This window comes from Phacochoerus africanus, chromosome 4, assembly GCF_016906955.1.
Source record: "Phacochoerus africanus isolate WHEZ1 chromosome 4, ROS_Pafr_v1, whole genome shotgun sequence".
NCBI classification, from domain to species: Eukaryota; Metazoa; Chordata; class Mammalia; order Artiodactyla; family Suidae; genus Phacochoerus; species Phacochoerus africanus.
In genome coordinates, this window is record NC_062547.1 from 77558118 (window position 1) to 77620485 (window position 62368).

General features: G+C 57.6%; 3 protein-coding genes across 8 annotated transcripts; all 3 read right to left on the reverse strand.

Annotated features, from left to right (window-relative positions):
• Positions 1–323: 323 nt before the first annotated feature.
• WDR18 (WD repeat domain 18) lies at positions 324–6148 on the reverse strand. 2 transcript variants are annotated; one of them, XM_047777787.1, is made up of 10 exons: positions 5901–6148; positions 4814–4924; positions 3445–3578; positions 3039–3180; positions 2389–2532; positions 2243–2307; positions 1981–2105; positions 1594–1760; positions 788–856; positions 324–645 (listed from the first exon to the last, which is right to left on the reverse strand). In XM_047777787.1, exons 1-10 carry the CDS (start codon positions 6108–6110, stop codon positions 514–516), a joined length of 1299 nt encoding a protein of 432 aa, XP_047633743.1. In that variant the 5' UTR covers positions 6111–6148; the 3' UTR covers positions 324–513. The 2 variants fall into 2 exon arrangements, with proteins under 2 accessions (XP_047633743.1, XP_047633744.1); XM_047777788.1 differs by having other exon boundaries at positions 788–872; positions 5901–6145.
• Positions 6149–14306: 8158 nt separating this feature from the next.
• Positions 14307–48617, reverse strand: ARID3A (AT-rich interaction domain 3A). 4 transcript variants are annotated; one of them, XM_047777790.1, is made up of 9 exons: positions 48452–48617; positions 44345–44980; positions 42750–43068; positions 24259–24331; positions 20949–21132; positions 20388–20635; positions 16875–17156; positions 16152–16250; positions 14307–15212 (listed from the first exon to the last, which is right to left on the reverse strand). In XM_047777790.1, the coding sequence occupies exons 2-9, from the start codon at positions 44725–44727 to the stop codon at positions 15010–15012; spliced, it is 1791 nt and encodes a 596-aa protein (XP_047633746.1). In that variant the 5' UTR covers positions 44728–44980; positions 48452–48617; the 3' UTR covers positions 14307–15009. The 4 variants fall into 4 exon arrangements, with proteins under 4 accessions (XP_047633746.1, XP_047633749.1, XP_047633748.1 ...); XM_047777793.1 differs by having other exon boundaries at positions 48402–48617; XM_047777792.1 differs by lacking the exon at positions 48452–48617 and adding an exon at positions 48293–48346.
• A 7419-nt stretch (positions 48618–56036) lies between these two features.
• KISS1R (KISS1 receptor) lies at positions 56037–59483 on the reverse strand. Of its 2 annotated transcripts, none has more exons than XM_047774453.1 (5): positions 59008–59483; positions 57839–57963; positions 57247–57382; positions 56735–56967; positions 56037–56596 (listed from the first exon to the last, which is right to left on the reverse strand). In XM_047774453.1, the coding sequence occupies exons 1-5, from the start codon at positions 59249–59251 to the stop codon at positions 56135–56137; spliced, it is 1200 nt and encodes a 399-aa protein (XP_047630409.1). In that variant the 5' UTR covers positions 59252–59483; the 3' UTR covers positions 56037–56134. The 2 variants fall into 2 exon arrangements, with proteins under 2 accessions (XP_047630409.1, XP_047630408.1); XM_047774452.1 differs by having other exon boundaries at positions 56735–56997.
• Positions 59484–62368: the final 2885 nt, after the last annotated feature.

The window sequence follows — 62368 nt, forward strand, 5'->3', positions numbered from 1 at the left end:
TCCTGGCCCAGAACTGTCTGCCCTGACCCCAACTGGGTACACGCTGGGTGGCCATCAGAGGAGCAGAACTGGTGTCTACACTGCTCCCCCCACATCACTCCTGCCCCTGGTGGCCTCGGCCTGCAGCTCCGAGGCTGCCCAGCTGCGGTCCACAGGTGGCCCAGGCCCCTCGGTCTCGCCAAGACAGCAGGTATGTGAAAACATGAGAACCCAGGCATCCCGACACCAGATTTTAAACACGGGCCCTGTGATGGCTCTGAATTCAGCTGAGGCAGGTCCTGCCAGGAGGATCTTGAGTGCAGTGCGGCACAAGGAGACTGAGATGCGAGGATTTCAGGTCTTTTGTTAGAAAAAGAACAGCACCAACATGACAAGGCAGGTCAGGACAGGACAGTGGGTCAACAAGGGACGGAGACTTCTGGTTGGAGTGAACGTCCAAGCTAAGACACTGGCCCTGGGATCTGCTGGCCTGGCTGCAACCCCACGGGCGCCGTCCTAGGCCATCGGCTGGGCTCACTTGGCTGGCCGTGTGATGATGTGCGTGGAGAAGTCAAACAGATCTCGGTTGATCTTGCGCAGATTCTGCACCTCATCCTCCAGCTCCGTCACGCGGATCCGCAGCTGGTCCTGGCCGCCCAGGACGTTCTACGGGAGGGGCTGGTGCTCAGGGCAGGAGGGGGCCCTAGACACTGCAGGCAGCCCTGCCCCCACCCTCTTGGGGCCCCTTCTCCCACCTCCTCTCCCTTGGGCCCTTCCCAACCCCCCCATCTGGGGGCCCTGTCCCCACCTTCTCCATTGTGCTGCACATCACGGAGTGCAGCTGCTCTGCCCGCTCCAGATAGCTGGGCTCTGACCCCTGAAACAGAAGGAGCCTGATCAGTGGTCAGCGGGCTGCTCTGGTCTTCCCTAGCAGTGCTGGCAGCAGCCCGATGGGTGGTGAGACAGGTTCAGAGAAGGGTGGCCTGGCTGGGGGCTGTCAAGAATGAAGGCATCAACCCCATGCCCTGCCCGGAGCCTCATGCTTGTTTCCTCTAATCTTCCTGCTGCAGGACACCACCCCCCAAGGCCCAGGGGATGGGAGCTTACGCCCCATGGCAGGCATGCGCCTGGGGAGAAGCCTCAAGGGATGTGCAGAAATGTCCTAGAACAGATGACCAGGCTGTGGAGAAGGCCTGGCCACCCAGCGTGATGGAAGGACCCTGCTGCCGTGGAGAGGCTGTCCGTCTCCGGCTGGACACCATCGGGGTACAGCGTGCTCGGCCAGCAAATCCTGAGGAGGGCTAAGGACACCCCCACAGGCCTGTGTGATTCTGCGGCACACGCGGACAGAGCACAGCCCTGGTGGGCAAGGCCAGGGCGGCTGAGGACAGGCAGGTCATCATGGGGGCCAGGCCAGTTGAAGAGAGTAACTCCACACATGTATCTGGGGCATCTTGTCAGAGGAGGCTCCACCACTTTGTGGAGGGTCCTAGCCAGGACCCCAACCCCCAGGGAACACAGAGCCACACTGTGGAGGATGAGCCAGGCCAGGTCCCCCCAGGGGCACAAGGGTGGGAGCACCTGTGGGGGCGGGGTGGAGGGGAAAAGACGTACCTGCTGGTGGAGGCCCAGGCGCAGCGTGAGGCCCCCGTGGTGCGGCTCATCCCCATGCTCGGCACCCAGCAGGTGCTTGTTGAAGTGGGGGAGGGGCAGGCTGGGCCTGAAGTCGGAGCTCAGCATGCTGATGGGCGCCAGCATGATGGTGGCGTTGGTCACCGGGCCTGAGGTGGGCAGGCGGCAATCGGGACCCACCCACCTCAACCCAGCCTGGACCCAGGCCTCCAGCCCCTGGCGCCTCACCACCACCTCCCTGGGGCCCTGGTGCTCCCCTTGACACCCCCACCCCAGCTGTGGTGGGTCCTCCCTCCCAGCCCCAGCTATGGTGCAGAACATCAGGTAGGGCCACATGGACTCAGGACCCCTCGGGGGCTGCCCGCCCACCTTTGAGGGTCACGGTCCTGAGGCACTGCTGGCTCTGCACGTCCCAGAGTCGCACGGTCTCATCGTGGGAGCCTGAGAGCAGCACACTGCCATCCGTGGACACCGACAAGCAGGTCACCTGGTTCCTGTTGACAGACGGAGGATGCCAACAGGCAGGTCACCTGGGTCCTGGGAATGCACAGGCCTGCGGGAGGTCAGCACAATGACCCCAGGCCACGGGACACCCCCCTCTACCCCGGCCCCATCAACCCCATCCCCGCACCTGTGCCCTCTGAACACCTTCCCGCTGTCCTGCTCCGGCTGGAAGCTCTTCTCTCGCTGCCCAGGCTGCGGAGGCCAGGAGGGCCGGTGAGCAGAGGCCATGGCAGTGCCTCAGCCCGAGGCCCCCCACCGCCCACGGCCACTCACCCAGGTACAGAGGTCGACCTGGAAGATGGAGCCGTCGCTGCCACCGCAGAACATGTGATGCTCAGCCAGGTCCATGGTCACAGCCATGATGCCCACGTCGAAGAGCACAGACAGGAGCAGCTCGCCCGAGGAGACCTCCCACAGCTGGGGGCGGGCAGGCACCCGTCTGAGGGCTGGTGGCCCAGGAGACCACAGGCCCCACGGGAAACCTCAGACAGGAGCTGGGGCCATGAGAATTTCGGGACCCGGTTCTCATCCTGGGACCCCTTGCCAATGCCTGCTTCAGCCATAGTCAGCACCTTACCCCCACCCCCATCACCACCTACTCAGCCCTGGACCCCTCCACCCAGGGACAAAGACCTGAGGGCCAGGATGCCCTCGACTCCCCTAAAACTTGGCCAGGAACCACCATGTGTGGCAGCCAAGTGGGAATTTCCACGCCAACTTAGGCCTGGACTGTCCACCCACTGGACGTCCTTGAGAACGGAAGCATCAGGGGGATTAAGAGCTGTCTGGAGCGGCAAGCCTCAGGGAGGAGGCGGTATTCTGGCTCACGCGGGCCAGCAACCCGCCAGCCACTAGGCTGGGCTTACACTGGGGCAGGCCTGTGTGTGTGTGTTTGTGTGTGCACGCACACACAGATGTCCTACCTTCACTGTCTGGTCCAGTGAGGCAGTGGCCACCCGGGCAAGGGGCCCCCCAAAGCCGCAGTGCAGGTCTGTGATGGGGAGGGTGTGGCGAGACCAGACGTGCCGGGGGGCGGGGGTCCTGGAGGGGTCTGCCTGCAGCACGCTTGGGGTCGGGGTGGGGGAGCCAGACCTCAGTGGAGAAGGAGACCTCCGCCCCCATGCTCCTACCCCGTCTGTGGGCAGCAGCCAGGCCCCTCCTCATGGGAGGCTGCCCACGGCCCCAGTCCTCCTCACACCAGCCACCTGACCCCCATCCCACCACAGGGCCTTGGCATGGCCTTTCTATGGAGCAGGCGCCCTGCTCTTCTTTCCTTGCCCAGTCAGATGTTCTTGTGGGATGAGGCGCCCGCCAGGGCCGAGACTCTACCTGCAGAGGCTCCAGGCCAGCACCAGGCAGTCCTTGCCCCCTGAGAGGAAGTGGCTGCTATCCCCTGTGAACTGCAGGCATGACACATCCTGGTAGTGGCGGCTCAGGATGACCAGGAGATTCCCTGTGGAGACCTGGGATGGGAGGGGCACCTGGGTCAGGGGAGCCCATGGGGAGGGCCCGGCCCACATTGGCAGCACCAGCGTTTAGGCTGGTGGCTTGAGGCCTGCAGTGTCTGAAGTGAACGGAGAGGCAGGCTGGGCTGTGCCCCCTCCAGTCCTGCCCATACCTGTCCCCTATTCAGATGATGCTAGGGGTGGTGTGACACAGGCCCCTGGAAGGTATGGGTGGGAGTGACAAGGCTGAGGGGGAGGCTGCTGAGGGAGTGGGTCCCTCCAGGATTGGCTACACCCAGGACATGCAGGCAGCTCCCTACAACGACAAATTGGTCACAGTGGCAAGTCACCATCTTTCAAGCTGGCAAGAGGGATGAGGGTGTCTTGTGCTGTGAACTCTGGGGGAAGGGAAGCTCAGTGTCCAGGAGAGGAGGCACCTGGTGGCAGAGACACTGGGGAAGGGCCATGGTGGTGCTGGGGGGAAGATGTCCCAGACACATGTGTTGACATCCCAGCCTCGCTTGAATATTGTCTTGGGGGATGTAAGCAACTCAGATGACGTCATGCTGGGGTGAGGTGAACTCTGTCTTTATAAGAAGAAAGCCTGGACACAAACACCTGTTCCCCCTGAAGAGATAAGGGGAAAAGGACCTCTGGTTGGCTATGGGGCGCCCCCTTGTGGTCACCACTCATGCTGCCCAGGAATTCTCTAAGAGGGCGGCCCCCAACCAAGGATGCAGACCACAGACTGTCCCCCATCAAGGATAGCCAAACCACGGATGACAGTTACTGACAGTAGATGGGCTGCTGGTTTCTGCCCACACGCCGGCACCAGTTGGACAGCAGGCAGGGAAGGCTTTCTACCTGTGAAGAGTGCCCCCTTGCCTGTTTCTCTCCCTATGCCTGAAGAACCGCTTCCTAGTTTCAGAGTCACTCCCTAAGGTATAAGAGCCCTGGGGTTAAATAACAAAGCTTCGTATCCTCTTGCAGTCCACAGAGCCTCAGTTCTCTTTGCCTACTTCTGTGGAGTTGGGGGGGGGGCAGCAAGAAGGATGTTCTACAGCTGTGGCTGAAGGTGGGAAAGGCAGACGTGGCTGCAGGCTGTGTCCTGTAGTTTCAGATCCTTCAGGAAGTGAGGTGAGTTTTCCCCCAAACATAACAGACTGTTGGTGACAACCGGTCAGTGGTCTGACCCCATGGTCCACCTGCAGGCTGACCTTCCCCCTACCCTAGTTCTGTACTCTTCTGCTTACCTCCCACAGGTATATGCTCTCTGCGATCCCTGCCAGCACGTACAGGCCATTGGGCGATGTGGTGAGACAGGTCACAGGCCCAGGGCACATGATCTTCTGCTGAAGCTGGTCCTAGAGGCAGAAGAGGCCTCTGAGTCCCATATGGAATGAGGTAGCCAGGGGTGAGGCAAGTGGGGCAAGTGGGGCAGGTGCCCGGGGCAGCTGCTAAGTCCAGGAGGACTAGAAGGAGGAGCAGGGAAAGGGGTAGCTTGAGCTAGTTCACAGTTCAGCAAGGGGGAATCTGCTCCAGGTGAGGCTTTGCAGGGCAGAGGTAGAGGCCTGTGGTTCACTCAGAAGCAGGACAGTGCCTGTGTGGGCTTGGGGCAGGAGGGCCCTGTGAGTGTGGGGATAGGCAAAGCACAGAGGGTCCAGGAGGGCTTTTGCCCCAATCCTGCCTTGAGCCTCAGTTTCCAAATCTCTAAAACAGAACTTCTGTTTGTGCATGGACCACATCAAGCACAGTCAGAACATAGAGCTTGCCCCTAAGGGATGTCGGCTGGCAAAAAGAGGTGGCAAGCAGCTTCAGGGGCTGCATATGGTTGTTTTTGTGAGAAACCATGGGCCCTGGTGGCAAAAGGTAGCGTCTTTTATGGTGTGGGGGGTAAATAAACACATGAATCTCCCAGGCTATCTTTCAGGTGGCTTCCCCAGGCCTCGGACCTTCACCTTGAAAACCCAAGATACCCACAGGACCCCCTGAAAACTCCCTTCAATTAAAATTCCCGCCCAACGCGCCAGCTCCAGCATAGGGCACCTAAGGGACCCACCCCCAGCCCTCTTTGCCCGCTTGCGCGAAGCTGGTGGTCCAGAGGCCCGCCCCCCAAGCCCGGGAGACACAGACCTCAGCTCCGCGCGTGCGCAGCGCGCTAACCGCGCCAACCCACCCTGGGCGCGCACCTCCCACATCCAAAAAGAGCCCCCACACCCGCGCGTGCGCAGAGCTCCCTAACTGAGACTCCCTACCCCCAACCCGGCTCGGGGTCCGAGCGGACCCCACCGCTCCTTCCCTCGACCCCAGGCTCCTGCGCCGGAGCGCCCGCAACCGCACCTTTCTCTGCAGCTCCCAGGCGCTGATGTAGTTCTTGCCCAGCTGCGCCGCCAGCAGATACTCGCCATTGAGCAGCGCCAGTCCGCGAGGCCCGGCTTGGCCGCCGCGGTACGTGAGCAGGTTAGCGCCCGAGTGCAGCTCCCACACGACGCAGCTCCACAGCTGGGCCGCTGAGTCCGTACACACGGCCACCTCCATGGGCGCCGCCATTTTCCCTCTTCACCGCCCCGGACGGGCGTCATCACTAGCGAGACGTTGGCGACCACGCCGTGCGGGCTAGAGCGGTGCCCACGTTGCCCGGCTCCTGCCGGCCGCCCCGCACCTGCGCACATGCGTCAGGGAGGTGGCTACCTTGTGAACTAGCCTGTGAACTTGTGAACTCCGCTCCGCGGAGAATTAAGAGGTACACATTTTGGAAGATTCCTTAAGAGCAGTTAGGAGCTGCAGAGCCTAGAGGTCTGGCTTGGCCATTTCTGGGTTGGTCAAGTACTCAACCTCTCGAATTTTTTTACGATTATTATGTAAGTACTGAGTACACACAGCCCCGAATGAGACGTTGCACATAAAACGCACGACGCACCTTACATAACCCAGAGAGTTAGTCCTCGATGCATGCTAATTAGATGCATATTCATCAATCCACCTTCCGCCTACCCCTGGACACACCCTTCTTCGTGGGCCACAAAATCTGCATTTTTTTTTTTTTGGCTTTTGGCTTTTGGCTGTTGAGTGCCGCACCTCCGGCATATGGAGGGTCCCAGGCTAGGGGTCTAATCGGAGCTGTAGCCGCCAGCTACACCACAGCCACAGCAACGCCAGATCCGAGCCGTGTCTGCGACCTACACCACAGCTCATGGCAAGGCCGGATCATGGCAACGCCGGATCCTTAACCCACAGAGGGAGGCCAGGAATGGAACCCTCAACCTCATGGTTCCTAGTCGAATTCGTTTCCGCATGGGAACTCCTGCATTTTTATTTAAGCAATTTGGTGCAAGTCGAGCAAGTTGGGAGCTCTGTCTGAGGAGCACTTACCTCATGTTATAGCTGCCGGCCGCAGGCCACGTCTAAAACCAGTGCATTTTAAAAAGTGGAATTATTGTTCCCTTAGAATTTCCTGAGATGCTTACTGTCATCATATTTTTCCTGAATTCCATTCCACAACGCAAGCTGCAGGTATTTATTTTTTGCTTTCTCTGGCTACTTATAGGAAAATTAGAAGCGCAACTTATAAGGTTGAGGAAAAATGTTTTTAATTGGAATATATCAGAAATCAATAAAACAGGCATAATAATTCTTGATAAGTTGAGAAAACTGATTGCAGCAGCAATAGCTGATTTAAACTAATGCCTGATTGCGTCATTACTCAGACGCTAGAGCTACATCAGTTTTTTTTTTTTTTTTTTTTGTCTTTTTGCTATTTCTTTGGGCCGCTCCCCCGGCATATGGAGGTTCCCAGGCTAGGGGTCGAATCGGAGCTGTAGCCACCGGCCTATGCCAGAGCCACAGCAACTCGGGATCCGAGCTGCGTCTGCGACCTACACCACAGCTCACGGCAACGCAGGATCGTTAACCCACTGAGCAAGGGCAGGGATCGAACCCACAACCTCATGGTTCCTAGTCGGATTCGCTAACCACTGTGCCACGACGGGAACTCCCTACATCAGTTTTAATTTCTATTTTGTTTTAAAATGAGTAAGTTTCTTTGTAGCAAATGACTGTTGATCTATATCTTAACATTTAAAAAAGGGAGGAGTTCCTGTCGTGGTGCAGCCCCAAACGAATCCGCGGAAAGAAAACCGACTAGGAAGCATGAGTTTGCAGGTTCGATCCCTGGCCTCGCTCAGTGGGTTAAGGATCCGGCGTTGCGGTGGTCGCAGACGCGGCTCGGATCTGATGTGGCTGTGGCTGTGGCATAGGCCGGCGGCTACAGCTCCGATTTGTCCCCTAGCCTGGGAACCTCCATATGCTGGTGCGGCCCTGAAAAGACAAAAGACGAAAAATAAAGTCGAGGCTATCCTGGGCGGCGAACCCACAACACTGGGGAGACTGGGTGTGGGGTGCGTTCAACAGCGTCCAGAGGGGACAGGGGTCCTCGTCCCCCAACCCCGCCGCCCTAACAGGGAGAGGATGGTGGAGAGAGGGAAGAGCTTCCTGGAGGAGGAACGGCGCCCAGAGCCTGGGGGCCCGCAACTCCAGTTCCGGCCGCCAGATGGCAGGCTCCAGCCGCCATTCCGAACCCAGGGGGCCTAGCAAGAAGGGAGGGACATCAGGGGGGACTTACCTGGTCTGGAGGTCTGGAGGAGGGGCTTCCCAGAGCAGGTGTCCTTCAAGCAGAAAGTAATAACCTGAAGAGAAAGAGGGTCAGAGGTGTATGCAAAGGCCCTGAGGCACACCATGGAGCAGGGAACTGGACAGGGGCATCAGAATTTTATCCCACGGGGTGGGGAGAGGCATGTGAAACTGAAAGACTTTTGTAAATTGGGAAGAGCTGAGTGTCCAAACCTTCAGCAGATGTCAAAAGGGAAAACCGAGGCAAGGACTACCTAATCCCAAAGATGGATTGGGGAAAACAGTTCATGTTTTCCACCCCCAGAACCGCTGATGCTCCCTCCCCACTTCCTCAAACATTGTTTTTTGTTTGTTTTTAAAGTGTGAATAAGAAAAATGGGGAGTTCCCGTGGTGGCGCAGTGGTTAACGAATCTGACTAGGAACCATGAGGTTGCAGGTTCGGTCCCTGCCCTTGCTCAGTGGGTTAACGATCCGGCGTTGCTGTGAGCTGTGGTGTAGGCTGCAGATGCGGCTCGGATCCCGTGTTGCTGTGGCTCTGGCGTAGGCTGGTGGCTACAGCTCTGATTAGACCCTTAGCCTGGGAACCTCCATATGCCGAGGGAGCTGCCCAAGAAATAGCAAAAAAAAAAAGAAAAATGAAATACCTTGAATGCTAGTTTACATTTTTCAGATACTGTTTTCCCTAAACCGTATTTCTTTGTTTTTTGTTTGTTTTGTCTTTTTGCCTTTTCTTGAGCTGCTCCCGAGGCATATGGAGGTTCCTAGGCCAGGGGTCTAATCAGAGCTACAGCCACCGGCCTACGCCAGAGCCACAGCAACACTGGATCCGAGCCATGTCTGCGACCTACACCACAGCCCACAGCAACGCCGGATCATTAACCCACTGAGCAAGGGCAGGGACCTACACCACAGTTCACGGCAACGCCGGATCGTTAACCCACTGAGCAAGGGCAGGGACTGAACCCGCAACCTCATGGTTCCTAGTCGGATTCGTTAACCACTGCGCCACCACGGGAACTCCAAAACCATATTTCTTTGAATCCTGTACCCCAGGAACTCTCCGGAACCCCATTTGAGAATGGGCACACTGTGTTGTTGCCTTCTAACCACCAACTCAGGGCTTAACCCCCATCCTTTTTTTTTTGTCTTTTGACGGCTGCACTGAGGCACATGGAGTTTCCCAGGCTAGGGGTTGAATCAGAGCTGTAGCTGCCAGCCTGCACCAGTCACAGCCATGCCAGCTCTGAGGAGCACTTGCGACCTACACCACAGCTCATGGCCACACCAGATCTTTAACTCACTGAGCGAGGCCAGGGATTGAACCTGAGTTCTTGTGGATACTAGTCGGGTTTCTTAACCACGGAGCCATGATGGGAACTCCGACCCCTGTCCTTCTGAGCACGGGGGCCGGTCACTGCTCAGCTCCAGGCCTCAGTTTCCCCACAGCTATGGGATTCAGCCCTGGTTCTGCGGCCACATCTGGGGAAGTAGGGCCTGGAAGTTCCCAAGCACCCAGGTTCCAGGACACCAGGGTGGGCCCTGAAGGTGTGGGCCGCAGAAGAACCAGTTGTGTAAACAGAACTGTGGCCAAGAGAGCAGAGAGGGGCGCTGACGTGGACACTCAGGCAGGGGCAGGCCAGGACTCCACTGGAGGGCAGGGCAGCCAGATTGCAGTCCCAGTCCCCTCCCAGGCCTCTCTTTCCCCTCCTCCCCCTCCCCTCCTCCCTTCCCAGGGGACCCAGCTCACTCAGGCTGCTACATGAGGTCAGAGGTCACCCCACCCCCAGCCTAGTTCCGGAATGAGGACTGACCAGTTGTGTCAGAAGGGCAGGACAAAAGCCACACTTTGGGGGCCTCTTGGACCACCCAGTCATCAGACCTCCTTGGTGCCAGCATGACGCCTGGTCCCAGAACCACCAAATCCTAGGCCTGGAGGGCGTGAGGGTGGCAGCAGGAGCAGGATGGGGAAACTGAGGCACAGAGATCTGCACAACCCCTCTGGGTCCCAGCCCTGCAGTCTTCATTCCCTTCACATGTATAGAGCACTTCCAGTTTGCAGGCACTGGGGTGGGAGGCAGTGGTTGGGAGGGTGGGCCCACAAAGAAACCCAGCAGCCCGGTCTTCCTGGGGGCCCCCCCCATTAAGTGCAGTAATGGTAGAAGAGAAGGCAGATGACTCAAGCAGAAAATCCTCTTCTTTCTCGGGGATCTTTTCATCCACACCTTCTGCTCCAGGCTGGCTCCCTAGGCTCTGCCCATCAGACGTGGTTTTGAGTTTCACCTCCTGGGAGGCTCCCTGCGCCTCCTAACAAACACGGAGCAGGAGCGGGAGGCCCAGGAGGCGGGAGGCTCAGCGGGGCTCTGGGAGGCTGGGGAGGAGGTGGTGAGGCCCGACTCCTCCCTGCATCCCCCTGGGGGCTGTGTGACCTCAGGGCCTATTGCCCCTTCTCTGGGCCACTTCAGCAAAGGAATGAAGATGCTGGACTGGCCAATCCAGTTTGCCAAAAGGGCCTTTAAAAAAAAAAAAAATCACTTTTCCTTTACCTCTAGGGCAGGGGAATAGGGGGAAGGAGGCTCGGAGAGGCAGGTAGGTTAACCTGTCCTCCAACCTCTCCTGGTCCCAGGCTGGAGGCTGGGACCACGTGATGGGCTGCAGAGAGGCGTGTGCAGTGGGAGGGGTGACTTACTTTTCCTCATTCAACACAGACTTGGGGGCTGACCCAGCCAGGAGGGACCGGCCTGGGCCAGCCATGGCCAGAGAAGGTGGCAGGAGGCTGGGTCTGCCTACCAGCCCGCCACGCTGACCTTGAGCTGTCGAGTCCCCTGGGCATAGGGTGGGGATGAAGTGACTGTTGATCGGATGCCCAGGAACGTTCCAGCCAACATCCTACAGAGTGGAGGCTGAGAATGCAGGTCTCCCTCCTGTAGGTGCTGAGCCCAGGGGGCTGACCCCCCCGCCCCCCTGCCTTGGTCTGTTTTTGGGGCCACAAGTGAAATGTGGACATGTGAACCGAACCACTGTGGGAAGGCTGGGACAGGCAGGGTGGGCCCCTGTGAGGCAAAGCCCACCTGGGCTGTACCCAGTGGGCATGAGGGGGGCTCCTTGCCTTTCCACTCAAAGGCCAGTGTCCCACTGAGTCCAGTAAAGGGCGGCCAAGAGGTGGATGTGGTCCCCACAATGGAGTTGGGGAACTGAGGCTTCAGAGACCCACACTCATTGCTCAGTGTTTCAGAGAGCATGTGAAAAGGAGTTTTCCAGGCAAAGAAGGGAGGAAGGGGGGATGGCCATTCCAGCAAATGCCCAGAAGAAGGTGGCGGGGAGTTGGGGGGGTGGATCCTTAGGGAACCAAGATGAGACCAGTGATGAGGAGGGGCAGGGGCTTAGATCAGACACCCTAGGAGCCATCACAAAGAACCCTTGGTGGCAGGGGCAGGAGGCCTAGCCTAGGGGGCTGGGGAACAGGCTGGGGACAATGGCTCTGCCACACCCCTTATCTTCCCCAAATCCCTGGGAGGGGACTGTGCATCAGGCATCCACAGAGGCGCTAATGACCATGCCTGCTCACTAGGAGGAGGGTGACACTGAGGAGGCGGGAGAGAGCTGGTGTGGAGGTGGGTGTCCTCTGTGGGGGGCCATCCTGGGCACTGTGGGGTGTCAAGCAGCCCCCTGGCCTCAGAGTCCCTGGTGGAGGTGGGGCGACACCCAAAAAAACCACCACAGGAGACGTTTTCTGTTAAAAGTCAGAAGTGTTTTGTCTCGTTTTAATATTTCATCAGCTTTACAGGGTTACAACTGTCTTAAATATTTCTGAAGTTTAAATACAATCTGCATAATAATGTTATAAAATGTAAACTTTCAGTGTTCTTTTAAATTTCAAAATCACACCTTTTTTTTTCTTTTTATCTTTTTTTTTGGTCTTTTTTTTTTTTCCCTCCCTTTTAATACCTGAATGTTCTGCAAAAACTGAAATAAATCATCACAGGCTGCCCGGCCGCGGCCAGGGCGCGGCGGCAGGCTGGGCCCGGCCAGAGGTAGAGAGTAGATTTACATCTTTTTATTGGAAGTTTTTTTTCCCCCTTTAACCTGAGTTCAGGCGTGGTCTCCACGCCATCTGACAAACCCCAGAGAAACTGAAATTTCACATGTCAGGAATGAAAGGCTTGAATTCGTGTTTGCCGAGAAAAAAAAATGCAGAAGCAAAATTAAGGAAAAAAAAGGATGGTAGTGGGCAAAAATGCTAACAGTGAGAAAAGTGACTGTACAAACGCACAACTATTACAAACCAACCCACCGCCCGGTGCCCCGACCCCTACCCCCGCCCCCACCCCCCCCCACAGCCGGACAGCTACAGCCCTGCGGCCGGTATAGAGGTCACAAGGAAGGTTCTAGAAGCAGCCCATCCATAAAGTATCTCCAAAGTAGGGGTGCCCCTATCGATCCTGAGTTTTGAGAGTCCCCATGCACGGCATGCTGCTAAGCCCCATCCATTCCAGAATAAACAGCCCTTGTCCCCACCTGGGTTTGCATAAAGGGTGATGAACCAGAAACCCTCCCAACAGGCGGCAGCAGGGCAGGGTTGAGTGGGAGGGGCTGCTGGGGGTGCCCCTCCTGGGCCCACGCCCCCACCTGTCCCCTACAATCAGCGTTGCGCAGCAGGCACACCCTGAGTTAGATCTGGGCGGCGCCCCTATGCACACTAGGGCCAGCGGGCAACCTGGACTCAGGGAGGTGGGACCCAGGACAGTACCCGCTGAAAGCCCTGAGCTAGTGGCTGGGGAGGGGGGCAGCTGGGCGGGTGTTTTGGCATCAACAGTCAGACCTGAGGTAGAAAGAAACTCAGAGCAGACAGCCCCCCCCCCACAAGGTCGGCAGATTTGAGTGGGAGGTGCCCAGAGGGCGACCCTTGCTCCGAGGTCAGGTTGGAGGAGGGGAGGAGAACGGGAGGATGGCGAGCAAGCGTGGGTGGGGGGCAGATTGTGTCTGGGGAACAAAAGGACCCCCCCCCCCACAATGATTGTGCCGCTGCAGTGAGAGACTGGAGGGGGAGAACCTTCCAGAGGAAAAGCGGAAGGAAAGCCCTGTGCCCAGCGCCACTCCTCCTGGAAGGGCGAGCGTCAGAGACCCTGAGATATACCAAAGGAAGGGGCTCCCCCAGGGACACAGCTCGGAGCCACACGAAGGCAAACCCCTGTGAGACTGGGGATTCAGGACCACCCCCAACGTTTCCAAGGCAACAAGGTGACGCCTGCGTTGAGGCGAGGAGGAGGGGGTGCCCTGCCCCTCCGGGCTCCTTAGGCCCAGCTCCCCGGGGCCCAATTAGAGATTCCAGGCTCACCCTGGGGACAGCTGAGCTAATCCCACCCTTCCCCCAGCCCCAGAGAAACGTGAAAAAGCGCTGTGTGGGAACCACAACCCTACCCAACTATCTGGTCCCCAAGGACCCCAAACCCCGCCCAGTCGCCGCACACAGGTACATCAGATGCCATAGCCCACCTTCCGACTGGGGGACGGGGCCAGGTCGTGGAGGAAGGAGCTTCTATTTAGTTCCTTTAGTTACCGCAGGGCCCCTGGCCTCTAGCAGGTAAGAAGGGACAGAGTTAGGGAGTCGAGGATGAGGAGGTGGGGTATTCAGGGTGCTGCGGCCCCAAAAACCTAGCCCTGAGCTAAGGCCGGCTCACCCCGCCCCCCAGTATCGACAGTCTCTAAAAGCAGCCCTTTCAGGCCCGGGGGTCCCCAGGCTGCATTCATCCCTGAGAAAGGAGCCTGGGACTGACAGGCCGAGCCCCCTCCCAGCACTTTCTCCTTGGAGTTAAGACTTCCGGGGTCCCTAAAGGACCCACAGCATGAGAAGAGAACAAGTACTGGCGACGCTGTCACCATCAGCCTGCCGTTCAGCATTCCTGTGCCCCTTCCCCCGAAGACCACCCCCTGCATGCACCCTCCCCCCCAGCCCGGCCCACAGCACCTGAGTTCATTGGCTCTGCTGGCTCTAGCCCAGGGATCCAGTGTCCTGCGCTGGCCAGCTGCCCACTGCACCACAGGAAACGCACAACCGAACCCAAATCAGTCATGGGAAAAATAAAAAAGGTATTACTTTTTTTTGCTTTTTTTTTTTGCTTTTTCAAGTTCAGTTTCCCTGAATGAACACAAATATATAGAGATATATATATCCTTTTCCTAGGTTTGATTCCTCCCCCAAGAATAAAATAGAATATTTACAAAATAAAACCCCCAAAACCTCTTAGAAATCCTATAGAGTTTGAATTTGGCTATTTCTTTAAAAAAAAAAAAAGTTCCCGAAAGCAACAGGCAAAAAAAATTCAACTGATCTTGGCTCAGGGGTTTCATTCAACACAAGGAGCTGGGTGTGGTAAGTGTGTGATGAACAGAAAACAAAACAAAACAAACAAAAAAAACATAAAAATGAAAAAACAGTGCAGGGATGTATGAGGTAAACAGGATCGGCCTGTCCAGATCAGACACCAGACACCAGTCCAGGGGGGTCCACCAGGGCTGCCGGAAAGCCCTAGGAGACATCTGCCTCTCTCCTTGCCGATTTCCTTAGCTGTTCTCACAATTCATCTCTCTGAATGTCTGAAACCTGAGTAATTCAAGTGTTCCTTGGTTTTCCCCTGTTTTATTAAATTTTCTTTATATATATATATGTATATATATTTTTCTCTTCTTTTTGGCGTTAGCTGTGGCTCCTATGTGGATCTCTCCCCTCCCCACCCGTATCTTCCGCCATCCCGGCCCCTGCTTCGCCCACCTCGACCCCCTGCCCTGTCTGGCAGGCTCCCAGGGTGGGGAGTGTTGCGGTTAAGGCAATGAGTTATTTGAGGTAGAAGATGTGGTAGGTGCAGACAACCCTGCTGGCCCGGCCTGGCTGCCTGCACTGCCGGTGCTGCTGCTGCTGCTGCTGCTGCTGCTGGTCCCACTGTTTCCTCCCCGGTTGCCGCCACCTCCACCTTTGCTGGGAGCTGAGGGTGGCGTGGGGGCCGGTGGCTGGGCGAACAGCACTCCTGGTGCAAGGACAGGAGGAGAGACAAGTCATGAAAATTAAAAAGATTGTGTGACAGGTACAAGGGATTCCTGCAAAATCCACCCAGACCAGCTAGGACACCAATAGCCTCCTACCATGGTGGGGGTGGGCACAGCAACCAAGCTATCCCATATCGACAGCACCACCTGGTGGCCAGTAGGAGCCATGGGCCTGATCACAATTTTTTTTTTCCTTTTTTTTTAAGGCCACACCTGCGGCATATGGAGGTTCCCAGGCTAGGGGTCTAATTGGAGCCACAGCTGCCAGTACACCACAGCCACAGCAAAGCCAGATCCGAGCTGTGTCTGCGACCCACACCACAACTCACAGCACTGCTGGATCTTTAACCCACTGAGTGAAGCCAGGGATCAAACCCGCAACCTCATGGTTCCCAGTTGGATTTGTTTCCGATGCACGACAATAGGTATTCCCTGATCACACTTTTTAATTTTTATTTTTTTGCCGCACACGTGGTGTAGGAAGTTCCCAGGCTCAGAGTTGAATGGAAGCTGCAGCTACTGGCCTAGACTACAGCCACAGCAACGAGGGATCTGAGCCACGTCTGCAACCAACACCACAGCTCCCAGCAACAAGAGATACTTAACTCACTGAACGAGGCCAGGGACTGAACCCACATCCTCATGGATTCTAGTCGGGGTTCATTACTGTTGAGCCACAATGGGAACTCCTGATCATTTTTTAGAAGGAACTTGTAAACATCACTTGCAAAATGATAAGGAATACTTGATGTGCATTTCTGAGCACTTTCTATGTGCTGAGCACTGTCCTAAGTATTCAACATAGTCTATTTCACTTGGGTCTCTGAAGGGAGGAGGTCTGGGCTCAAGCAGGCCACACTGGGGGCAACCAGGACTTCGGAGACATGGTCAAGGTGGGCGTGGGGGCTGGGTGGTCCTACCTGTGTACATGATTCCGTTAATCTCTACTGACATGCTAATACTGTTGCTGCCATTGGTGCTGGTCAGGTTTGCAGCTGAGTCCTGGCGGCTTTCAGAGGCTGAGGGAAGAAGAAAAACCACCCTTTGTAATCACAAACCCACCTGATACAGGTGGGTCACCCCCACAGACAAGAAACTTCAGAGAGCTATGGACTGGATCTGTCTGCAGTGCATACAGAAGGTACTCAGGTACTCAAGAAATACTTAAGAATTTTTTTTTTTTTTTTTTTTGGCCTGTGCCTGAGACATGCAGAAGTTCCCAGGCCAAGGATCATGCCACAGCAGTGACCCAAGCCACAGCAGGGATAATACCAGACCCTTAACCTGCTGAGCCACCAGGGAAGTCTAGCATTTTCCATTTTCAAATATTGTCGAGTTGTTGCCCATTTGCACTCCCAGCAGCAGGACCAAGGGGGCTCATTTCCTCACATCCTGACCAACATTTGATATTATCAAACTCTAATGGGTGAAAACGGGTATCTCCTCTTTAACTTGCAGACCCCAACTAGATAGAGCTGAACAGTTTTTCCTATCAATTTACTAGTCATGGCTGCCCATTTCTTCTACTGGTTTGTTTGCCTTTCTTATTGATCTACAGGCACTCTTTACATATGTTGGCTCCAAGGCCCTCATTCTTGTTCCACATGCAGGAAGCACAGAGGGTCTGAGTGCTGGGGTGGTACCTTGGCTGTTGATCCGGATGCTCATAGGCAGCTGGGCCGTCATGGCCAGAAAGTTCTGCTGTAGCGCTCGCTGCATGAGCCGCTGTTGCTCCTCTGCTACCAGAGCCATCTTCTTCTCTGGAGGCTCCCCGGACTCCAGCTTCTCCCGGAGCTGTTCCAGGGCAGCTGCCTGTGCCGCCACGGCTGCCTGAGCTGCTGCTGCCTGGGCCGCCACTACAGGGTGGCCTGCCAGGGAGACTGGCAGGCGGCCAGGGACTGTGATGGGGATGGCTGAGTCCTCCTCTAGAAGGGAGAGAAGAGGGGTTGGTGGCCAGAAGGGAACAGAGGTGTTCCAGTGTCTGCTTCCCACCCAAGGCAGAAATATACACCCTTGAATACATCCACTGATGGGGTACTTACTCCCTCTTCAGAGAAGTGGATGGGATAGTTTTTTTTGGTTTTGTTTTTTGTCTTTTCTAGGGCCGTACTAGTGGCATGTGGAGGTTTCCAGGCTAGGGGTCTAATCGGAGCTGTAGCCGCCGGCCCACGGCAGAGCCACACTGACAACAGATCCAAGCCACATCTGCAATCTACACCACAGCTCATGGCAAGGCCGGATCCTTAATCCACTAAGCGAGGCCAGGGATCGAATTCGCAACCTCATGCTTCCTAGTCAGATTTGTTAACCACTGAGCCATGACAGGAACTCCTAGCATTAGTATTATATATAGAGACTACAACAACATGTATTCCATGTAATACTAATAACTACAAGTATAAAACAGAGAGTCAACAAGTACCTACTGTATAGCAAAGGGAATTATACTCAATATCTTGTAATAACCTATAAGGGAAGAGAATGTAAAAAAAAGAATATATAAAAGAAAATAGATCTTTATCTATATGTGTGTATAACAATCACTTTACACCTGAAACTAGCACAACACTGTAAATCAGCTATATTTCAAAAAAATGGGGAGGCTGTGCCCATGGCATGTGGAAGTTCTCAGGCCAGGGGTTGAACCTGTGCCATGGCAGTGACCTCAGCTGCTGCAGTGACAAGGCTGGATCCTTAACCCACTAGGCCACCAGGGAACTCCCTTCAATAAAAATTAAAAAACAAAACAAAACAACCTAGCTACAAGAAAAGCTCACCACATGGCTTATCTAAAGCACTTAAAAGTAACTATCTCAACAACCCCATGTCTATCTAGATACCCTTATCTCCTTCCATTTTACCACTGAGGAAACCAAGGCTCAGAGAGGAAGGATAACTTTCCTGAGGCCACAGAGCTGAAGAGGGGCTGAGCTGAAGTTTGAACCCATGCAGCCCAACTCCAAAACCAGCTCCTAACCATGCCCTTCTCCTGGGGTGGAAACGTTCCCACCCACTGGTCCCATCGTGACCTGTTGTCTCTTCTTCTCCCGACTCATCTGCCTGTGTCTACCCCTGGTAGCCTGGCACTGCCTCTCCATTCTGGGTCCCTGCCCCAGAGTTTCTGTAGCCCTCCCTGCTTGGGTCCTCTGCTGGACTCGGCCAAAAGCCCACCGCCTCAGGAGCCCCCTCAGACCGTCACAACCAGCTTCTCCTGGCTTGCTTGTGAGCTCCACTGGGTCTTGTCAGCTCCAGCACAGGCCCTTGCACACAGCGAATGCCTCATCACATTGATGTGTGCCCTGGAACTCCCCAGTCAACTTAGATCTGACCAGAACCCTTTTCCGGGGCGCAGCCAGGATTGCCTTGGATCCCTGAGCCAAGCCACGCAGCCCGTGTGGCAGATGAGAAATGGGAATTCAGGAGTTCCCGTCATGGCACAGTGGTTAACGAATCCGACTAGGAACCATGAGGTTACGGGTTTGATCCCTGCCCTTGCTCAGTGGGTTAACGATGCGGCGTTGCTGTGAGCTGTGGTGTAGGTCGCAGACGTGGCTCGGATCCTGCGTTGCTGTGGCTCCGGCGTAGGCTGGCAGCTACAGCTCCAATTTGACCCCTAGCCTGGGAACCTCCATATGCTGTGGGAGCAGCCCAAGAAATGGCAACAAGAAAAAAAAAAAAAAAGAGAAATGGGAACTCAGACAGGCGCACCCACCTGCCTGAGGCCGGGCCGCCACATGTGCTTGGTGGTGCTTCTGTGTTAGGAAGGATTCAGAGGCTTGGGAGGAGAGACTGACTGGCTGGTGATGTTTGCCATGGATGGGGACTAGAGGTAGGGGGCTCGCTACCAGGCAGCTGGAGAATCAGGCCTGTTGAATGCTGGGCATTTTACACCCTGAAGGCTCCGCGACAATTCTATAAGGAAGGCATAATCTCCCCACCTGACTTGTTAAGGAAAGCTGGACTGAGAAAGGGCAGTGAGCAGTTCCTGTGGTGGTGCAGTGGTAACAAACCCAACTAGTATCCATGAGGATGCAGGGTTCGATGCCTGGCCTTGCTCAGTGGGTTAAGGATCCGGTGTTACCATAGCTTGTGGCATAGGTTGAGGATGTGGCTCGGTTCCCGAGTAGCTGTGGCTGTGGTGTAGGGCGGTAGCTGCAGCTCTGATTCAACTCCTAGCCTGGGAACTTCCATATGCTGCAGGTGCGGCCCTAAAAGAACAAAAAGAACGAAGAAGAAGAAGAAAGGGCAGTGAGCTGCACATGGGCTCTGGTGATGGTTAAAGGGTCAATTCAATAGATCGGCCATACACTGTTGGTATCTGCTGGGACTGTGTGTCAAGAAGGATTCTAGGAGTTCCTGCTGTGGTGCAATGGGATCAGTGGTGTCTCTGCAGTGCCAGGAAGCAGGTTTGATCTCTGGCCTGGCAGAGTGGGTTAAAGGATTTGGTGTTGCCGAAGCTGCGGTGTAGGTCACATCTGCAGCTTGGATCTGATCCCTGGCCTGGGAACTCAATATGCCACAGGGTGGCCAAAAAAGGAAAAAAAAAAAAAAAAAAAAAAGAGAAAAAAAGAATTCTAAAGCTCAAAGTGAAAAGAATACAGTGATCAACTAGTAATATCTGTCATGTGAAAAGGACTAGAAATACCAATAGTGATTAAAAGCATCAGCCATAGGCAGAAGGCTGGGCCAATGCTATAAAGAAACAGCAATGTCTGCCACGGGATCAGGAAAGGCTAATAATGTCTCAAGGAATAATGTCTGCCTCAATGGAGACTGAGAAAACAGTGATTAATTTTACTAATGTCTGCCATGGGCATAGGATGGGGAAATTGCACTTGATTTGCAATGTCTGCCTTGCCATAGAACTGGAGGAGAAAACTATTGATTCATAACGTCTGTGAAGGGCACAGGTTTAGGCGATACAAACTGGTTAGAGAGGACTACCTGCTGTGGGTCTGGGGATGGAAAAATGGCAATTGATTAGCAGTGTCTGCTGTGGGCATGGCACTTGCAGGTTGGTTGCCCTCTTCCATGCCAACTTTATGGTCCATCATCCTGGTTAGCCAGAGTGGGGGGAAAAGGCACTCCCCCCTTGGGTCACATCACCAGGCTGAAGCTGAGTCAGATGCAGGTCCCAGACCCCGTGTGGCCCTCACCTTTCTTGATCTTGGGGGCAGGAGTGATGGAGCTGCCGTTGGTACTGGCAGCCAGGCCCAGGGAGGGCACAGGCAGCTTGGGCGAGGAGAGCATGCTGTGGGCCCCGCCTGGCGAGTAGGCGAAGAGGGAGCCCCCAAAGCTCTGGCGCCGGCCCTCCCTCCGGTTGCTGTCGATGGCCGCCTGGAGCTCGTTGGGGTTGCTGAGGCCGCGCTTCTCGCACTCATAGGGATACAGGTACTTCATGTACCTATGGGTAGGGGCAAGGGGACAGAATGGCACTTGGGCCACCTCTGGGGTTTGCAAAAAAGCAGAGCACCCCCTGAGGCGGCACCACCACCCAGGCCCCGTCACGTGTCACTGCCCGGGAAGCACCCGGTGCCCTCTGAGCCGTACTCTCTGCCTATGCTGTTCCCCGTGTCTCGATGCCTGTCCCACCGCCCTGCTCATCCTCTAAGACTCAGCTGACACAGCCTGGGGACCAAGACATCCCATGACCCCCACCCCGCAGGTCTCCTCCCTTGGGCTTGTGGCGGTGGCCTGTGGCCCCAGCAGGCACTCACTGGGTGCGCAGGGTGAAGGCAGCACTGGTGATGGACGTGGGCAGGTTGAGGCCCTTTGTGATCTCACGCCACAGCTTCTTGTTGATGACCTCCACCAGGCCACCCTTCTCTGTCACCAGCACGTACAGCATGAACAGATCCAGCACCTGCTTGGCCATGATGGGGATGCGGTTCACAGGTGTCCCTGTGGGAGGACAAGAGTGCGCTGAGGTGGGTGCTGTGGTCCCCCCACCCCCACCCAGTACTGCTGACTCAGGGCGGGTCACTCTCTGGAGCCCGCCCCCCTGGGTGCAGCGGGGCGTGAAGCAGAATCCCTGCCCCACCCACTGGGCACCAGGAGCCCCCAGGGTGATGACCCCTCTGTCTCAGACATCACCCAGCGTCCCCTGGGGACAGGGGCACTCAGGTGAGGCCCCCGCTTGAGAGCCCTGAGGAGGGAGCTCCACCTCAGTTTCTCAGCCTGTGGCCTGGTCTCATGCTGACCTCACAGAGGGAGATGAATGGGGTACTGGGGGGCCAACCCTGGGGGACGAAAAACACAGCCTTTGTTATTCCTACTACAGGCACAACAGCTGCCACAATAGCTCTGCTGTGCTCCCTGAGGCCGCTGCCTCCAGGTCCCTGGGGCTGTGCGGTGGGGGAGGGAGGGCTGGGATAATCCACTTGGCCGCTTAGCGAGTGGGGAGGTGGGCAGCCTGGGGAGGGAGGCTCCTCCCTGTAGACAGGTCTGCTCTTCTCTTCTGCCCACCTGATGCTCCAAGCCTCTGCACATACTGTCCTCCTCTCACCTAGAAGCCCCCTGCTGCAGGAGCCCTTTGGTCTCAGCTCAGCCTACCGGGCACCTTCCTGGCCGAGGGTGGAGACACACCCCTTTAAACCTTCCTCCCTGGCAGTGAGATTCCCACTTTACTGCCTGGGGCCACCATCGCTGTCCTGCTCACATGTGGTCCCCGGGTGCCCAGCCTGACACATAGCAGGAGCTCAGTCAACAACAGTGGAGGCTGACATCCCAGCTCCAGGGGCACATGGGCTGCCCCTGCAGAGGTGGGCGGAGGGAGGCTCCAGGATGGGACTCCCTAGAGAAACATCCAGCTTGAGAGGGGTCAGCTCCCTGCCCCTATCCTGGAGCATGTCCTGTACCTGAGACCCAGTTCCTGTTCCACTGCTACCCTCCAAGCCGGACATCCCAGAACCACCTCCTGCCAACCTCAGCCACTTCCGGGCCCGTCCCAGGTTGCAAAATCCCCAGCAAATGAAGACAAGCTGGGGGGAAGGGCGGGGATGATGGGCCTCAGACCCCCACTGCACCCGCTTCAACTTCCAGCCCAGAAAGGAGGGAGAAAAGTAACACCAGGTGTCAGTGGCGCAGCCAGCCCCGGAGATGGGCCACCCTGACACTGGTTTAGGCTCTGCCCTGGGAAAAAGAACAGAAGGGATTACACCAAAGGTCCTCCTGGGCCCCTGGGCCCTGGCTCTGCAGCAGGCGGGGCCTGGGCGGATGTTTATAGAAGGAGAGGGAGCTGGGAGAGCACAGAGAGGCATTGATGGAGGCAGGCAGTGGGGGCGATAAGGAAGGGTGGAGAGGTTGTCAAGGAAACAGCAGGAGGGTGGGGTGCAGGCAGGACCCCCTTCTCTATTTCCAGCCCCTAGAGAATTCTGAGATTCAGTTGGAGACTTTTGTGATGTGGGGAAAACATTAACTTTCCTTATGAAGTGAAAAGGAAGGGGCTTATGGGATGCAGGATATGATGTCCAGAGTCTCAGTCCCACAGCCCCCCACCCCAAATACAGAGGAAAGAACAGTGGGGAAGAGAGGACCTTGGAGCTGGGTTTTGAGGGATGCATAGGAGTTTGTTGTTTCCTGCCCTCCAGGAGCACCTGGTTTGGTGAGGGAGACAGGGCTGAACACTGACTGTTGGAAGCCCTGTCTGGCCAGGGGCTGGGGCCCCCAAGGAGCCCAGCCTCACCTACACTCCACTCCGGGGCAGCTCACCACACTTCCCACATGGCTCCAGGCCTAGGAGCTTGGAGCCCCATTGTGGGGGCAGGGCGGGGGAGGGGGGCTCGGGTAGGTGTAGACAGGAAGATAAAGGGTGAGGTAGGATCTCTCTGACCACACAAGGGGGCAGGAGGCCTGGCTAGGCCTGGACTGGACGATAACAGGAGAGGGGCCCCCACCCCAGAACCAGCACAGGAGGGGTTAACGTGGAAGCCATGTCCCCCTCCCCTTTCATCTCCTTCCTGAGCCTGGCTGGGCCTGTGTTTACAGAAGCTGCTGGCAGGGAGGGGCAGCCAGAGGCCCTGGACAAAGAAGCCGCCAGGCTGGCCCCTGCAGCCAGGAGACCCTGCACCCCCCCAGCCCCTCCCCTTCCTGCCTCTGTGGCTCAGAGGCCACACCCCCTCTCCAGACCTCAGTTTCCTCTCCTGAACAGTGGGGCTGCTCTTCATAGCCCCTACTGGGGGCTGTCAAGGTAGGGTGTATGAGAGAAATGAGCCCCACCCTGCAGTGGGTGCTCCTAGCTAGCCCCCTCCACCACCATCTGGCTGGCAAGGTCAGACCTGGGTCTCTCTGACCCCAGGTGGCATGAAGCTGAGGTGCAGGCCCTGGGGACCCTCTGGGTCCCTACCCCACCCCAGTCCTCTCTGGTCCTGGCTCACCATGCATGCTTCCGTTGAACCCCACTGTCCCCTCATGCCTGGCCTCTGTCCCCGGTTGCTATTCTCAAGGTGGCATCTGCCTTACCCTAGACTCCAGGGGGTGGACGAACAGAGATGGCTTGGGCCCGGCACACTGTTGGTGCTTAGTAACTGTGGCCCCAGCACTTGGCCTGTCCAGCACACTGCCACGCGAAGGAGAGTGTTTGTGGCCCATCTTACAGATGGTGGAACTGAGGTCCCAGCATCCATCTGCCTGCCTGGGAATCCAACCCTGCTCCCCAAACAGAGGCTGGCCCCACTGTGCGGGATCCTGGACTGTCAGTTCTTCGGGTTGGGGATCTGAGACGCCCCTTACCCAAGGACTTCCCCTTTAGATTCTCACAACTATGCCTCCTCCTTTGGACTCTCAGTGTTGGGCTGTGCCTCCCCCATCAGACCTGCAGGGCTGGCCTATGTCTCTTCTGTCAGATACCCATGGCAGGACTGGCTGCTGCTTTTCTGACCCATCACCCCCTTGGCACAGACATCCTTGGATGCCTTCAGCCACGGAGAACTCATTCACTGCCACCCTGACACACCTGCCCCGGGCAGTGGCTAGCAGGATCTCCTCCCACATGCTCATTTCCCATGACTTCCCACAGGCAGACCTCACCTCGCTTCTGCATGAAACTGAACAAGTCGTCTAGGAACTCTTTCCTCTTGGGGTCCCCGTCCAGTTCGTAGAGCTGTGAGGGCAGGGAGGAGGTGGGTTAGTGGATGCGGGTGCTACGTCCACATGGCACAGAGGGCCAGCCGAGAGGACTGCTGGTAGGGACAGGCATCAGGGCTCCCAGCCCCAGATCCCTGGTCCCCTCACCAGAGTCCAAACATCTGTGCAGACGGTGAGCCTGCCCGCCACTGTCTGACCAGGACATGCAGACACCTGTCCTGGGGCGGTCGCAGCAGCTGACAGCACACTCAGCTTGAGCAACAGAAACGGATCTCTCATGGTTCCGCAGGCAGGACGACTGAGAACCAGGTGTAGTGAGGCTGTGCTCCCTCCAGAGCCTCCAGGGGAGGGTTTCTCCTGCCCCTTCCAGCTTCTGGGGCCCAGGTGTCCTGGGTTTATAGCTGCCTGAGCCCAGCCTCTGCCCCATCCTGCTGTGGCCTCCCTGTGCGGCAGTGTCCAAATCCCTCTCTTCTCACGACGCCCACTCACTGGCAGGCCAGCCAGCCTCGTCTCCATCCCTCATCACATCTACAAAGACACTAGTCCCCGACGGGGTCCCATTCACAGGTACCTGGAGCTCAGGCTTGATATGTCATTTTGAGAGACGCAATTCATCCCACCCCAACAATTGCCACCATGAGGATGGTGGATGCCCCTGCCCAGTCCACCAAGTCCCATGTATGTGTTCCATTTTGTAGATGAAGCACAGAGGCAGGCCTGAGACCCGAGCCAGGACCTGGGCACCCCCTGCCTGGGTTCACTAGTCATCGAGGAGGGAGGGCCTTGCTCAAGGGTCTCAGGGGGGTCCCCGCCTCCTTGATCATCAGCTCTCAGGTGCTGGCGGGCGGGGGAAGCCGGCAGAGATCAGTAGAGGGTAACATTGCGGGGGGATACTTGCTGAGGAGGGGCCGTGCAAAGAGCAAGCTTCAAAATCAAGCTCCAGGGAATCCAGCCCCCGTGGCCGCCTGGACAGAGGGAGCAGGGCTATGGGGGGTCTTGAAACCACCAATTAGCTCCAGCTGGAATAATCTGTCATCAGCGCGCAGGGGGAGGCAGGGTCCTCGGGGTGGTGATCTTGCCCCTCCCTGGGCCTCAGCTTCCCCATCCGTGTAATGGAGACAAGATGTGGCCTGTAGGGCGCCGGCTGGGGGAGCCAGGGGCCCAGACCTGGGTGGTCGAGGCCGGGGCTTTGTCTCCGCCCTGCCTGAGCCAGGCAGGCCAGCTGCATTCCTACACTGATTTATGATGGTCAGAGAGGCCCTGTATTTCCCCTGCCTGAGGGGTGCGGGGCCTGCAGGTGGACCGTCCTGTGGGCGTGCCCCGGCCAGCCCCCTCCACCGCCCCAGCCCACAAGGCCCCCCAGCCCCAGGTGCGCCCCTCACCCCACTCTTCCTCAGCCCCTTCATCAGAGCCGTGTGATCCACACACTCGTCTGGCTTCCTGTCCAGCTGGCCTGGTGGAATGTCGGGGATTTTGTGTTTTGTTCCCAGCGCAGAAAACGGGACTGAGCACACAGCAGTTGCTTCATTAGTGCTCATTACGTGAACCCTGATTTTCTCAGCTGCAACATGGGCAGAGAAGAAACCAGGCTCGTGAGGGATCTACCCTCCAATTCCCATCCACTCGGAACCACGTGGAAATGGGTCTTTGTAGGTGTCTTTAAGACAAGGCCCCAGAGTGGGTGGCTCTGAGTCCAGTGATTGCTGTCCTCATATGAGGAGGAGAGGGGTACAGACACGGGGAGACAAGGCAGAGGCTGGGCTGATGCGGCCACAGGCCAAGGGGCACCTGGGGCCCCCAGAAGCCTGAAGAGGGGAGGGCTCCCCCCACCCCACCCCGGAGCCTCTGGGGGAGGCACGGCCCTGCCATACCCTGACCTCAGACGGAGAGTAAACCCTGTCCTGTTGTTCTAGGCCGCCCAGTTCGCGGTCATCTGTTAGGACCCTCTGGGAAGCTCAGACCCCTCCAGACATCTCCCTTGAGATCCCAACCCCCGGTGCCAGGGGGAACCCCCCCCCCAAGCTGAACCCTCTCCAAGCCCAGCCCCCATGAGACACGGCAGGGCCCCTCCTTCCTCAGTGTCCCTATCTTTTGAGGACGGTGGGTCGACACCCTAGCTTCACCCCGAGCTTTTGGAACATTCACGACCCGCAAGCTCCAGGTGGAGAAACTGAGGCTCAGGGCCGAGAACAGCCAGCAGGCAGAGGGAGCCAGCTTACGGGGGAGTGGCCGTAACCCCCAGGCCAAATGGTGGGTAGGCATCCGGCCAGACCCCCCCACCCCCATGAGGCCGGAGCATTGTGTGAAGCCATAAAGGGGGTGGGCAGGCCCCCAGCTGCCAGCAGAGGAGGCCTCTTTAATGGCTGTTGCTGTGGGCAGCCGGCGACAAAGACGGGCAGTAAAGGCTACTCTGGCCCTAAGTTCTGCACGGGGTGGGTCCTGCCCTGTCGGCTAGAGCTGCCCACCAGGCCTTGGAGATGGAGATGGGAGAGCTGGGGGCCGGGTCCAGCCCCCCTCCCCTTGTGAGCCACTGAGCCCAGCTGCCAGCTCTTACAAGGCTTTCAAGCCACGCAGCTGGGCCATGCCCAGGCCTCGGGCCCACCTGGTTCTTGGGCTGACAGCCTGCCCCTTTCCTGACGACCAGAGCTGCAAACCCAGGCTGCCAAACCTCAGGAAAGCCCTGAGGCCTGAGATAAAAACTGTCCCTCTGCCCCCACCCCCCACCAAGGCCTGATTTTCCTGGGGCTACCAGGTACTCTGGTCACCAGGTCAGGCTCCTGCACCTTTTTGTTCTGAAGACATCTCAACTCTCTCAGCCACAAGGTCCCCAAGACCCTCAGGCTCCGCTCCCAGTTGACCTCTCACCGGCCTCTTGCTGCTTCTCAAACCCGCCAGGGGCAGTGGTCCTGCGGCCAGGCTTTGACCTGGCAGCTCCTCACCTGGAATGCATCCTGTCCTGGCTGTGCCCCAGGGCTCCCCATGGGCCTAGCAGGCACTGTGTTGTCACCTGCAGCAGGTTCCTCCGCAGTAGGCAGCTCTCCTGTGCACCACCGAGCTGCGTGGATTTACAGACTGTCCCCAGCACCACAGAGACGCATAGATTTACACACTGTCCCCTGCTCCACGGGGCCGTGTAGATTTACACACTGGTCTGGTCTCCTGCCTCTCTGCCCTGGTAGAGGCGTTCAGGATCTTGTCTGCTTTGTTTCCAGTGTCTAGAATTAGACACGCAGCAGTTACTTAATATATGCTCCTTAGGTGGACCTAGATTTCTTAGGGCAACGTGGAGATGGGACCCCTGTATTCCCCCCCAGCTCTGAGATGTGTCGTATATGACCCACGCTCTGGGCCAGCTGAGTCTCAGCAGCAGGCAGGCAACGGTCTGAGGGCACCTGGCGCCTGCCCCACTGGCTTCACCTCCTGCCCAAGCCTCAGGGAGGTGAGTGTGGACAAGCCTGGGCTGGGGGCCTCCCCTCCTGATTTCTACCTGCCAGTTGGGGCCCCTGCCCAGAGACCGTGTCCAGCTACTTATCCGCCCACGTGTCGGTCCTCCCCACCCCCACTCCACCCACTTCACAGACGGAAAACTTGAAGCACAGACCAGACAGAGCCAAGCAGCCAGAGCGGCCTTCCCAGGTGGTCTGAAGGAGACCCTCCCCTGCTCCACAGTCTCCCATGGCTCCCCAGCACCCCCACGAAGGATCTCACTTCCCCTGCAGTCACTGCTGGCCTGTCACCTCCCTGCCCTCACCTCCCTCTGCTTGAGGGCCTTGGGCCTGGTCCTGCTTTCTGGGCCACACTGGCAGGGCCTCACCTCAGGGCTTTCCAGCCACTGCTCCTTCCCCTGGAATGCAGTTTTCCAGTCTCCCTGGGGCTCCCCCTCCCCTTCCTGACCCCTTCCCCTGCCTCAGTTTCCCACGCAGCTAAGACACAACCCAGCCTCATGCCACATGTGCATTTCTCAGCAGACACTTGACCACGGTCAGCAGATGATGAGCAAGAAAGGCCAAAAGGCCAGACACCTGCCTGGCTCTGGGCCCAGTGCTGGGGTGGGGGTGGGTGGGGGTGGGGAAGAGGCCTGGGGGGAGGGAGGGGGGACCCTCTGAGGGACACCCCTCCCATACCCCCCTACTCCCCCCTACCCCGCCAAGGAGGGCGAGGGGCAGGTCTGCAGGAGGAAGCAGATAAAGCAGGCAGGCTGGGACTCAGGTGGTGGGTGGGGGAGGGGCCGGGAGGAAAAAGTGAGATAACCTCCCCCTCCCCCTCCCCCAAGTGCCGAGGGGCAAACAGGAAATTCTTGTTTGTGGCGAACCCTGTGAGAGGCTGTGAGAGGCTCTCGTGGCGGCAGGTCAGTGGGTTGTGCTGCTGACCAGGCAGAGATCACCCCCTGTTGTGGGGGGACCCGCCCCCCGCAGCTGCCCTACAAGGAAGGACAGCAGATCCCTCAGGAGCCCACCTGCCAGCGTGGAAGAGGAGGCCCTCAGCCCCCAGCAAACTGGGGGGAGGGCCTGCAGCGGGGAGGGGCGCCGCTAGGGCTCCACACAGAGAGAACCTTCCTGGGCAGTGGCGCTGTGTCCCCAGCCCTGGCGGACAGTGCGGGGCCCAGGGTGGCATCGGGCCAAGGCCGAGGGGCCCTGGCTGTAAAGTAACCGCCAGGCCCTGGGCCCCCAGGAGGACCTTTGCCCCTTTAACAGTGTCGGCTCAGCCCCCTCCCGCCACCCAGGCAGCTCCAAAGTCCACGGGGCCCCACTTCGGATGGAGGCCACTGGGCAGCCATGACAGGGACCAAAATCAGGAGAAACTGGGTTCCGGGGATGGGCGAGCCCCCTGCCCCAGAGAAGGACGGTCTTCTCCTCGGCAGGCAGACACGGATGTAGCCAGGGGAGGCTCAGGAACAGGTTTAACAAGGCCCGTTTTTGCACTTTTGTCCCATTTGGCTGACGGGAGCCGCACACTGACATCTTTCCTCACGGCCTTTCCCGCCCCCGCTGCCCGCAGTGGAACAGCGAGAACACAGGCCATCCAGGAGCCCTTACCATCAGAGGGGTTCTGGGAAAAGATGATAAACAGGGGAGCTGGAGAGTGGGGGAGACTGCAGGCAAGGCCTTAGGGTCTTAATCGCTCCTGCTTTGCCCCAAATCTTTAAAAAAATATATTTACGAAGATCAAAGTCATGTAACATGGAATTCACCTTTTTTTTGCTATTTCTTGGGCCGCTCCCACGGCATATGGAGGTTCCCAGGCTAGGGGTCAAATCGGAGTTGCAGCCACCGGCCTATGCCAGAGCCACAGCAACGCTGGATCCGAGCCATGTCTGCAACCTACACCACAGCTCACAACAACACTGGATCATTAACCCACTGAGCAAGGGCAGGGACCGAACCCGAAACCTCATGGTTCCTAGTCGGATTCGTTAACCACTGCGCCACAACGGGAACTCCTTTTTTCTTTTTTCTTTTTTTTTTTGTCTTTTTTTGCTATTTCTTTGGGCCGCTCCCCCGGCATATGGAGGTTCCCAGGCTAGGGGTCGAATCAGAGCTGTAGCCACTGGCCTACGCCAGAGCCACAGCAACTCGGGATCCGAGCCGCGTCTGCGACCTACACCACAGCTCACGGCAACGCCGGATTGTTAACCCAGTGAGCAAGGGCAGGGACCGAACCCACAACCTCATGGTTCCTAGTCGGATTCGTTAACCACTGCGCCACAACGGGAACTCCTTTTTTTTTTTTTGTCTGAATTCACCATTTTAAAGCGAACAACTCAGTAGCCTTTAGTGCATTAACATAGTCGTCTAGTTCCAGAACCTCAATTTCCAGAACATTCCATCTCCCCAAAAGAAGCCCCATCTCCATCAGAAGTCACCTTACCCCCTCCCCAGCCCCTGACAACCAGGAATCCACTCTCTGTGTCTGTGGATGTGTCTGTTCTGGACGTTTCCCATCCATGGAATCACCCACTGTGTGTCCTTCTGTGTCTGCTTCTCTCACTGAGCATTGTGGTCTCCAGGTCCGTCCACATGGTAGCGAGTATCTGGTGCTGCTTCTCTCTTTTTTATGACTGAGTGATGCTCCCATGTGTGGAGGAACATGTGTGTTTGTTCATTCACCATTGATGGGCATTTGCGTATTTCCACTTTTTGGCTATTATTATGAATCATGCTGGTAAGAACATACTGTGTGATCGCACCTATTTCTATATGCTTTGGGTTTTGGATAAGAATGGATTCACTGTGACTCCTGTGAGCAAACTGAAACTGCAGTAAAAGAGCAGAGAAGGCTGCAGTTTTTATCCCCCATGTTCCCCTGCAGGACGCCAAGGAGAACGAGGACACTTCCCCCTCACATCCTCCCAGGGTGGAAGGTGTGGGGAGCTTCTAAGCTTTACCTCAGTGTCAGACTGTGTCTCCTCTCCTCTAAGCTGCCCTTGGCTCCCTGGTGCTATCAGGAGACCCAGACCTCCTGCCCGCCAGGGGAGGGAGGGTACTGGCCCCCAAGGGCACCTGCACCTTGTCTCTCTCCAGGGCTGGTCTTCCTGCTCCCAACCCAGTCCTGCCTGGAGCCTCTGCACCACAGTCCCCCACCCACACCCCCCCTCCACCCTTAGCCTCTTTGGCTCCTGCTCTAACCCCCAAGCCAGGGCAGTGGCCCCAACAAACCTCTCTGCATCTCAGCCCCAGCGTGTCACAGCTCAGGTGATTCTGCACGTATTCTGGGGCTGGTTTCTTTCTCTTCTTCCCACTCGGATGAGTCCCCAGGGCAGAATCGGGAACAGTGGCTGGACCCGGTATACAGCAGCCACCCACTATGGAAAGCAAGGAGGAAGAGGGCACACTCCTCGCTCAACCGAGATGGCACCCCACTCCCCGTGGCCTCTGGCTGATAAAGCCCCTCCCCTCATTATCTGGGCCTGGGGCCTGAGCCCGGGATGACTCAGCATCAGCAGCCGTTGCCCAGGTGGGCTGAGGGCCTCCCTGGGGGCCACCCCACTGCCCCCATTCACAGATCCGCCCACACTGCCATGCAGGGAGGCGCAGGCGGGGAGGGGAAATGGGTAGGGCGGGGTCCCACCCAGAGACCCCAGGTAGGGATGGACAGATGGATGTGTGGATGAAGTCAGGTCCATGGTGGGGCTGTGGGAAGGACCCAGAATCTAGAACCCTCCTGTCTGTGCTCTGGGCCTCAGTTTACCTACCTTGGAGGGTGGGGGGGGTGGAGTGACGTGATCAGGTGATGAGTAAGGAAGGCCTGAGCTCTGGGGGTGAGGGAGTGTGGCAGGCAACAGGGGCTCCCGCCCTCACCACAGATCAGAGGTGGACGCCAAGTCTGAGAGCTGAGTCAGCCCTCGGGGTTTTGTCCAGGTCCACCATTCTGTAGCCATGATTGAGCACCTTCTGTATGTTAAGGCCTCTGCTGGAAGCTGGGGACCTAACATGCCCAAGAGACACACAGACGCCCCTTGGGAGCCCGGGGCCAGTAAGGGGGACAGCAGAAGACACACACAGGCACCAGGAGGTTGGGAGAGGGGACTGGAGCCAGGTACATCTGCTGCAGGGTTGGGGAAGGGCAGGCTTGCTACTGCACACAGTAGGGGCTTAATTGATGTCCGCTGGGCAACCTCAGGCCCCTCCCACAAACTGCCCTCCCAGTGCACCTGACCCTTGGGGCCCACCCCCACCAGGCACAGGGCCACACAGCCCTTTCATTTCCCGTCAGCACTCCAGGCCTGCAGGGGCCCCCCGCTGGGCCTGCAGGAAATTGGGGAAGTGATTCTGGGCAGGGCAGAAACATCTGCCCATTTGGCCACCGCCCCCCCACTCCCCCCACCAATCGGCATGTGTCCCCTCTCCGAAAATACATGGCACCCCCACCCACGACACAGATATTAATACAGTTCCAGAAACAAGTCACAGAGCCTGACCACGAAGCGGACAATTAAAGGTGCTTCTTTCTGGATTTCCGGATCGTGAGGTTCCGGGGAAGTGCCCTGCTCTCTGGGTCAGCCTTTCATTTGACAGGGCAGGGCCCCCTGGAGCCTCAGTCTTCTCATCTGTGAAGTGGGTGGGGCTGCACCTGGTGCATCCAGGTGGGAGGCGAGGGAATCATGGAAGCAGATTGTGCAGAGAGGAGAGTTTGGCTCCAGGAGGATGGGAGGGCTGTGGGGGGGGAAGCCACATGTCACAGTTGAGGACACCAGCAGGGCTGGCCTCGTGGATGTACCCAGGATGGGGAGCAACAGAGAGAAACTTCTAGGAAGGCAGTTGCTGGCATGCAAATGGCATGCAAATCTGGGTGGGCGGCCTCCAGTCCACCTGGGAGCCCCCCACCCACAGGCCTGGCTCTGAGCAGATGGCCATTGGCATAGGAGCCCATTTCACAGACAGGGAAACAGAGGTGCTGAGAGAAGGCTGCAGAGCTGGACTAGAGCCCAGGACTGAGCCCCCTGCTGCCTCTGGGCTTCCTCAGAGCCTTGCAGGGCGCACTCAGGGGCACCAGGCAAATGCTTTGGGGTCAGACAGCCAAAAATCTGGAAACTTCCCCCCCGGGGTCCCCACTGCAGTTATGAACTAGATACTCCATGCAGCTCTTGGGGCATTTCACAAAGGGGTCGTGCCCCCCCCCCCCACCCAACTGGAATACCATAGTCCTGCTACCACACAGCTGCTGGCTCAGAGTTGCCTAGAGGTCCAAGCCCTGCACCCTAGGGCTTGGCACACGGGAATTAAAAATCCCGCTGTGGGGTCTCTTCTGAAAAGGAGCAGCTCTGTTTCCCTATAGTAGAGCCATGGGCAGCCCTGAAAACGCCGGGAGGGACTTTCCTACTGGTTCAGCTGTTCAGAACCATCTACCTGGCTGGGGACTCAGGTCCCGGTCGCTGCTTCTCTGAACGGAAGTGCAGCAGGATTGGGGCAGATTGTGGCCCCTCCCTGGCTGTGCTGACCGGGTCCCCACTGTCATGGGGCAATGCACAGACAACAAAGTAAGAAAGGGGGCTGCATCCCGCCTCCTGCCCAGGAGTCAAGAGGAAGCGGCCCCAGAGGGCTCTGGGTCTGGTGTCTCTGCCGGGCATACCCATAGGAGCCTCTGCCGGACCGCAGGCAGAGGCCAAGAGAAAAGGACCCTGCCCTGTGGTGGCCAGCGGGCTCAGGGTGCCACCAAACCTACTTCCAGACTGCAGGAGGGGACCTGGCTCCTGGAACATCCTACCTCCCCAGGGACACTGCCCCAGTGAAAGGAGTGATGAGATGCAGGCGGGCGCCCACCACGGCCCACCCTCCTCAGCTGGGACCCTCAATGACCACGAAGCACCAGCTCAGACACTGCCTCGGGTCTCCAGGTGGGAAAGCGGTGCCCAGGAGGATGTCAAGAGCTCGGCTGAGATCCCCCCATGTGGCAATAGGACCAAAGGAAAGGATAACCTCAGCGGTGCCCTCAGGCCCCACTTCCGGTCTAAGAACTGGACACCCTGTCAGTGGGCACGTGGACCAGCTGGAGGGGACAGGGAGGGGCCCGGAAGGCCAATGGCTGGGCAGAGTGCCAGCAAGGGCAGGGGCCGTCACCAGGCCAGGAGAGGGTGGTAGCCGTGCCCATGCATGTAGTCCGAAGGGTGCTCGGGGCCACTCCTGAGAAGACAGCAGATAAGGAGTAATTAAGGGGTGATGCGGTGTATGTGGGGAATCGGATAGGGTGGGAGATACAGAGACAGGAAAGGAAAAGGACAGAGACAGAGAGGAAAGACATGAGGGAGACAGGTGCCAGAGACCTGAGGACAGACAGACGCGGCCAGGTTCCAGGCCTGGATCCCTGGTAAGAAGCAGGGTGGCCTGGGGGTGGGAGGAAGCTTGAGTCCTGGAAAAAAACTTATGGGGCTCATCCTAAAAGGCAGGGACAAAGAGAAGAAGTAAGGGGCAGTAGCCCTGTGCTGGGGGTGTCCCCCCAAGTGGGGACCTCACCAGTTGGAAGATCCATATTGGATCCAATGAGGTGGGGGGTTAGGGGTACAGCCTAACAAGGCAGAAGCTGGGGTGGCCACAGGGATCTTCAGAGACCCCCTCATGGCACAGACAGGGCTCTGACCAGCATGGCCCCTCCTGGTCACTCCAGCCTGTACAGAGATGCCAGACCCACCCCTACAGACACCAGCAGGATTCACACCCCCTCAACCTTGAGAGAAATCCCAGCCCCACCCAGACACACTACATGGCCCCCCACCTGGACATGCATGTGGCCAGCACACGGACTCACGGACTCCCCACCCCATTTGGACACATCCCCCCACCCCCACATGTGGACCCTCTTGATGTGCCCACGGCCTGTCCACAGCCCAGCAGGTCCTGCCATCCTGCTGTGGTCTGCTGAGCACATGGACATGCCCAGCCAGCCAGACACAGACACACAGACACGCCCTCGCCTGCTGGCTGGCTCACAGATAATGGCCCCAGACGGCCCGCCCTCGGCCGCCGCGCCCACTTGGCCCACTGGGCCCCACGCCCCCACTGCCACGACACCACGGGGGCAGCCGCTTCTGTCTGCTTTGTTCCTGTGTGCATCCCCAGTGCCAGAGCAGGCCTGGCATACAGGCTTGTGGATGGACCTGACTCAGACACATGCAGAGGGCCTGGCCTCTCTGCCAGGGGCTGCACAGTCAGGGTCCCCAGCCCCAAAACAACCCCTAAAGGAGCTTTCGGGGCTGCCTGGGGTCGAGGCCCCTGAGAATCTGCCCAGCACGGCTAAGTCCTGAGAGTCAGGGGCCCAAGCCCCTCTTGAGCTTTTGTGTTCATTTCCTTGGAGGCCAGAGATCAGGGGGGCTCAGAACAGGGGTTCATGCTCACAATTTTGGAGTCCAGACATCTGGAATCACAGTGTGGCGGGGCCTCTCCGGAAGCCCCCAGGGAGAGTCCTTCCCAACCCTTCCAGCTTCTGGAGGCCCTGGGTGTCCTGGGCTTGGGGACACATCACCCTACCCCTGCCTCTGTCTTCAAGTGGCTGTTTTCTGTCTCTACACCTCTTCTCTTTTTATGAGGACACCAGTCACGGGATCCAGGGCCACCCTAGTCCAGTGTGACCAATCTTAACTGCACCATATCTGTAAAGACCCTATTTCCAAACAAGGTCCCGTTCTGAGCTTTTGGGGAGACATAAGTTTTGGGGAGCACCATTTGCCCCTGACATATTTCCTCCTGGAATATGTGGTTTTCTTTGTCCTTCATCCCTCGTCTGGAAAGCAGGTATTCCCGAGGCTACAGGCTTGCAGGGGTGGCCGGCAGTGCTGACTCTCTGCCCTCCCCGCCCCCTGCCCCCTGGCCCCACGAGACCCCCACCAGCCCTGACCAAGGGGCAAGGCTTCATCCCGCGCTGGGGCCTTCAATAGGCAGATTGGTTACCGTTTAACCCTGTGACCCCCGATTGTCCTTTGGCTGAGCACAGCTGGGCGAGCAGAGAAGGGCGGTCCAATCCCGCCCCTGCGTGTGCCCACCCACAACCTGCACCCCCAGCTGCCCCCTGACCCCGCCTGGAGCACGACCCAGCAGCAGACAGCGTCAGCAGATGGGGTTACCAGGCCTTCCAGAGAGCCCAGGTCACCTCTCCAAGTCTCCACGGGTGGTGCTGGCTGAGATCAGAAAGCTCAGCGGGTTGAAGGGTCTTTGTATCAGGCAGGGAAACTGAGGCACAGCGCTGGTGAGCCCTGCCCAGTGCCCCCAATGGCACCCCCAGATCAATAAGGGAGTACCCCTGCCCAAGATCACATAGCACGTGAGGGGAGGAAGGGATAGAACCATCAGTGGGACCCCTTGCAGCCCCGAGGCCCTGGTCACACCTCCCTGCTCCCTGGGGCTGTGTCAGCAAGGCGGCTTGGAAACCTATGCGGGCAGGTGCGGGTGGCTGACCTGTGCCAGGGCTGCCTATGTGAACCACTGACTGGGGCAACATGGTTCTGGCTAATGGTTAATGTGCCCCACCACAACCTCACACTCCCAAGACATGCGGCTGGTGGGGCCGGTGGGGCCAGTGGGGGGCATGCAAGGCTTACTCACCAGCAAGCATAGGCACCCTACCACATGCACGCACGCGCGCGCATGCACACACACACACACACACACACATATATGACTGCAGAGCCCCAGGCACACAGCCAGGGGCAAACAAAACATCCACAGTCACCCATTACACATGGACACGTGGAAACATGCACGGCCCTGGGGTTAACACACTCTGAGATACACAAGCTCAGACCCCAGGGCTCACTTAATAACACATGCATGCATGTGGGGGCCACATCATGTGGTATGTATGTAGCTGGACACTAACACTCCAGACACGGGGACACACGAGCAAGTTTCTAAGGTGACAGATACAGAGAAAAGATGCCGCAGATGGGTTCACATGGCCCCAGAACAGGCACATGGACACACAGAGAGCCACAGCACCAGCACATGCATGGTTACAGACACCATAGAGTCTCAAGATGCCCCAGAGCCCGACACACACGGTCACCCTCCAGACACCCCCCCATCCACCCACAGGGACCACGCATAGCCACCATGTCCTCCCACACCCACATCAGAGGCTGGACCCTCATGCTCACCCACACCCATCCCCTGCCCGGCCAAGTGCCAACACTCTGTCTGCCGAGCACCACTCCCTCCAGCAGCCGCGTGTGTTATTAGAAAGCGTGGGGAGGGGCCAGGCGCTTGGCAGCAGCCACCAGGGTGGGGAACTGCGGTGGGCGTGGGGCCAGGCCACAGCGGCGGTGACCCCATGGCGGTGACCGGGCTGCCGGGCGGCGGCACCGGGGCCAGATAAGGTTCTTCCGGCTGAGTCAGTGTGGTTCCCGGGGCTGGCACGGGCGGGGGCACGGTGCCAGGGCTGGCAGGCGGGCACCCTCCCTGTGCCCGCCACGGCCCGGCTGGCTCTGTGCCAGCAGCCACAGCAGCTTTGATGAGGCGGGTGCTGCCCCAGGCAGGCAGGGCCAGGCTCCCGAGGGGCTTCCCGGCACAGGTCCCGCCCCCGGCACAGGGCCCAGGGCCCCCGGCGCCCCAGGAAGACACTCGGCGCCGGAGCTGGCCCCCGGCCCACTGTGTCTGGGGCACACCGGATTAACTCCCTGGGCTCGGAACCCAGTGCCTGACCTCCAGCCTTTGCCCAGAACACACTCCTCTGCTGGAAAAAATTCTCATCCTTCTTCCTGGCCCCACAGGCCCAGCTGTAGTACTGGCCTCTTCCACTCCTGTCTAAACCGTGGACCCCAGAAACATTTCCCCAGCATCTCCCCTCCCCTAGCTTGAAACTCTGCTCAGACCCCCTTTTAGACCACCGTTGGTTTGCCCTGATGTTCTGCTCTTCCCACTGTATGTTCTAGCCCTACCATTCCAAGATGCAGACCCTAACCCTTCTCTGTCCATCTGGCCAACTCTTACATATCCTGCAAAGCCCCAGCTCCAAAGCCCACTGCTCTGGCCTCCCCAGCCTCTGGGGGGGGGTCTCAGGCAGGATGAAGAAAAAACAGCTGCTACTTCCTCATGGAGCCCCAGCAATTCCTGCTTCCCACCCCCACCCCACACAAGCGTAGGCAACTCTCATGAGCCCAGAAATGTTCACTGCAGTGTTTACAACAGAGGGACAGGAACACAGACCAATGTGTTGGTGTCGGCCCCACAGGGAAAACTCCAACAGTTTAAAAGAACCAGGCTCTCCTGGAACACGGATAAAGCAGACAGACTCAGGGTAACGATGACAAGGGGAAAATGAGAGGAGCAGCCTGCCCAGGTCGGTGTTTGGTGGACCCTCGCAGCAACACCCCCACCCCTAAAAGATCACATTTCTGTGTAAATGGACAGAGAAAGGCCAGGAAAAACCGTGGCTGAAGCCAACCGGGTCAGGGCGATGGCTGGCAGGCCTCAGGCCTCACTGGAATCCTTCCCTTTTTTCCTCCATGGTGTCAAATGATACTTCTGGGATCAAAAGGGGGCTTTAAAAACATATATATGTGTATTTTCCACAATTTAAAAAAGTCTGTGTGAGCTGTAAGGATGTGAAAAAAATGAAATGTGACCCCAGTCTCTTGCAGAGGGTTCATGTGAGGCCCACAGCTTCACCCCAAGTTGCATGAGCCCATTTCAGGGCCACACATTGGAAGAACAACAAGGACAGGAATGACACAGGCTCTGGGAGGTCCAGGGAGGGGGAGGGGAAGGGGGCTGTGTGGGGCTCAAAACTAGGACGTGGCAGTCTCTTGGGGCCTGGAGCCTGAGGCCTCTGGTGACTTTTAATGCCTGGGGGTCTTTGTGTGTTCAGGCACTGAATCCTGCACCCCGCTGTGGGGCCCTGGACCAACCAGTCCTATTTCAGACAAAGAAACAGGCTCAGAGGCTCCCAGGCTCCCCCCAAACCTGCAGCCAGTGGGGGTTACCCCTGATCCTCACCATCCATCCCAGGAGACCCTGGGGTCAAATCCCAGCTCCGACACCTCCCCCACGTGACCATGGGCAAGCTGCTCGAATGCTCTGTGCCTGTTTCCCTGTCTGCACAACGGGGCAGTTGCAGTGCCCCCGCCACGATTGTGGGATCCAGTAAGGGTACATGAGACACCTGGGAGACGCTCCATCTGCTGCCTGTGCATGGTGAGGCGACACATACCAGCTAGAATGGTCATCTCTGCACCTCTGAGCTCATTTACAAGCTGTGGAAGAGTGGACGTGACCTTGGAAAGCAGGGAAAAAACCATCCCAACACTTAATGCAAACCCAAACCACAGTGAGATAGCACCACACCCCCACCAGGGCAGCTGGAATCAAAGTCATAACCACAAGTGGCGGCGGGGACGTGGAGAAGCTGGAACCCTCGTGTGGCTGGTGGGGATGCAAAAGGGAGCAGCCACCGTGAACAGCAGCAGTGCCTCAGAAAGTTAAATGCAGTTACCATATGATGCAGCAACCTTACTCCTAGGTACATGCCCACGAGAACTGAAAGCACACTTCATGCAAACACTCCTACGTGCGTGTTCATAGAAGCCAAGGGAGAAAGAACGCAAATGCCCATCAGTGGGTGATGGATAATGTGGTCCCTCCATACATGGGAGCATCACTCAGCCGTGAAAAGAAGAGAAGCACTGACACTTGCTACCACATGGATAGACCTGGAGACTGCGCTGCTCAGTGAGAGAAGCAGACACAGAACGACACACAGGGTCGTGCCATGGATGGAAAATGTCCAGAACAGGAGCATCCACAGACAAGAGAGTGGGTTCCTGGTTGTCAGGGGCTGGGGGTGGGGGGTGGGGATAACAACTAAAGGCTACATTTAAATGGGTTTATATTTGAGATAACGAAAACGTCCTAAAATTCAACTGTGGTGATGGCTGCACAACCTTGCGAATATACTAAAAACCACTGAATCACATTTGTATTGGGTGAATTTTACACCAGTTAAGCTTTAAAAATCCCAACATTCGAGTTGTTGAGAGTAAGGAGTCAAACCCTTAAGTGGCTGAAAAGCTGTGTTAAGAGTCTGCCGGTTCACAGAGCCCACAATGGCACTTTTTAGAGACCCCAGGAGCAGCCCTGCTGGAGACGGAAAGCCACCAGGACAGCACCAGGATGCCACGTCTGATGGCAGCAGGCTGAGATCCTAATCACCACCCGTGATACACTGCGATCCTAGCCAGTGCTGGCCTCTGACAGCGCATGTCCCTGGGGCCCCACAGCAGTACAGCTCCAGGCTTTCAAGGAAAGATTCTGTGGCCATGAGCCTGCTGCTCTGGCCCCTCCCCAGCCTGGCTGCCCCCCAGACCCCATAGCCGACAGCAGAATTTCACGGCTGTCGAGGGTTTTCGGGCGGAAGTCAGGCCCAGGCCCTGCCAAGACTGGAGAGGAAGAGGCAGAGATGGTGCCAAGCAGGCGGCTGGCCGGCCCGGCTGCCACGTGCCAGGAAGGGGGTGGGGCAGGCGCCAGAGTCAACACAGCCCCCGCCTCCCCCTTACCCCAACATCTGCGGGGCTGGCTGAGCCCAGGCCACTGTTGACACTGGCTGCACAGGTGTCTGGCCAGTTGGACCTGCCACAAACAGGCAGGCAGGAATGAGATTCCGGCAGCAGGGCAGCCCCCAGCCCACCCACCCACCCACAATCTCCTGGAGCTCCCACTCTCTCAGAATCCAATCCCACCCACTGTGGGACCCAGCCCACTGGCGTTTGGCCCATACACACAAGCCAAGCCACTTCCTACCTCAGGGCCTTTGCATGGGCCGATTCCTCCGCCAGCTGCACCACAGCCCTGTGTGTGAGCGCCCCCCTACAAAGCTGGAGCAAATCTTTGTCCTGGGAGGCCTGCCCCATGTACCCAGCATCTCCAGCCTGATGCCAGGCCATCACCCTCACCGCCTTGGCTTCCTCCCCATCTGTTTACCGATCTTCTCCACAACCCAACAAGAGAGCTGGGCTTCTAGCAGGTGCTTTATAAATACGAGACTGATGGCTATGAGACTATTGACAGCAAGACACAGGTTCCCTGCCCAGTTCTGGCCTCAGTTTCCCCACCTGGGTGTCCTTAAGACATCATCAGTGCATCCCAGACAAGCAGGACAACGGCCCCAGGAGGGCCTTTGTTCCTGACATGCTCAGGGGGCTCTGTGGTCAAGACATCTGACCTGGACCTTGCCTGGCCTGGCCACTCCAAACCCCCTCCCAACCCCACAGGGGCTGTGGCCTGGAGCTCCTTGAGGGTCAGACTCAGGGCATATGGCAAATATTCAGCAAATCCTTTTTTTTAAGAGCCTCACGCTTGGCATATGAAGTTCTCAGGCTAGGGGTCAAATCGGAGCCGGCCTATGCCACAGTCACAGAAACGTGGGATCCCAGCCACATCTGCGACCTATACCACAGCTCATGGCAACGCTAGATCCTTAACCCACTGAGTGAGGCCAGGGATCGAACCTGCGTCCTCATGGATCCTAGCCGGGTGTGTTAATCACTGAGGCACGAAAGGAACTCCCAGCGAATCCTTAAATGTAACTCACACACAAAGTTCCAGTTGTGTTCCCTTAACCCCAGGGGATGTCAGGAGCCCAATTCGGGGTGGTGAGGGGAACCAGCCCCCTCAAGGCTTTGCCTGTTTTCCATTTAGAGGACGAGATGGACAGGAGCCCAGCCACAGGTGGCCCCTGCCTGCGGAATGGGAAGGAAACCAAGGCAGAGGGCAGGATGGGCCCTCTGTCCACAAGGAGGAGCATAGCCCCCTAGGCTGGAGAGGGCAGCCAGAGCCACATGTGGGGAGCAGCCGGCCACGCCCCAAGGAGATGACGTCTGCTGGCTGTCCTTCCCCCCTCTGGCACTGTGCCATCAGCGTGCCAGGACCCAGCGGGAAGCCAGGCCGCCCCACCCAGCCTGAGATGCCTGGGCAGGGGACTGAGTCTCCCTCCCATTCCTTGGGCCAGGCTTCTGCTGCCGGCCATGCCCACCCTGGGGCAATGTTCCTGTCTCTGTACCTCCCCGTCACTTCTGTCACAGCCCCTGGCTTTTGCCTCTCACGTGTGTGTCCAACATCTAGCTCTGCGCTTTACCTGAGTTTCCTGAGGGTGGCCGGGGTGCCAGCACCCTTTGTCCCAAGGGAGGCGGAAGGCAGGAGCCCCCAAAGTGGCTGGGCCTCACGCTTCCTGCAGAAGGGCCTCTGCTGATTCTGGAGGCCCGCACAGTGGGTACTGCCCCGGGCCTTCCATGGCTATGTCCCGGCTCCCGAGCGCCCGGCGTGTCCACAGCCCCACGGAGCCCAGGGAGGCTTGGGTGCAGGGCCGGGGAGGCCAGGTCACCAGCGTCCACTGTCAGAGGTTGGGGCAGGGCCCAGCTGGCCTCAGGCTGGAATGCACGCCCAGCCGGCCGCCCCGGCCGCCATCTGCTTTCCATCTGCCCAGCCCAGCGAGGCCCAACTTCAAAGGATCCCCCGCCCGGCCACTTCCTCTGCCCTGGCCGCCCGCGGGGAAGGCACCAGGACAGCCTGCTTCCTCCCCGCCCCTCCGGAGCCCAGGGAGTGCTTGCTGTCCATGCCAATGGGGCCACCGCCACTAGACCCAACCTCCACAGACCAGACTCTAGGTCACTGACGAGGCCTCGGGCGTCGAGTCCCTCAGCCCCCGCCTCTGCCCCCTGCGGGCTGCACCCCCTTCCCCCACCTCCAGCAGCCATTCTTTCCACTTAGAACCTCTCCTCGCTGCCTCTCTGCTTATCCTTCTGTGCAGACACCCTAACTTTCCCCTCCAGGATCGTGTCCCCACATCCACGCTTTTGACGCCTGGCCTGTACCACCCGTGTGACACAATCTCCACTGTGGCTTCCATGGAATGCCCAGCACCCCGCACACACAGGCGAGTGCCCAGTGGCCGTCGAGGGCTGGTCGACAGAAGGACCCAGCACCCCACCCGCAGCCCCATCACGTCGCACGGCCCACCTGCTTGAACTGCTCCTCGTAGGTCCAGTCCCCGTGGTCAGGTGGCTGCAGCTGGGGAGCCACGTGGGCAGCCCCTCCAGGGTGGGCTGGGCCAGCCCCTGGGCGCTCCTGGCCTCCCAGAGCCCGGGACCCACTGTCTCCTCGGAATGCCTGGAGTGGCTGGGCCTTGCGAGGGAACAGGGCTGTGGGGCCTAGGCCGGCGGAGCCTGGAGGCCCGAGCCCCTCCTCGTCCTCATAGTCCTCATCCTCCTCTTCCTCCTCCTCCTCGTCCCCCAGGTCTTCCTCCAGATCCTCCTCCTCCTCCTCCCATTTCGGCTTCCTAGGTGGACACAGGGCACACAGGTCAGCGGAGAAGGCACCAGCTCATCCCAAGTCCTGGGGCAAGGCCCGCACCCCCTCCCAGCCTCACCTTCCCTGTCTGAACGTGGGCGAGCTGCCCTCACCTGCACAAGCTGCCAAAAGCACCTGGAAGCATGACCTGCTTAGGGTGTGGGCCATGCTCCTCTGGTTCCCAAGCAGCCCAGAGCAACTAGAGCTGCCCCTTCGGCATAAACCCCAGCCTCTGCCCGCCTGCTAACCTCGCCTTCCCTGCCCTCCACGGCACAGGCTTCCTTGCTGGGCCTTGAAAATGCCAACCCAGTTCCTACCTCAAGGCCTTTGTGAAGGCTGTTCCCTCTGCCAGGCATACTGTTCCCCTCTCCCCCTCCCCCTTATAGGGGCTGTCAGCTCTGCAGGGAAACCTTCACCCACCATTCCCCAAAGTTGATTCCAGCCCCAGTCACACCCTCCCCAAGATCTCTTTCTTTTCTTTTTTTTTTTTTTTGTTCTTTTAGGGCCACACTTGCAGCTTATGGAGGTTTCCAGGCTAGGGGTCTAATCAGAGCTGTTGCTGTGAGCCTACACCAGAGCCACAGCAACCATATCTGAGCCGCATCTGCAACCTACACCATACACCACAGCTCACGGCAACCCACTTAACCCACTGAGCAAGGCCAGGGATCGAACCCACAACCTCATGGTTCCTAGTCGGATTCGTTTCTGCTGTGCCACGATGGGAACTCCCCTCTGCTTTATTTTCTTGGCAGCCCTGAACACAGCCTACAAATCACCCTGCTTCTTTGCTTGTTAAATGTTTTCCTAGAAGGATCCACCTGGGTCTTGCCAGTGCCCAGCCCGGGGCCTGCATCAGACCCCAGTGGGATGCGTCCATGAGCCAATCAATACCCAATATGTGCATGTTGCACTTCATCTGTCCCTACCACTAAATCTGCTATAACCTTGCCAAGTGATGGAGGCCACTGACCATGTGCGGCCTACTTCTGTTTAAGTTACAAAGAAATAAAGCTACAGATCCCTGGCTGCACTGGCCACATTTCAAGTGTTTGTCCACCTTTGGGGACTGGTAGCTCCCACCCTGGGTGGTGCAGATGCAGAGGCATCCATTGCCCCCAAGACAGTTCTAAAGGACAGCACACTCCTGGTGGCTAGGACAGGGGTTGTGTCCTTCCTCTATGGCTATGTCCCCAGGGCCCAGCATGGCCAGCACACCAAAAGTGCTCAAAAACAGTATATGGAACCCACAGACCCCAACTCACAGGTCATCGTCTGAGCCTGCATCCTCGAAGTGGCTGTCGCCTTCGGGGAGGCCCACAGCATCCCTGCCTCGGCCAGGAGAGACTGGTGCCTCCTCCTGGGCTGGGTCCTCGTCCTCTGAGCCAGGGGGCCCATCCTCCGAGCCGCCAGGGCTGGGCGTATGCCCGAGGCCCGCAGCAGCAGCCCGCATGGCAGCCAGAGCAGCCATCTGTGCCCGTTGCATCCGGGCGTTCTCAGGCTCCCTGTCCTCGTCTGGGGCAGCCCTGGCACGGGCTGGGGGGCCAGCCGGGGGCTCAGGCAGTGGCGGTGGCTGCCGGGCCTCCAGCTCCTGGCGTGCCCGCTGCTGCCGCTGCAGGAGCGTCTCCATCACAGCCTGCAGCTTCATGGCCCTGCGGGCCGGGCCGCCCCGGGCACCAGGGGTGGGCGGCGGGGGCGGCCCCTGTGGGGAGGGGGCCCGGCCGCACTGCAGTGTGGGGGCCGCGGGGGAGCTGGGGCAGTGCAGGGTGGCAGGGGGGCAGGGGCGGGGGCCGCCGGGCTCAGGCTGAGGGCTGGTGGGGCATGCCAGTGGCAGGGGGGCGATGCCTCCTTCTCACACCAGGGGCAGCTGGTGGGTGGCTCATTCACGTGTTTGCAGAAACCTGGAAGTGACAAAAGAGGCTGTTAGTCCAATCCTCCCCCACTGCGGTCAGACCTCAAAGGCCTCTGGGAAAATCCCTTCCATCCAACGCCAATCAGGGTGCAAACCTGGAGGCCTCCCTGGACGGGGAGGAGCATGTTCTCTCCATTCCCCCCCTCCCCCACCCCCATCCACCCTCCAGAGGGCTGGGAAGTGAGGACAGTGTGGGAAGTCTTGAAGTGGCCCCCACCCATCCAGGCCCCAGAGAAACGCACAGTCAACGACAAAACCAACGAAACCACCCAAGAAAGAACTTGCATTATGGCTTCATAAACGGAGCAGGGAGACAGGGCTTCCTGGCCTTTGATTGGCTACAGCCGGCCACTGGACACCAGAGTCCAGGTGGGTCCTGAGTTCTGATTCCAAGTTCTAGATGCTGCTCATGGCTGTGCTGGTGCAGCCTGGCCCAGGGGGATCCAGGCAACCTCCTTTCTCATAGGCACAATGGCTGACCCAGATTGAGCACTTGCTGTATACGGGCTCTGAGCTAAATCTTCCCTGCTCATGTTCTCACCCATCCCTAAACCTCAATCTGTTTAGACCTCGGTTTTCCCATCTGCAAAATAGTGCCCTAAACGTCACTGTGACCCACAGAAATGAAGCGAGTCAGTGATGGTAAAGGCAGGTACACAGCAGGGACCATGATGGTGTTAGGAAAGAGGCTCTGGATGGTCCCCATTTTATGGATGAGGAAGTGAGGCTCAGAGCTGCCCTGCTATAGGACACACAGCAGGTTCCAAGCAAGGCTGGGATTCAAACCCAGGTCCAGGTGATGTCACAGCATCCCACATGGCCCCCATGTGTTCTCTGCAGGGAGTCCCCCTGCCTTTGGAGACCCCAGCTAGGGCCAAGGTCCCAAAATACAACAGGCTCTGCCCCTACCCTGGGGTCCCTTCAGACCACTGCCAACCTTCATTGCCAGGGCCTTGGATGGGCTCTGGGCACAGACGTCACAAATTCTGGCACAGTCCAGCACCACTAAAGACAGGACACAGGTCCCACCCCAGCCCCCCAACCCATACCCAGGCCACACCCCCACCCGCCCAGGCCGCCAATAAAACAGACCAGGCAGAAACCAACAGGCCCGGCAATAACACCCCAGATGGTACACCACGGGGACAGTGTGGGGGCAGGAGGATCCAGCAGCTACCCCAACCAGCAAATGAATCCCCAGTAGCTCCTGGGGCAAAGGGGGCCCCCACACGGGTGGGCCACCGGGCACTTGCCGGGACACTTGGTTGCCCACCCTGCCAGCCCCTTTTGTGACCTCCTAAGAGAAGCCTGACCCCACGCAGGGAAGTCTTGTATGTAGATCCTCAGCCTCCCCAGTCATGGGAGAGGTCCTTTCCCTAGTCCCTTGGCCTCCAGCAAGACAGGTGAAGGGGGGGCAGGTGGGTGGCCCCTATGTTTAAGTGAGGAGAGACACATCCCCAAAGGCCTCAGTACCCGGCAGGGCAGGGTCCCAGGGCACAAAGACCCTCTCAGACGCCACAGTGCTGGAGAGTGACCAGACAGCCTGTCCTTAGAGGCAGCAGAAAAGCACCCAGCCCCCACGCCCCAGGGACAGGCAGTCACCCCTCCACCAGCCCCAAGAAGTGCTGAGGGGACATTTCTCACCCACTGTCTAGTCTGGTCTGCTGCCCCTCCCCCACCTTTGACAACTTCTAGACGAGCCCCCCCTCCCCACGGAAACGCTCTGGGCAACGCCCCCCCTCTTTGGGGGGCAGAAGGAAGAAGCCAGAGGAAGCCACTCCCCCCCAGCCCCCCCCAACCCAGGCCTGCTGGGTTTAATGACCCTTCCGGGTCTTCGGGTGGGGGAGGGGAGCAAGGCTGTCCACGTTGGGGATGGTGGAGGGGGCAGGTGGGAACCCCAAATGCCAAACCCCCCTGGGCCTGGGCCCCACACGACTGCCATTAACCCTAAACTGGTGACGCCCACCCCCTTCAGACCCCTCCCCCCAAGAGCCCTTTGTCCTCCAGCCCTACCCCCACTTTATGACAACCCCAGGAGAGAGGCATTGCCTGGCAGGGACCGGGAGGGATGGGGGGTACTGGGTGGTCGTTGGGACCTGGCTGAAGGGAGCCAGGGAGGGATGGGGCCACACCCTCCCCCCCAATGCCTCCCGGAGAGAGAGGTCACCCGCTCCGCTCAGGGCTTGCAAAACACGGTTATTTAAAGAGTTGTGCAAGGCTGGGGCCCGCGGGTGGCGAAAGGGGGCCCTCACTCCACGAAGGGAAGAGGAGGGGGAGGGCGGGGCAGAAAGCTGGGGAGGGGGCTAGGAGAGTCCGGAGGGGGCAGCCCGGAGGAAGTGAGAAAAGAAACACTGAAGAGGGAGAAGAAATAAGACGACAGAAACCCCAGTCCGATTTCAAAGGCTTCTTGGAAAGCGGCTGATTTGCATGGTGGGGGGGCAGCCCCTCCGGGCCGGCGACTAAAAACGGAAGATTATTGACAAACCCGCCTCCTGGGGTCCGCGGAACGTTGGAATTGACCAACGCGCGATCCCTGTGCTTCCTGCGCCCGCTTTTGTGTCTGGGGGGTACTGGACGGAGTTGCAGGGAGGGGGGGGCTCTTCCTGGGGATCCCTGCCAAAGAGTCAAGGCCCGGGTCGAGCACATCCCCAGCCACGGGCACCATGGTGTCCCCTTCAGGGTCCCATTTCTGCCCCAGAGCCGACACTTTATAAATACACCATCCAACCTGGGGAGGGTCGCCAGGGAACTGCCCTCCCCACCCGGCGCTCCCGCTTCCCTCGGGGGCCCGGAATAAAACAACCGATTCCAAGAAGGATAAATGAAGTAACCCAGACCATAGCCCCCCGCGCGCGCAAAGAGACCATTTTCTTCCGCTGGGACTGGGGGGGGTGGGGGGTGCGGCGCACACTCTAGACCCTTGGTCACCCCCGCGCCCGCCCCGTGCAATATGGTAGGGGTGAAGTCTCCAAGGGGGGCTCAGGGAAAACCACCCGAACTCCTACCTACTGGGATCGCCTTCCTGACCCTGGACCCCCACCCACGTTCCTAAACAACTTTAGGGACCACCCCCACTTATTGGCTTCCAAGGCGAGCGGTGCCCACCCGAGACGAAACCCGCGATTTAAAAGACCAGTCCACCCCCCGCCTCAACCTCACCGCGCGGGGCCCGTTCGGGGGGCGCATGCCCCACGCCTGGCGTCCGGCCCTGCCCCGGCCGCGCCTGGCCTCCGGCCCGGGCCGCGAGCTGCGCGCTGCTGGCTCCCGGCCACCGCCGGGTTTGTGCCGCGCGCCGACTCACCGAGTAGTCGGCCGAGTCCGCGTCTACACCCCCCACCGACCCGATTGGTAAAAGTCTCCCCGCGCGCGGCCTCCCCCGCCCCTCCCCTCCCCCCCACCGGCGCGCTCACCGCCCCGCAGACAAATCACCGGGTGACAAATCGCTCTCAGATGCAAATACCTCGCCGGTGAATCAGCGCCGGGGCCCGGGACGCGGGGAGGGGTCTCGCGAGGCCCCCTCCCCCTTCCCGGACGCCCCCTCGCCCCCCGCGCTCGGTCGCACGACGCTCGACGAGCCCAAGAGGTGTTGGGGAGGGGGAGAGAGTGGACGGAAAATTTCTGGTCGCTGCCCCTTTAAGTGATAATAAATAATAAAAGGGAAGGGGAACAGGGACGCTGGAAGCCCCGCCCCCTATCTAGGGACGGTGGGCAAAGTGCGCGCTGCGGCCCGAAGCGCACAGGACGCCAAGGGCGCGGGCGGGGCTGGGAGCGCCCCAGCAGGAGGGGAGGTTAGGAAATTGAGCCTCCGCCTCTACAGGCTTAGGAGACCCGAGCCCAGTTGGGGAACCCCCTCCCCATCTTACCAAGCACCCGGGATAGATCTGCCGGGCTCAGAGTTTCACCTCTGCCCCTTAGACTAAGCAACTTAAGAAAGCAGCTTCACCGCCCCCCCCCCCACCCCGCTAGTGGTGCCTCTGTTTCTCTACCTGGAAAATGGGGATTAGAGACCTGGTAAAGAAAGGAGCCGCGGTGACCGGAAAAGAGAGCAGGGCTGGATGGCTGGATCTGAAGGAGGGGCCCTGCGCTGGGGGCTCTGCGCGGTGGGGAGGGGTCTGGGAGAGGGCGCGGCTGCCAGGCCCCGTGGTGGGGGGCGGGGGGCAAACCGTGCCGGCAAAGGCGTTGGGGTGGGAAAGTGCGTCCTGGATCCCTGGGAGAGCACATCGCTGACTCCTGAAGACCCTTACCCTCGACGGTCACCACCTCTTGGGAACCTGACTACCCACGCCGTCCAGCAGGAGAGACAAGGTTATCTTCTTGGTAATAGTAGTTCAATAATAATAACTTACACTTCTGAGCTCTTGGTTATTAGGCCATGTGCCCGCATGAGGTTCACATTATCGTGTAGTGGAGACTCTTTTAATATCTCCAATTCAGAGAGCGGGAAACTGAGGCCCAGAGTAGGTTACTGGGAAGGTGGGCGCAGGGGTGTGCACTCAGGTACCAGGCTGTGAGCCCCTGGGGCCACCCTTGGGAGTTAATCTCAGGGGCCCAGGCTGCAGCCCAGATAACACCACAATAGAAGTATAGAGAGCTGGAGGGGGCCACCCAGAGGGCTGGCACTTCTCAAGGGCCCCCAAGGGGAGGGACTGGAGTCCCTAATCTTGTGGGGGGGGTGGGCAGCCCTCTCCTCTATGATGCACAGCTTGACCATCTTCTGGGGTCCTCCCTAACACATCACCCGCCCCCATTGCAGGCCTGCTCTCTGGGGGACTCCTAAGCCAGGGGATAGTGCAGGGGAGCGCCCCCACCACACCAGAGCTCTGCCTGCCCCTTTTTGGAACCCAACCTTACAGTTCCTGGGCTGTTTGTGCCTTGTGCCGAATGGTAGCAGGTGGCTGGTAGTCTTCCACCATTAGGCTGTTAAACAGCCAAGCCCAGCTGCCCCCTCACACACGTACCAGGGAGGGTGGAGACAACCAGCCCAGGATCAGGCAGAATTGGGAGACTCAGGGGAGTTAGCAGAGGAGAGCCACCCTTTAAGGGCCAGGCCCCAGGTCAGCTCCAAAGTACAGGGAAGCCCCACTCCACCAAAGAGTCAAACAGGTCAGGAGTTCCTGTCGTGGGGCAGTGGTTAACGAATCTGACTAGGAACCATGAGGTTGAGGGTTTGATCCCTGGCCTTGCTCAATAGGTTGAGGGTCTAGCATTGCTGTGAGCTGTGGTTTTAGGTTGCAGATGCCCTTGGCTACAGGCTACAGCTCGATTAGACCCCTAGCTTGGGAATCTCCATATGCCGCTCCGCAGCGGCCCTAGAAAACAGATGCAGCCCCTGTCCCAGCCCCCCCACCACATGCCTGAGCCTCAGTTTCCACCTCTCTAAAATGGGTCAGTTTTTTTCCTTCTATGGTAGTTTGGAGGATTTTGGTACCCTCTGTTCAAAGGGAGGTGGACAAGGAGGGAAGTAGCCCAAAGGTCACAGGTGTGCTGCCTTGTCCCCCATTTCCTAGAGGGAAGTGCCTAAGTCGCTGGGTACAATTTGCCCAGAGGCACCTGGCCCAGGAGGATGAGGGGCTGCAGGATGCAGTGAAGGGGGTCCTATTTTTAGCCCAGAGAAGGACCTGGGAATTGATATTAGATTTGCTCATTCAAGCAGGGATGGGCAAGATCCACCTGTGATTTTAGGTTAGTGCAGACCCCACTCTGGTCTCCTCTTCTCAAGCTGGGAAAGGGGTATAGCGACCCCAGCCCTATAAGCTTTCACCCAGGGAGCTTCTAGGTGGCCCTCTGGTTAAAGATCCTGTATTGTCACTGCTGTGGCTCAGGTTCGGTTCGATCCCTGACCGGGGAACTTCTGAATGCTGAGGGCACAGCTCAAAACAAAGAAGAAACAAACAAAAACAAAAGTTCACTCATGTGTTCCCACTGTGGCACAGTGTGTTAAGAATCCAGCTACAGCAGTTGGGTCACTGAGGAGGTGCAGGTTCGATTCCTGGCCCCATGCAGTAGGTAAAAGGATCTGGTGTTGCCACAGCTGTGGCCTAGGTTGTAAATGGATTCTGGATTTAATCCCTGCCTGGCTCCAGAACCTCCCTATGCCTTGGGTGTGGCCATAAAACAAAAAAAGTTCACCTAGATCCCGTATTGCCTGACTTCCCACAAACTTCTGCCTCAGGGCCTTTGCACTGGCCATTCCTCTGCCTGGCGTGCCCTTCCCCTGATTGCCCTGCTGTGCTTTCTCATTCAACCTGGAACTTCAGCTCAGCTTCAAGTGTAGTCAAGTGTGCCCCCTTCATATTGCCCTGTTTTATCTTCATCGAGGAACTTCTATTTCAAGACAGCTGTATTTATTTAACCTACCCAGCCTTGATGGAAGCTGGCTGCTTCTGCAGTCCTGAGGCTGGGCTGGGCACATCATAGGTGCTCCATAAACGCTGCTGGAATTAATGAATGCACGTGTTGCCTTCCTTCCTCCCCCATCCCACTGTATTTTTGGTGTCTCTCCACACTAATGTTGAGGGTAAGTTGAATGTTTCACCATCCCAATATCAAAATAAAAAAGGCGCGGAGAGTGTGTTCAAACCCCTGAAACCCCAACCTTCGCATGTCACCCACACCTGGCCTCCAGGTTGCTTTGTCCTTGTGAGCCAGAGGCTATGGAAATGTCATTTTAACTTTTGAAGTAAGAAGAGAGACTTCCCACTGCAGCCCAATGGGTTAAGTGTCCAACTTTGCTGCAGCTGCAGCTCTGGCCCAGGAACTTCCATATGCTTCAGGTGTGGCCAAGAAAAAAAGTTAAAATAAAGAAGAAAAAAAGCAAGAATAGTTAAGAGGAATATACAGTAACGATTCCAGCCTAAATTAATTTGTCTTTTATACCAAAGCAGCCGTGAAATATTGTTCATTAATATTTTTTTCACGGAAGGGGCCCAGGAGACCCAGGGCATTCATTATGCCACCCTGCTTGACCCATTTTGCATCGGGGACACTTCGAGCCGGGGGTCCAGATTGGGGTACCCGTGTGCGACTCCCCGTACGCACTGGGGTTCCTTTACGGGGTCCTTTCCCAGGGAAACCTGGACTCTCCGCGGGGTGCGCGCGCCACCTGCCGGGCACCTGCGGGCTGCAGTGGGGGACGGGGCCGGCGCCATCATGCGTGGCTTCCACCGCAGGCCGCCAGAGGGCGCCGTCTCACCTGAAGTCGGGCTTCCTTGGTCAGACGGAGAAGCCCGGGCCTGAGGAGCCCTTCCTGTGATTCCTTTGGGATGCTTCGCTGTAGAGAGAGGTCAGAAAAAATACAGGACTTGCAGTCACATTTGAATTTCAAGTAAACAACGAATAACTTTTTTCGCACAGGACATAATTAGACTAAAATTTTTTTCATTGTTTATCTGAAATTGAAATTAACCCCTCTTGTGACTCACCCAGACCTCTGGGGCTTATCCCTTTGCCTTGGTATCTGGTCCTACCACCACTTCAGCCCCTCCCAGATTGGATGCTCTGGCCTACACCTGTTTTGGCACCCCCAAAATATCCCAATAACCATAACAATGAAATAATAGGTCGAAAAAAACTTCCACATACCTTAGACAGTGTCTGGCCCTGCTTAGAAGACTTCCCTGGCCCCCACCCTACCATGGCCTTCCAGAAAGACCCATTTCATCCCACTGTTTGCAAGGTCCCCACCACCTCACTTCCTCTCCCCTGCCATCCCCACCTGCCTCCCAGCTATTCCTCAAATCCTCCAGACATAGCCTGTCTCAGGGCCTTTGCACTGGCTATGCCCTCCATCTGGTGTGCTCTTCCCCCACTCAGAGCTCAGTTCACCTTTCCTGGATGCACCTCCTCCAGGAAGCTTTCCTGGAATCCTCCCCACCAAGGTCAGGCTCCCAGTTGCTCTCAAAGGACAGACACACCTATTTCCTTTGTAACCCTTTTCACTGCTGTCACTTTGCATTTCCTTTTTTTTTTTTTTTGTCTTTTCTAGGGCTGCACAACAGCGTATGGAGGTTCCCAGGCTAGGGGTCTAATCGGAGCTGTAGCCGCCAGCCTATGCCAGAGACAGAGACACAGCAATGCGAGATCCAAGCTGTGTTTATGACCTACACCACAGCTCACAGATCCTTAACCCACTGAGCAAGGCCAGGGATGGAACCCGCATCCTCATGGTTCCTTGTTGGATTTGTTAACCACTGAGCCACGACAGGAACTCCCACTTTGCATTTCTTTAGGTAGTTTTCCACTTGCTGGCCCCAGGGCCCACTAGACAGGGGCTCTGTATCTGTATGGCCAGTTTGGGGCTGCCTTGCCACTGGGCCTGGTGCACAGAAGGGGCTCTGAAAACAGCTGAATAGACTTGAGGATAAAGGATAAACCCCAAAGGCAGGGCCTGGGTCTGCAGTTTGTTTGGTTTTTTTGTGTGCGTGTATCCTTTTTTTTTAAATTAAAGTATAGTTGATTACAATTTTGTGGGTCTGCAGTTTTGAAACAATTCCTCTGATTCCTCTTCTTAGATGTCCCTGTCAATCCTTTAAGTTCATTTCTTTATTTTTTAAAATCATTTCTTTGTTTTTATTTATTTATTTTCTTTTTGGCCACCCTGTGGCATATGGAGTTCCTGGTCCAGGGATCAGATCTGAGCTGTACTTGTGACCTGCAGCTGTAGCAATGCTGGAGCCTTTAACCCACTAATGCGGCTTAGGATCGAACCTGAGTCCTGACGCTGCAGAGATGCTGCCCATTCCGTTGCATCAGAGTGGGAACTCCTCCTTTTCTATATTTTTGTCACCTTGAGGATGGCACATAGATGGAATCACCCACCATGTAACCCATGGGCACCTCCTCCCTACACTCAGCTTGGTTCCAGGAGATCCGCCTGGGTGTTTGTGTTGCGACAGTGTGTTCCCAGCTTGGTCCTGCTGAGTGCGTGTGGACGAGCAGGGTTTGCCTAACTATTCACCTGTTGATGTCTGGGTGGTTTCCAGTTTGGGGCTGTCACAGATGATGAGCACATGCGTACAGAGTTTTGTGTGAACCGAAGTTTTCATTTCTCTGAAATAGACGTCCAAACGTCCCTCTTTAACTGTTTTTTATTTGTTTAGTCTTGCCTGTGGAATGTGAAAGTTTTGGGCCAGGGATTGAATCTTCACCACATCAGTAACCCAAGCAGCTCCAGTATCAAAGCTGTATCCTGGAGTTCCCATCATGGTGCAGTGGTTAACAAATCTGACTAGGAACAATGAGGTTGTGGGTTCGATTCCTGGCCTTGCTCAGTGGGTTAAGGATCCGGAGTTGCCGTGAGCCGTGGTGTAGGTCGCAGACATGGCTTGGATCCCACGTTGCTGTGGCTCTGGCGTAGACGGGTGGCTACAGTTCTGATTAGACCCTTAGCCTGGGAACCTCCATATGCTGCGGGAGCGACCCAAGAAAATGGCAAAAAGACAAAAAGACAAAAAAAAAAGCTGTATTCTCAACCCACTAAGCCACCAAGGAACACCATAACTGTCTTTTATTACTTTTTTTTTTCACAGAGAAATCATGTCACTCCCTCTGCACACATCATTGCTTTTAATCAGCCCCACTGTGTGCTGAACCCTGAGGGCGCACCAGGAACCAATTCAGTCACAGACCCAGCAAGCAGCGCAAGGCTATCAGAGCTGAGACAACACTGGGCCCAGATGAGGTGCTTGAGCCAGCCTGGTGGGGGCCCAGAGGGCTTCCTGGAGGAGGAGGCAGCTGAGCTGAGACCTGATGGATGAGTGAGGGTGCACCTGGCACACCAGGCGATGTGCAAAGGCCCATAGGCAAGAAGAGTGGTGGCAGGTGGGGAAGCCACAGGGAGCCTGGGAGTCTGGGGCGTGGGAGAAGAGAGGAAGGGAGGTGGGAGGTGGGCAGAGCCTGCAGGCAAAGGGGTGGTTTCACCCTCACATCCAGCCCAGTCCAGAGGCAGGACAATTCGGCATGGCTGCTCCTTCTCACCTAACATCTTTGCCAGTTTGGGCTTCTTGGAGGCCTAGAATGTCCCCAAATGACTTGGGAGCAATGGAGACCAAGAGATGGGCGGTTATCCTTCAGGATGACACGCCTGAGGCCTGCCTGACCCTGACCTCCCCCCAGGCCCCCCTCCAAGAGGTGGGTCCACTCCCCCCACCTTGAATCTGGGTGCGACTCTGACCGCTCCTGACAATTCAGTGTGGGAGAGGTGATGTTTGGGGCCTTAAGAAACTGTGCGGGGAGTTGCTGCTGGCTCAGCAGAAACAAATCTGACTAGCATCCATGAGGATGCAGGTTTGATCCCTGGCCTCGCTCAGTGAGTTAAGGATCTGATGTTGCTGTGAGCTATGGTGTAGGTAACAGTCGCAGTTCAGATTGGGTGGTGCTGTGGCTGTGGCGTGTGGCTACAGCTCTGATTCGATCCCTAGCTTGGGAACCTCCATATGCCATAGGTACAGCCCTAAAAAAGAAGCTTTGCAGCTCCCATCTCCACTTGGAAGCTTCTGCCAAAGAGTAAGTCTGACTTTCCCTGTGTGCCATGTTAGGAGGAAGCCCAGGCAGCCAGTGGAGGAGGAACTGCCTGCCAGGAGAGCAAACCTGCTCTCCCCTTCCTGGTCTAGCCAACACCTGATGGGTCACAAGAACCGCCCAGCTAAACTCACCCACGGGGTCATGAGAGATAATAAACAGATGTTGTTCTAGTTTTTTTGTTTTTCTTTCTTTTTTCTGTACTTTCGGCATGCAGAAGTTCCCAGGCCAGGGATGGAACCAATGTCACGGTAGGGACAAACAATTCGGAATCCTTAACCGCTAGGCTACCAGGGAATTCCCCATGGTCACTTTTTAATATCTCTGAGCATGGGCTGAATCTATGTTTTTTTACAGTCAACCCAAAGGCAGTGTGGGAAAACTTCTATTGATGCTCCCTTGAGAGTTCCACAAAGTGCCAACATCAAAGCATCTTCAATTTCAGGAAACACAGAAATAGTAATTACAATATCGATAGCCACACACATATCACAGGAAATCTGTACCAAATGTTACAAGAGCACAAATCATTTTCACTATTTTTATCTTGGAGAAAACAAACACCAGCCGTTAGTAATAATAGCAGCTGCTTTTCAAGCAGTGCCGGCTCCAGGAAGGAGAGGGCTCAGAGATGAGCAGCGTGTTCTCGAAGGACGCTCAGCGTGCGCTGCCCGGGCCCGCCGCCGCTGCCTGGCTTCGGGGTCCTGGCGGGGGCCGGGTGGGCGGCCAGGCGGTGCAGCTCGGCTTGCGGAGTGGCTGGGTCCGAGGGTCCAGACCACCGGCGACGTCTGGGACGCCGGGAAGCGCAGGGGCAGACGCGGCGGAAGGCCTGACGAAAGTGGGAGCCCAGGAAGGCGTAGAGCAGCGGGTTCAGCGCCGAGTTGCTGTAGGACATGCAGTGCGCCCAGATCTTGAGCGCGTAAGCTGCGTAGCTGCGCGGATGCCAGGCGCCCGCGGGGCCAAGCGCCTGCAGCACCAGGAACAGCTGGATGGGGCCCCAGCAGGCGGCAAAGAGCAGGACCACGGCCGCCACCAGCCGCGAGACCTTGGCCCGCACAGCGCCTGCTCGTTCTGCCAGCAGCTGCCCCTGGGGATGGGAGAGGCGCTAGGAGGGAAGGCCAAGGGCTGGCCCTGGCGACACACCAGGCACTTCCCCCGGACCCCCGGGTCACCCCCAGGTGCCTAACTCCCCGCGCTGTGCGGGCCCCATCCCCCAGCCTCGCACCTGCAGGGAGCTGTCCGTAGGCGCTGGGCGCGCGGCCGCCCGGCCCAGGTGGCGAAGCATGGCCCCGTAGCAGGCACAGGTGGCGACCAGCGGCAGCAGGTAGAGCGCCAGCAGGTTGTAGAGAGCGAAGGCGCGCTCGAGGGCGCGGCTGGGGAAGGCCTCGCTGCAGTAGGTGCGCGGTCCGGGCGAGAGGCGGTGTAGGGCGAGCACTGGCGCGGATACGGCCGCCGAGCCTGCACCACAGGGCCGGCTGAAGACCTTGCCTGGGGAACAAGGGGCGCGAGGGGGCCAGGTCCCCTGTCTCCCCGGTGCCTCTCAGGGCAGCATGCTTAAGCGCCTCCGAGGAGCTGGTCGCCCCAGGTCTGCGCCCTTGGAGGCCCTTGCAGCGAGTGCCATTGAGCCCATTTCCCAGATGCACGAACGAGGTCCCAGAGGGGCAGTGGAGGGGCAAGCTCAGGGCACGAAGACTTGTCCCCCACCCCCACTCTGAGGGGGCCCCGGGCGTCACTCACCCACCCAGATGCTAAGACTGATGGCCAGCGCCAGTCGTGGAGTGCGGCGGTGCAGGGCGCGCAGCGGGAACACAGTCACATACCAGCGGTCCACACTCATGGCGGTCAGGGTGGCGCATGTGGCCTGCACTGAGACCTGGGGTGGGGTGTGGGGGGCACATGTAATCTGCCCTGCCTGAGGCCTGCCCTGTCCGCACCATCTTGGGGATCTGCCACTGTCTAGCCACTCGAGGACAGGCAGAACGTGTCCTGGGAGGGTCTCCAGGGTCCACAAGTTGAAGGGATAGGAAAAGAGAAGCCCAGGGTGGTGGGGAAGGCTGAGACAAGAAGAGACGGGGGCGGGGGGGGGGGGCAAGAAGTAGCAAAGCCCAGAGCACAGGCCACCGCACTGCCAGTCCCGTGATCCCCTATCTGTATCCCTCCCCATTGCCCTCAGCCTCCTCTCAGTCACTCTGTCCAGGCTCCACCTGCCCCAGCTTCACCCACCCGGACTCTACTCCTACCAGTCCCCCTCCACCCCAGGCCCCAAGCTCTCCTCGCCCCACCCCCACCCAGACCCCTGGCTCCCAAACCCCTACCCCAGCCTGCGCACCTGCTGGATGTAGTTGAGGAACTTGCACATGAAGTCGCCCAGCACCCAGGCTGGTAGGGGGTAGAGCAGAGCGGTAAAGGGCACGCAGCACAGCAGAAACGTCAAATCCGTGGCTGCCAGGTTGGCTGCAGAGGGTGGGGGGTTGTTGCGAGGGTACTGGATGAGGGGGTGCAGCACACTAGCTACCCAGTTCCCTGGCCCAGCCCCTTGGGCCTCTCTTTTCTCTAAGTGACCAGCAGGATAGCTGGGGAGGCCCCCAGAGAGGTGCTGACATCCTTGTGCAGAGAAGTTGAGGCCCCTCCAGTCTTACCCTTTTGTATTTCAAACGTCCCCCAGCACGGGCTTCACAGCCATTCAAGCAGCAATGGGCCCCACTCACCCCTGTTGGGGCTGGGAGAGCCTGAGCAGGCCCCTGACACTCTGAGCCTCAGTTTTCTGATCTACAAATTGGGTAGAATGGTGTTGCCCAGCAGCCAACACGGAATGGAGAGCACTTACCTGGGGCTGGCACCCCCACCCCATCACACCATTGTGCAAAATGAGCCCTCTGTGGCAGAGATCCCAAAGTGGGGGCCTGCGGGCCAGGCAGTCTTTCCCCGGATTCCTTTAATTCATTGGACACCATGTTATAAGAACCACATTTCAGAGTTCCCATTGTGGCTTAGTGGAAGCAAATCCGACTAGTATCCATGCAGATGCAAGTTCCATCCCTGGCCTCACTCAGTGGGTTAAGGATCTAGCATTGCCGTGAGCTGTGGTGTAGGTCACAGGGACAGCTCGGATCTGGTGTTGCTGTGGCTGTGGTGTAGGCCAGCGGCTACAGCTCTGATTTGACCCCTAGCCTGGGAACCTCCATATGCCACGGGTGTGGCCATAAAAAGGAAAAAAGAAGAAGAACCACAGACATCTTCCTTGAGTGGCAAGAGCTAGCTCTCCATGTGCCACACTCTCCAACCTCAGTTTTGACTACTCTGGCCAGCATGGAAAGCTCAAACGCCAGAGTTGGTGATCTATAGCTGAAGGTACAGGGACAATAGGGAGAGGACAAGGAACCCTGAAGGGAATAGACCCTATCCTGGGAGGGCATTGCTAGGGGTAGCCCCTGGCCACCCCACCCTCATGGGACCCCCGGAATGGCCAGCAGGTACCCGGCTGCGCCCAGTGCTCACCGATGTAGAAGTTGGTCACCGTCCGCATCTGCTTGTGGCGACAGATGACAAAGATGACAAGTGAGTTCCCTGCCAGGCCGAGCAGCATCAGCGTGCCAAAGAAGAGTGGCACGAGCCAGGCATCCACGGGCCATGGCATGGGGGCCGGGCCACCTGAGGCATTGGTGCCACAGCCAGGGCAGCCAGATTCATTGGCCAGAGCCCACCAGGAGACGTTGGTCCCAGACATTGCCACCGCATGCATCACTTCGCTGTCCTCTTCTTCCAGGCTGCCCTCCAGTATTGCACCCTGGGAATCTCTGTGATGACAGATGACACTCCTTCCGCCTGGCCACCACAAGATCTGGAGCTCACTGCAATGACAAATGATACTCCTCCCTGCTGCCACAAGGTCTGGAGCCAGTCTCCATGGGATTCAGGAGCTCCTCTGCTCCCTCTGCAGCTGCTGCATGTTTATACCTTGAATCCCACCTTGTCCCCGCCTTCCCACTCCTCCTGCAGCAGCTGGCCACTCCCTCCCCTGCCTGTGTGCCCACCATTCACCGCGTGTGGCACTCTTCCCCCCATCCCCCTCCTCCTGCATAGTCTGGGTGAGAGCACAGGAGGCGGGTAGGGCGGGGGGAGGGTAGACTTCTTCGAGGCTTTGTGGACCCAGGAAGGACAGATCCTGGGGGGAGGGGGACATTAGAGTCTAACTCAGCAGGAAGAGCATGGGGACAAAGGCACAGAGACAAGGGAATGAGGCTTGTTCCAGGCCACAACATTGACCTTCCACCAGACTGGGGCTCCAGGTGGGTAGGTCCAGGCTGGTGGTAGCAGGCCCTGAGTGTCTGCTGCCAGAGTTTGTTTCAGGACATTGGGGAGCCACAGGAGGTTCAGGATAAGAGAGGGATGCCCCAGATCTAGTGTTGAGAAGATGCCTGTTCTTGGAGTTCCCACTGCAGCTCAGTGGTAAGGAACCCAACTGGTATCCATGAGGATGCAGCTTTGATTCCCTGGCCTCAATCAGTGGATTAAGGAACTGGTATTGCCGTGAGCTACGATGTAGTTTGCAGATGTGGCTCGGATCCTGCATTGCTGTGGCCGCAACATAGGCTGGCAGCTACAGCTCCGATTCAACTCCTAGCCTGGGAACTTCCATATGTGGAGGGTGCGGCCCTGAAAAAGATGCCTATTCTTTAAATAACTCAACCTCATGGGGACTTTGTGGCAAATCACATCCCTAGGGAGTGTCCACCTCCCACCTAATGGGCAGATGGATGTCTGCACTGGGGCCACAGACACCTATGCTGCTGGTGGCAGGAACCAGATTTATAAAGGATAAGTTTACAGAAGATAAGGTTGATCCCTCAACCCCACACAGAACCATACCCCCAGACTGTGAGGCATGCAGCAGGGTACCAGGTTGTTCCGGCCATCGTGGAGTACAAAGCAACCGGAGAAAAGATGCTGCCATGTAAAAAAGACTAAAAATGGAGTTCCCAGGTGGCTCACTGTGTTAAGGATCCAGCATTGTCACTGCTGTGGTGTGGGTTCGACCCCTGGTCCTGGGAATTTCCATGTATACAGGTGCAGCCAAAAATACATTAAAAAAAAAAAAGCCTAAAAGGCGGAGGGAAGAGGAGTTCCAATTGTGGCTCAGCAGGAAGTACAAGGAGCCTAGGGAGGAGGCATTTCCCTGTTCACCTTTTTCAAACCTTCAACACCATTCTTTTTTTTTCTTTTGCTTTTTAGGGTCACACCTGGGGCATATGTAAGTTTCCAGGCCGAATCGGAGGGGTCAAATCAAAGTTACAGCTGCCGGCCTACGCCACAGCCACAGCAATGCAGAATCCAGGCCACATCTGCGACCTACACCACAGCTCATGGCAACACCAGATCCTTAACTCATTGAGTGAGGCCAGGGATGGAACCTGCAACCTCATGGTTCCTAATCAGATTCGTTTCCACTTTGCCACAAATGGAACTCCTTCAACACCATTCTTGATAAAGAATGGGCAAAAATTCAGAAAAGGAAGAAAGAAAGAAAATCCTTTTGGGATGGTAATGAGGGCCAGGTTAGAATGAGGAGATCTCAACTATAAATATAATAAAATTCACTGAATTAAAAAAAAAACAAGGTTTCTCCGTGGGGGCTGAGAACCATTCTGGGGAGGCTACAGAGCTAAGTGGGCCTGGTAGAGCATGCAGCAGGTTTTGAGGGGCCTTGTGGATTGGGGGGGATGTCTGGGAGCAGCCACACTCATGGGCTGACCAAGGATCCAGGAAGGTGTTAAGAAGGTGAAGACAAGGGCCCTGGGAGTGAGGTCAGAGGATCAAGGCAGGGCCTGGGCTTCGTCCTATACAGTTAGAGCCTCTGTTGAGCAGCTGGTCATCACCAGCCAGAGCCAGAGACCAAACATCCAGGCCCCCAAACCTCCACCCAAGCACTCTCCCCAGAGGCACCATCTCCCAAATTGTATCACTGAGTTCTTTTGCTTCTTTTCACATGTATCTACATGAGGTCACCCAGTATGTGCTCTCTTGGGTCTTGAAATAGTTTCTTCTTTTTTTCCCCCTCCCCTTTCTCTGTGTTTGTTAAAGCAATCAGGTTGTTTGTCCTGTACAATTTCCACCAGGCTAGATCTAGCAGGTTGTATCCCAGTGTTGTCCTTTAACATGGTCCTAGTTCCTTACTTTCCTTGTGGAAGGAAGTGTGGATTCTAGATTCTCCAACAGGTTTAATTCTCTGTTCTAAACCCTCCCCTGGCTCCCCATTGCCCTTTCATCAAAAACCAAATCTGTCATCAAAGGGCTACCAGTCTCATTGATCTGCCCTCCCCGGAAACCCCCAGTCTCTACCATCCCCCTGCTCTGGCCATTGTGGATGCCCCAGGACCTCTGCACTGACGGTTCTCTCTACCTGGCACGCCCTTCCTACTTTTACAACCTGCCAGGCCACTTTCCAAAAGTCTCCTCTTCCGTAGCCCACTGCGGAGGGTGGGGGTCTGTTTGATCACTGCTGGAAGGGGAGAGCCCTGCCTCCCTCCCCAAAGAAGGTGGGCATTTGCTAAATGAAAAAACTAAAAGGCAAAAGGGGGTGGGGCTCGCTTTCTTCTATATTTAGAGATGAGTAAACGGCTCTCAGCTAGGCTCCAGGGCTGCACTCTTAGGGAGGACTGAGGGGGCTGGTGGAAGGAAAGCCCTGTTTGTGCTGGGTGGGGGTAGTAGCATGGGTCATTTCATCTGCCAAGCCTCGGAAAAAGACGTCCCCTTCCCTCCTCTTTACCCGGGCCTGACTTTCCCCTTCCCTCCTCTTTACCCGGGCCTGACTTTCCCTATCTGTCCTCCCAGGGCTGGGTGCCCCGCTCACATCCCTGCC

Excerpts from the sequence above, each read along its gene's own strand:
- ARID3A (XM_047777790.1), bottom strand. The coding sequence starts at position 44,727 with ATGAAGCTGCAGGCTGTGATGGAGACGCTCCTGCAGCGGCAGCAGCGG. Across the intron at positions 17,157-20,387 it reads TGCCCCCAAGATCAAGAAAG|AGGAGGACTCAGCCATCCCC; the intron begins GTGAGGGCCACA and ends TCTCCCTTCTAG. Across the intron at positions 15,213-16,151 it reads TAACGGAATCATGTACACAG|GAGTGCTGTTCGCCCAGCCA; the intron begins GTAGGACCACCC and ends TCCTTGCACCAG.
- KISS1R (XM_047774452.1), bottom strand. The coding sequence starts at position 59,251 with ATGCATGCGGTGGCAATGTCTGGGACCAACGTCTCCTGGTGGGCTCTG. Across the intron at positions 57,964-59,007 it reads GGTGACCAACTTCTACATCG|CCAACCTGGCAGCCACGGAT; the intron begins GTGAGCACTGGG and ends CACCCTCTGCAG. Across the intron at positions 57,383-57,838 it reads TCCTCAACTACATCCAGCAG|GTCTCAGTGCAGGCCACATG; the intron begins GTGCGCAGGCTG and ends ACCCCACCCCAG.
- WDR18 (XM_047777787.1), bottom strand. The coding sequence starts at position 6,110 with ATGGCGGCGCCCATGGAGGTGGCCGTGTGTACGGACTCAGCGGCCCAG. Across the intron at positions 2,106-2,242 it reads AAGGTGTTCAGAGGGCACAG|GAACCAGGTGACCTGCTTGT; the intron begins GTGCGGGGATGG and ends GTCTGTCAACAG. Across the intron at positions 857-1,593 it reads GCCTGGGCCTCCACCAGCAG|GGGTCAGAGCCCAGCTATCT; the intron begins GTACGTCTTTTC and ends CTTCTGTTTCAG.